General features: G+C 37.5%; 1 protein-coding gene and 1 pseudogene across 3 annotated transcripts in view; both read left to right on the top strand.

Moving 5' to 3' along the window:
- The window catches only part of Ly49s5 (Ly49 stimulatory receptor 5), a 22,398-nt gene extending 567 nt beyond the window's left edge, over positions 1–21,831 (top strand). Inside the window, 6 exon segments of one of the 3 annotated variants that reach the window (NM_001012749.1) lie at positions 1,347–1,513; positions 2,771–2,851; positions 3,717–3,935; positions 4,904–5,046; positions 11,491–11,594; positions 21,235–21,831. In NM_001012749.1, the coding sequence (NP_001012767.1) occupies positions 1,402–1,513; positions 2,771–2,851; positions 3,717–3,935; positions 4,904–5,046; positions 11,491–11,594; positions 21,235–21,409 (834 nt within the window). In that variant the 5' untranslated portion in view covers positions 1,347–1,401 and the 3' untranslated portion in view covers positions 21,410–21,831. 3 annotated transcript variants of the gene reach the window in all.
- Positions 21,832–53,409: 31,578 nt separating this feature from the next.
- Ly49s5l1 (Ly49 stimulatory receptor 5 like 1) lies at positions 53,410–65,159 on the top strand (annotated as a pseudogene).
- The last annotated feature ends 6,930 nt before the right edge of the window (positions 65,160–72,089 follow it).

The raw sequence follows: 72,089 nt of genomic DNA, 5'->3' as shown, positions 1-72,089 counted from the left end.
CAGATGAGTCTTGGCTCAGCCAGCTCCACCCTAGGGGGAATAATAAAAAAAAATACAACTTGGAAAGGGAATTGCTTAATGGAAGAGTTCTTTTTGTAAAAAAAAATAATAATAAGGGAATAGGTAAATCACCTCAGAAAACTTCATTAATTAAAAACAAGTTAAGGATGTTTTAATATATGCAGTTTGTTATCTTTACTATCTGCTGGATCACATCTCAGTTATAAAAGTAAGTGTAAGGTCAGCTACCAATACTTATTATTTACTAATACATTGATAGGTATTATGAGATTGTATTTTTCATGGACATTAGCTCATATATGCTGCATAGTGATGAAATTTATTTTCATACATGCTCTTCTTGCCACATCATGTACGAGTTTATTATATGTGAAATGGTTGTATAAATGGGATGCTTTGAGATTAAAACTTCATATTGTATCCTCTATGCTTCTCTTTGTTGCACTCACATCCATCCAGCTATGTCCCCTTTTTACTTTTCTTGTTGCTGCAGTTACTAGGGGCAACATAGGATTTCTGAAGACTTTGAGCCAGGAGCCTCAGATGAGAGAGAATATTTTTTTTCCGGAGCTGAGAATCAAACCCAGGGCCTTGCAGTTGCTAGGCAAGCGCTCTGCCACTGAGCTAAATCCCCAACCCCGAGAGAGAATACTTAGTTAAGACATTCTGGGCCTGGATTATTCCCCTCAGTATAATCTTTTCTGGTTGCATCTAATCACCAGGTTCAAGCATAGAGAAGAATATGTACATTATGGCTAGATGAAGAAGTTGTACATCTCAGCTGATTGTGGCTTCCATGAAGAGATATTTATATGTTTTAGATCACCTGAAATATTATCTTTCATATATTCTTTTGAAGGTAGTGTCTGGGAAACTCTGAGAGTCATGTATAAATAAAAAGACTGAAAGAATATTTAATATTTATGTGTTTGTAACAATGTGGTTATTCCTAATGCTTTGATTCATTTTTATATGGATAGTTTGTTTAAAATTTTGTTTTGTTTTAATGATTTCAGTAGTACTGATTGTACCTAAATTTTTATGTGCTGAATATTTAGAACAAAGGTTCTTCATCAATATTATCATGACTTAGTAAATTTTTAATTCGGTACATATTTCTTAACAAAAGTTGTTGTGAACATTAGAAATATAAATAAATTTAACAGAAATCTGCAAAGGATTCTCACCAGTAATGGAAATTGGGGTCATTCCATGTCAGGGTGTTTGGATCATTAAGTAAATTTGTCAGATCCTACCCTTTCTCAACCCTATTTATCATCAACTCCAGGTACCATACCAAAAATGGTCATTTCAACTTTTTACAGAAAACACTCAATGCCGGATTTTAACTGAAAACAGACTTCATACATCATACCCAAAATGAGTGAGCAGGAGGTTCCTTGCTCAACTGTGAGATTTAAAAAGTCTTCAGGGTTGAGGTACCAAGTGAGGCCTAAGGAGACTCAAAGACCCAGGGAAGCTGGCTGCAGAGGTAAGTGTTTTAAGTGTCTAACATCACTTGCTTTTTATGCATTTTAAACTTTCAACAACTCAAAATACCTTACTGGCTTCTATCAAAAACTATCATGTTCCATTTCATCTGGGCTTGGTTATGCACAAGTGTAGGAGTGAACTTTGAATATTAGTTGGAGTGTAATCAAATAAAAAAGTACTTAAAACTAAATTAAAAAAATAAAGCAATCAAGTTTTAAAAATCAAAAAAGAAAGAATTATAAAGTATTGCTATTCTTTGGTTTTTTAGTCACTTACAAAATAAAACTTATGAGGAAAGTAGAACAATGGGACACGGTAAGACAATATTTTTGTTCTCAAGGAAAGTGTTTTAATTGTCATTAATATCCCCAACATTTAATATAACAGGCACCAACAGTTGTCATCGGAAGATGAATTCTCCAAATGGCAATATTGTTGCAGATGAAGGAAGAGGGATTGAGAGGATTAGTGGTTGTGGGAATGACTAAACCCTATTGTGAGTTCCTGAAATGTCAAAGAATAATTTTAATTTATTAATGAAAATGCAGAAGTATCACTTTATTTTCTTCACTATTTTTCAGTTCTATATGCACTGTCATGACTCTGTTCCATGCTGAGATACTTTTCTTCTTTGATGTTGTGGTAATCAGAAGCATGAGTTTCAGATTCTAAATATCATAGATATAAAAATATTTAGTATTATATAAAGCAAAATCAAATTTACATGACAAAGCAATAGTTAAACTGTAGGACCTTTCAAAGATGGGGATTTATACAGATCAGGTCCAGACCAGCTGTGATTCCCTACCAGTTCTCAAGAACATCCATCCTTCTTTCATTACTCTGTATCCTCAATTTTCTTTCCTGGTGGACTCTATACTCCAGTTGGTATTCTTGGATTGCATTGCAACTATTCTTCAAATGCCTTCTCTAGAATGCATTTTTGTTCCTATAGAACTGGGTGAAGACACAGGTCTGTTACCCAACTACTTCTAGTCTTATTCCAGAGGATTCACAAATCAACCAGAAATAAATTCAGGATTTTGTGAAACTTCACACATGTAGGATTTCTTCAGTGGGTGTATTTTAGGGAGAAATCTACAATTCTGAGAGCACATTTTCATTCAGTTTTTGTCATCAACTTGTGCATAATTACCCTTTTTTCTCTGCTAGAAGAATTTTAATTAGTATTGAGACGTGTGCTTTTAATGGTGTTGATTTTCTTGCTATGTTTTGTTGACTTAAGTGTCTTCAGTCCCCTGGCAGCTCACTGTGATTGCTATTGGAATCCTTCTTTCCCTTCGGCTGGTTGCTGTTGCAATGTTGGTGACAAACAGTAAGTAACTGAGATACATCTTAATTGAACTTCTGCCTAAATATAGCTTTGGGCAGGGATGATGAAGGTATACACTCTGTTGTCCTGCCTATAATCAGAGATGAGTGAGAATCAATGGACTTTAATAACTTTTCCTGACACTCTGCAGTGCTCTGTTCTCTTTCATAACTAATCTGTTAGCTCTGGGGCGGTTTGCAGCTGCCCTGCTCTTTCTTACTCTTGGACATGCTCCCTCTGAGGACTTGGTGCTAGTCTACATTTCTGAGCTAAAATGATTGTTAATTTTATGCAAACATTTTGTGAGTTAAAGCTGTGCAAATAATTGATGACCTTCTTTTCCTTTTTCTTTGATGTATTGAGGTCATGGTTAAGTAAGAAGACTTCATCTGTACTGAGTCATTAAAAGTTAAATTTATTGTATACCTTCACATTTACAGAGTATCACTTCTAGGCTATGCTAAAACAAAGCTATGGAGGCGGATAGTTTACACACTTTATGTTTCAATAATCATCATCTTCTTTCTTAACATTTTTAGTTCAATTTCCATGACATGTTAAGTATTCACGGAATATTTTATTTAGTTTGTTATTTTTCTAATCATGTTGTAAATTATTAAGTAATTGGAACTTACCTCCACAATAATTTCCTTCAGCTGTGTTATTTAATATACAGTCAGCTTAACTATAGAGAAAAATTTATGTATCTGTTTCGATAGTGAGTTAATAGAAGTGTTAATTAGTAAATGTTAAGTACCAAAGAAAATAATGATGTGTTGTCTGTCAATATGAAGGTTTTTGTCAAATCGTAAATTTTAATATATATTCTTTACCAACATTTTTGCTGTTATACCTGTGACTACATTAGTTTTTCAGTATAGTCATGAAAAACATGAACTTCAGAAAACTCGAAACTGTCACCATAACTGCAGCACCATGGAAAATGACATCAAATTAAAGGAAGAAACGTTGAGAAATATGTCTGTAGAGTGTACTCCCAGCAATACTCTTCTGAACTTATTCAACAGAGAACAGAACAGATGGTACAAAAAAACTAAGACTGTTTTAGCTTCCCCTCAGCACACAGGTATGTATCAGGGGAGGACCATGAATACAGAATTGCATTATCATCTACTGTTTCTTTTACAGAAGCTTTAAGGGGCAAACTTCAGCTTAAGATTCTGGTGATCTCTGGGTTAATTATTTGAGGGTTCCGTATTTCATGTAAGGTCTTGGAAACCCAGAAATACCTGTCTGGGTTAGACGAATATTATAGTTTCTATGTTTGGTATACTTCTAGTTCCCTGAGGATCGAATCACAAATCACTAATCCTGATAATTTTTTTGGTCCAGGGGAAGGTCTGAGTGTACCACTTTGTTGCTGATATAACATAGTTCTTTTTTTCCCTTTTCTAGTTTCACAGGCATAAGTCCCCTGTGCCATTTCCCTCCACATCCACTCCCCCTTCCTGCACCCTGACATTCCCAGCCTTGGCAGTACCAAGGGCTTCCCTTCCCATTGGTGCTTAACAAGGCCATCCTATATTATATATGCTGCTGGAACATGGGTCAGTCCATATATAGTCTTTGGGTGCTGGTTTCCTCACTGGGCGATCTGGTTGGTGGGCATTGTTGTTCTTACGGGGTTGCGAGCCCCTTAAGCTCCTTCAGTCCTGTCTCTAACTCCTCCAGTGGAGATCCTGTTCTCAGTTCTGTGGTTTCCTGCTATCATTCACTTCTATATTTGACATGCTCACAGAAGTTTTTAATAGAGTATATTCATCAAGTATTCACTCTAAAATAGACTTAAAGATTTACATGAATGCAGTTATAAAAAAATAATTGTGTGTGTGTGTGTCTGTGTGTCTGTCTGCCTCTCTCTCTCTCTCTCTCTCTCTCTCTCTCTGTGTGTGTGTGTGTGTGTGTGTGTGTGTGTGTGTGTGTGTGTGTGTGAGTATTTGGGACATGGAGCCTTAATAAATACATTGTTCTGAAAACACAATCCAAGTAAGTAATGTTTAACTATTTTCATTCTTTTTTCATTCTTTTCTGTAGCCAGGTGTGTTGAAATGCACTGGTTCTGCCATGGTATAAAATGTTAATATTTCATCATGGACATAAGAACATGGCATGGATGTAAACAGACCTGCCAGAACTACAGCTTATCCTTTCTGAAGATAGATGATAAGGATGAACTGGTACTATAGATATTTACTTGTCCCTTATTCTCTTATATTCTATTTCTACCCTTGAATAATGAGATACTGAATCTGGGATTTTTAAAAAGTATATGGTTTTCCTGTAATTTGAACAAAACTGTGGGACTCAAGTATGTTAAGGGGAGACTTGCTACTACAAAGACACTTGTGACTTTCAATTCCCTCCTTTTCTCGGGAGTCTACAAGAGAGTGCCTAAAAAAAACATGCCTTCCCTCATGAAGTTTACCCCTTTGTATAGCACAACCTCTGGCTGAAAGTCATTTTTCTCCTTGGAGTTCCAAATAAGCCCCTGATGTCTAGTGTTTGTTCTTTGGAACCTGGAAATGCTGATGCCTGAGATAAGTGATCAGATGAAAACAGGGAAAGTAGTTGAGCTCTGGGCCTTTTTTTCAAAATGACATGCTATGAAAAAATGGGGAAATAAATGGTTGACTAGTTAGCCCCATGGTGATTTTCTCTGAAACTGTCCCTAGCTTTACTGTGCAGTATTCTTACATTTTGTAAAAATGATATCCATGTTTTCATCCCAAAACATATTTTGTCTGCAAGACATGCAGAGATTGGGGATGGAACAAAAACTTCCCAGTTGGGAACAGTCAACTGATAATTGATTCAACTTGAGACCTATCCCATGGAAAAAGCAACAACCATCTGATAGAAAACAAATTTTCCAAGATTCTGACATTCTTGTTTAAACAATTACTAATGAAATCCTTTCAATTATGAATACTATATTTTTCTAAATGATTGAAGCATCATCTTGAATCCTTTGTTATTTATAACACAGTATGATATTTATTCATGAATTTAATTCATATTTAAACAACAGCATAAAATGATTTTTAATGACAGAAAATAGTACTATTTTTCCATTTGATACAGTAATCATAACCAATTTTTAAATTATTTATTATTGTTATTATTTGTTGTTGTTGTTGAATTTACTTATCCATCTTACATCTTGTGCACTGACCCCCTCTTGCACATCAGCTCCCACAGTCCATCCTGCATTCCCATTCCCTTCTTCTCTGAGAGGGTGGTGGATCCTTAGTTATTACTCCATCCTGGCACATCAGTTTCCCTGAAGCTAGGTGCATTCTCTTCCACTCAGTCCAAATAAGGAAGCCCAGGTATATATATATATATATATATATATATATATATATATATATATATATATATATATATATGCAACTGCTTTTGAGATATCTCCCATTCCAGTTTTTTGGGACCTACATCATGACCAAAATGCTCATATGCAGGGAAATCTAGATCCAGCTCTGTGTATTCCCCTTGTCTGTTGGACACCTATGGTCCAGGTTAGTTGCTTCTGTTGGTCTATCTGTCAAGATTCTATCCCCTTTTGGGGCCTACATTCTTTCATAATATTCCTGAAACTCCATCCACTGTATGGCTCTGGGTATCTGTGTCTGTATATGTCTGTATGGGTGAAGCATCTAAACTCTTGTCTGAGCACCACTACTACAGTCAGTGATTTTGTCAGCTACTGGGTAGAAACTCTAAACTCTTGTCTGCAAGGATAATCAACTATTACTAATAGGGTTAGGGTTTGTTCCTTTTTTCCACGGGGTACGTCTCAAGTTGAACCAATTATCAGTTGACTGTTCCCAACTGGGAAGTCTTTGCTCCATCCGCAATTTCTGCATGTCTTGTAGACAAAACACATTTTGGGATGAAATTTTTGTTGGTGGGTTGGTATCCGTTTTGATTCCCCAGAGTTCCTACTTGGCCAAAGGAGGCAGCCATCTCAGGCTCCATATTACCAATACTGTGAGTCACAGGTGAGGACACCCTTATTGACTCATGTGTACCTTCCATATCCCAATTCTCCAGCATATTCTGGGAATGCCCCTACCCTTCCCATTAGTCGAACATGGCCACTAATTCTCATTGTAATCTTGCCATCCCTACTACCCATTCTGACATGGAACCCTGAATTTCCCACTCCCCTTCTTATACGTTTCCCAACCAGTTCCAATACTCCTTTTGTTTTCCATGACCATCCATTTCCCCTTCCAAGTGGGACTGAAGCATCTTTGCTTGTCCCCCTATTTCTGTCTATCCTAATAGGGCCTGTGTAGTATAGCATGGGAACTCTGTACTTTGTGGCTAATAAGTATGTAGAAGTGAATTCATACTGTGTCTGTCATTTTTGGAACTGGGTTACCTTAGTCAGGATTATATTCTAAAGCTCCATCCATTTGTCTGAAAAGGTCATGATGTCTTTGATTTTCATAAATATATTGTATTCCATTATACAGATGTACCATATTATTTATACATTCTTCAGTTGAAGGACATCTAAGCTCTCACCACTTTCTGGTTCTTATAAATAAGTTCCTATGATAATAGTTGAGCAAGGGTTTTTTTGGGATGGTGCAGCATATTTTGGATATATGCCCAGGAGTGGTATAGCTGGTTCTTAGGATAGAACGATTGCCAGTTTTCTGAGAAAACATTAAATTGATTTTCAAAGTGGTTATAAAAATGTGCACCCCCACTAGCAATGGAGGAGTTTTCACCATGCTCCACATCTTTGCCAACATGTGCTATCACTTGAATTTTTTGATATTAGCCATTCTGCTTGGGGTAAGATGGGATCTCAGAGTTGTTTTGATTGGTGCTTCCCCAGTGGATAAGGGATTTCAACATTTATATAAGTGCTTCTTGGCTATTTGAGATTCATTTTTTTAGAATTCTCTGGTTTCATCAGACATAGAAAATACAATAGAAGAAATTAATTCATCAGTCAAATGAAATGTTAAATTTAAAAAATTCTTTACACAACCCATTCATGAAATCTGTTATTCCATGAAGAGTCCTATTCTCAGAATAATTGAAACAAAACCCAAAGTTTCCCATATCCATGTCCAGAATATTTCAGGAAAGTCAAAATATAAAATTTTTCCAACCTAAAGAAACATTCGCCTCTATAAAGAGAAGCCTATAAACATAGAAGATGCTTTTAGAACAGAAATTAGACCGAGATAGAAAAGAAAACACTCTCACAGTATATTGATCAAAACACAAATACTACATAGAAAGAAAGACTATTAAATGCTCCATGTGAAATTAGTCAGGTAACAGTGGAAGGCAGAATAATTAGAATTACCCCTGACTTCAGATATGATATGTGGAAATCTCTAAAACACCACAGATGCCAACCTAGAAAACAATACTCAGTAAAATTCTGAATCTCCATAGATGGAGAAAACAAAATATTTCAAGACAAATCCAAGAAAATACTAAAAGAAAAATTCGAATCCTAGAGGGTATCTACATTCAAAAAAACACAGGATATAATTAAACACTTACCAGCAAAATCAAGGAAAGCACATAGAATACACAAACACACAGAAACACACACACACACACACACACACACACCAAATACACACACCCACAAATAAACACACACACACACTAAGTCCATCAACAAAATTACATTTAAACCTACCCACAATTTAAAAAATAAATCAGTTCCTTAATTAAATATTATGCCATTCCAATTCACATGTAACACACCCTAAAGGATGCCAAGTATCTCTCCTTCATCAGTTCTGCCACCTCTGCTTCTGATGTATGGGAAGTTCATTTGAGTAGCATGGAGATTCATGCACATTATTTCACACAGTACTATTCATCTTTATGAAATTTATTTGAAGACAGGCTATTACTTTCCATACAAATACCTCCAATGTGTTTCTCTACTATTCAGAAATGGAATTTGAATAATGTCATAGGTCATCAGAAATCATTCAATGATCAATGGGTATTTTGGGGGGAGGGTTATAGAAGGTGATGCATCCAACTTCTAAATGGACATGAGTAAAAAAGTCACAGGTGTTATCCTATTTCAGAGTAAAAGTGAATGATTTCACTCTAAGGTTAAAAACAAGATAGACTGCTCATTCTGTTCATATATTCAGTATTGTACTAGAGAGTTTAGCTATAACAAGTAGGCAAGAAAATGAAATAAATAAGGTTATATTGAAAAATAGAAGTTAATGTATTTCTATTTCCAGTTGACATTTCTTAGATTGAAAATCGAACGGAAGCCTCATTAAATTATGAAGCTAACACATGAGTTTAGTTGAGCATTTAGAAAAGAAGATCAGTATAAAGAGCATGTTATAATATATATGGACAATCAGGCAATGAAATTAGGAAATTATTAAGAAAACAAGTCTATTTATAATATCCTCAAAAATCAGAAAAAGTCAATAAATTTAACAAAAGAATGCAAGATTTATACAAAATTGTATAAATGTAGATAATTGGAAAAAATTTCATATGCCTACATTGTAAGATTTTATATTAGTAATAGGTGATACTCACTAAATTAATACAAAGAATTAATATAATCCATAAGTATGTGTTTTGAATAAATTGACAAAAATTGAACAACTCATGTCATGTTTTAGGTGCTTGCATCTTCTGTGCTCTGTTTTTGAATGGTTAGGGGAAGGAGTGGAAGTTTCAGCATGGTAATTTTATTATACCGGCCTAGAATTAACTCACTGTATTTTCAGTCACATTCCTTTGGCTACAACACAGTCATTCAACCACATCCAGCTTCCTTCAAGGTAGAAAAAGAAAACAAGTTTGCTGAACAAGTAGAGAGTCTCTGTTCCCAATGTAACCAAGCATAAGGAGGAGAGTTGGAGACTACAAGCACAGATTAAGGGGGCATGTAATTTGTGGTCAGTCTGAGAGAGGACTTGGTTCTTTTCTTCCGTTGATAATTTTAAAGCATTACCAGATTGGATGCATTGCAAGCAGCACATTCCTACTAGTGAATGAGCTGAGTCTCCATCAGTAAATCCTGAAGGATAGAAAAAAAGATGAGGGTAAAGTATAACACATTAGCTCCTTCCTTGTATAAATGCAGCCCTCCTGCCCATTTTGATATTAAAAGGGTTTGGGACATGCATGTGGGAAATAAACTGCTATTTTTCCACAGTTCTTTTTCCTTTTGGTTACTTTTATTTAATTATTTTTTTATAGTCCATTAGTTATTATACACTCTGGGTCTTCCCTCCCACAGTTTCTCACTGCATTTCTTCTCCCTTTGTTTCAAAAAAGCATCTGCCACCCCTCTCTTGCCAGACTAGCCCTACTCCTACAGTCTCAAGTCTCTTGGTGGTTTGGTGCATCTTCTGGAACTGAGGACAGACCAGGAAGTTCTCTGATTTATATTTGTCTGGGGCCTTTTAAGAGGTCCTATATGCTGTGAGGTTGGCAGATATTTATCTAGGAGATCTAAGGGGTTCTGGTTAAGTAAGACACCTTGTCAACTATGGGGATATTCACCTCAGATTCTTCCACACATTCACTTATTCCACCACAGGGGTCCTAGACTTCAATTAAATAATTGGTGTAAGTGTCTCCCTCTGTCTCTGCCTGCTAATGGTTCAGGCCTCTTTGAGGACAGCCTTGCTAGACAACTGTCTGTATGCAAACCATAGCATCAGTAATAATGTTAGGCCTTGGAGACTTTCGAAGAGGTGGATCCAATTTTGGGCCTGTCACTGCACTGCCTTTCTCTCAGTCTCTTCTCCATTTTGTTTCTAAAGTTCATTTAGAGGGGAATAATTCTGGGTTCGAGTGTTTTACTGTGGGATGGTGACCCCATCCCTCTATTGATGTCCTCCTGTATTTCTACTGGACGTGGCTCTATGACTTCTAATTCCCCACTCTTGGGCATTTCATCTAAGGTTCATCCCTTTGAGGCCTCAGAGTCTCCAACCTCTCAGGTCTATATTACTTTCTAGAGGGCTCCCGCACCTTCCTCCCCAGAGGTTGCACACTTTCATTCATTCTGTTACCCCCATACCTGACCATATTCCTTTATCCTCTCCCCTTACCTAATCTGACTGAGGTCACTTCCTACTTCTGCCTGCAGAGATTACTTTCCTAATTCTCCCAAGTGGAATTGAACCAGCCTCACTTTTAGGGCCCCTCTTTTTGTACACCTCCTTGAGGTCTGTGGATTTTATCATGTATTCTGTACTTTTTGTTATCAAATATGCACTTATTATTGAATACATGCTATGTGATTTTTGTTTTTCACTGGGCCATAGGCAGGAAGACAGTGAGTTCAAGCACAGGCTTGTATTCATAGTGAGACTTGGTCTACAAATCACAGTCACAAATCATGTCATGAACCCAGTATCACAGAACAACTGAAGTTTCTATTTTGAATAGCAAATTGAACTAACATAGTTTTGATATGAATGCACTACTACTAGGAAGTCAGTTTAGAAAATGAACATGGTGGGACTAAGCACTGGGAAGACAGGACAGCAGAGGATGAGAAAGAAATCCTGGGAAATTTAACTTGCACTTCTCTCATCAAACAGACAGAAATTTCATCATGAGGTGTGTTGTGTCCTTTACAGAAGTTCCTACAGGACCACGTTATTCGAGACAGTTACTGGGTTGGATTGTCATATAATAATATAAAAAAGGAATGGTCATGGAGTGACAGCAGTCCATTGAATTGGTGAGTTTCTGAACCCTTCAGACTCTAACAGTGGTATAGGAATTGGGAGATTGTTTATAAACGCTTTTCTCTCATTTCCCTTGACTTTTCTCATTTTCTATGGAGCTCATGGGGAAAGGCAAGTTGCATAAGGGAGTGTATGAGTCAGTGTTTGACAGGTAAGTTTTCTGTTCAAGGTACTGACCAATGATGCTTAATATATCTCAGGATTGTGTCTTCTAAGATGCACAAGGCAATAGCAAGTCAGTAACTTGAGATGCTATGAAGTGACTGAATGATCATGAGAGATACACTGAATGTGAGTCTCTCACATATTTCTTGACATTTTCACTGTTGTTTGCTTATATAATTTTTGGTTCCTTATAAATATAAGAACATGTTCATATATGCTTACATATGGATGCCTACCTCCCATTTGAAGGTCTTGTTTCACATTTTTAAAGTATAATCTGGTAGAAAACAGTTTACTGCTTAATTTATTAATATTATATATTTTTCTTGAGTATTTTACATACTACACACAATATATCAATATATCAACCTCTATTCAAACTAAAAACACTAACTTGTGTCTGACTATCCCATGCATTCATTATTAACTGTACATAGGTGCATGATTGTGACTCAGCTACTAAAAGTAAGAAAGTCATCAGGGCTACAAGCTTAATAAATAATTGAATCTCCTTTTCTGAAACTGTAAACTAAGAATAATAATTCAATAAGAAGAAATAATCTTTGCAGAAATTTTATTTTGTCCAGTAGGCAGCATTTCAGAGAGCTTTTTTCCTTCTCTGGTTCTTACTTTCTTTCTATGTCTCCTTCCCTGCTATTCCCTGATTCTTGGTGGTGGTGTGGAGGGGAAGAAGTTGATGTAGATGTCTCTTTAATTGATGATCACTTAAGAACTTCTTCCAAGAACTTTGACCAATTCTGCCTCTCTGTATGCATTATGGCCCAGACAGTCAGGTAAATCAATGAGAATTGAAAACTCAGCAATGAACACACATATATGGTCACTTGATCCTTAACAAGCGAGTTAAAACCATCCAGCATTTGCATCAAATGGTTCTGGTTCAATGGGAGGTGAGCATATAGAAGAATGCAAAGCAATTCTTTCTTACCTCCTTGTACCGAGCTCAAGTAGAAATCGAATGAGGACTTCCATATAAGCCAGACCCAGTAAAACATAGAGAAAAGTAAGTGGAAAGGAGATTCAAACACATGGGCACAGTGGAAATTTTCCTTAACAGAACACAAATTTCTCTCAAAGATCAACAGTCAACAAATAGGACTTCATAAAACTACGAAGGTTCTCTAAGGCAATGGACATCACCAATAGGACAAAACAGCAACCAACAGATTGGGAAAAATCTTTACCAGTTCTTCAGTTGATACAAGCTAATATACAATATATACAAAGAACTCAAGAACGTAGACATCAGAGAATGTGAAGCACCAAAAATATTCAACATCCTTAATCATCAGGAAAATACAAATCAAAACATCCTTGGGATTCCACTTACACCACTCAGAAAGACTAAGATCAAGGACTCGGGTTACAGCATTTGATGGTGAAGATGTGGAGAAAGAGGAACACACCTCCATTGTATTAGGCATTGCAAGCTAGTACAATCACATGGAGATTAGTTTGTTGGTTCCTCAGAAAATTGGACATAGAAATGAGGACACAGCCTATATAAATCGCATATATATACCCAAAAGATTCTCCAACATATACCTATGACACATGCTGCACTATGTTCATAGGAACCTTATTTAAATAGACAGAAGCTGGGAAGAACCTGGATGACTCATAAAAGAGAAATTGACACAAAAATGAAGTGTATCTACACAATGCAGTACTAATTAACTTTTAAAAACAATGACTTCTTGAAATTGTTCTGACAATGGATGAAATTTGAAAATATCATCCTGAGTAAGATAACCCTGTCACAGAAGAACAAATGGTATTGTAGGCATTCACTGATATATTAAATATTAGCATAAAAGCTCAGAATGCCCAAGATACATAAACACAGACCATATGAAGCTCAAGAAGTAGGTAGAGCAAAATGTAGTTTCTTCAGTCCTATTTAGAGAGGAGGAAATACTCTTAGAAAGTAGAGGGTAGGAGGGCTTGGGAGGAAAGGTGGAAGGGGAGGGGGAAATGGGGACTGGACCAGGTATGGCACGCAACAGGGTCAGGAATTTAAACAGCAGTTTACAGTAGTGGGGGATGGGACACTGGGGGTAGCCACCAGCAAGCCCTAGATGTCAGAAAACAAGAAGAAACCTAACTGGGATGAACTTAGCTGAAAAGCCTCCAAAATGGGAGGGAGAACCTGTAGAGACCATATCATACCAAGATGTTAGGCAAGGCCCAAAGTATGATGACACCTACTCATCTTCAAAATTTTCAACCCAGAATGACTCCTGTCAAAAGGAAATACAGGGACAAAATGTGGAGCAGAAACTGAAGGACAGGCCATCCGGATGCTGATCAACCTGGGGATCCATCCCACATACAGACTTCCAGCCAGAAACTCATATTATAGAATCAAAGAAATGCTTGCAGATAGGAGCCTATATGAATGTGTCCTGAGAGGCTCTGCCAGAACCCTTCCGTTTAGATGAGGATGCTTGAAGCGAACCATCTTATTGTGTATAGGGATCCCACTGGAGAAGTTATATAAAGGACTGAAGGAGACAAAGGCTATTGCAATTCCAGAGGAAGAACAAGAATATCAAACAACCAGAACCCCCAAGCTCCCAAGGTCTAAAACACAAACCAATGAGTATACATGGAGGGACCCATGGTTCCAACAGAATATGTAGCAAAGTATGGCATTGCCTGTATCAATGGGAAGAGAGGGCCTTGGTCCTGTGAATATTAGATTTCCCAATATAGGGGATTCCCTGGATGGTGAGGTGGAGGAGGGGTGTATGGGATAGGGGATTTCTGAGGTGAAAACAGAAAATGGGACAACATTTGAAATGTGACTACATAAAATATCCGATAAAAAAATAAGGTTATCATGGAGGTTGAGAGCAGCACAGGCCTAGGCTAAAACTATAAATATTTGTACTTAAGATTGAAACTTCTTTCTTTAATATATGTGTAAAGTATACAAATACACATGTATACTTACATTATATATTTATCTGTATATCATAATATTAAGTATATTTTCTTAAATTTTTAAAATTATTTTATATATTTTCATTACAGTCATTGTCTCCCTCAGTACTCCCTCCCATAGTTCTCTATCCCTTCCTTCCTATTGCCTATGAGAGGGTGCTCCCCCCTCACCAGGTCTCCTCCTTCACTGGGGCCTCAAGGTTTTAAAGTATTAAGTGAACCTTTTCTGCTGAGCTCAGACAAGGCACACTTATGCTAAATAGGTGCCAGGAACTCAGAGCAGCCTGTGCATGCTCCTCTTTGGTGGGTCAGTCTCTGGAAGCTCCCTAGAGTATGAGTTAGTTGAGATTGCTGGTCTTCTCATGTGATCCTTCTCCCTTTCAGTTTCTTCAATCCTTTCCCTATTACAAATACAGGGGTTCCTAACTTCAGTCCAATGTTTGGGAATTACTATCTGCTTATTTCTCAGTCACCTGCTGGTCGTTATTCTCAGAGGACAGAAAAGCCTGACTCCTGTCTGTAACCACATCATAGCATACTAGAGTCAAACCTTTCTTTCGCCCCATGGGATGATCTAATGTTGGCCTGATCATTCTACTACCTTTCCTTCAGTACTGTCTCCATTTTTGTCTTAAATTTCTTTTAGACAGGAACAATTCTGGGTTATGAATGGTGTCTTTGTATCATCACTCTTGTCCCTGTACTTGAGGCCCTGTTGATCGACTGGAGATACACTCTTCAATTCTCTTTCCCAAATGTTGGACATTTTGGATAAGGAAACCTCCAATGAGTCATGAGAGTATCCCACCTCCCAGGTCTCTGTACTTTCCAGAGGGTCCCTCCTCCTCGCACTATTTGAGACTGCCCATTTCTTTTCATTCCTTTGGCCCTCTGAATATCTCTCCTATCCCTTCCCACCATAACTGATCCTGTTCATATTTTCCCTCACTGTCCCCTCTCCTATCCACGTTTCTCCCTCTATCTACCTCCTTTGATTATTTCCTTTCCCCTTCTAGGTGGGATTCAAGCATCCTCATTTGAGTCTTCTGGCTTGTTAAACTGCTTAAGATCTGTGGGTTGTATCATAGACTTTCTGTACTTTTTGGCTAATTCCTACTTATCAATGAGAATATACCATGCATGCCATTTTAGGTTGGAGTTACCTCACATAGAATGATAATTTCTACTTCCATTTGCTTGCAAAATTCATGATGTTCTCATTTTTAATTGCTGAATAGCATTCCATTTTTGTAAAAATGCACCACATTTTCTGTATCCATTCCTTGGCTGAGGGACATCTGGGTTGTTTCCAGCTTCTGGATAGAACAAATTAGGCTTCTATGAACAAGTGGAACACATGTCCTTGTGGTATAGTCGGGCATCATTTGTTTATATGCCCAAGAGTGGTATAACTGATATAGATGTGTCTTCAGGTAGAATACTTTCCAATTTTCTGAGGAACTGCTAAATTGATTTCCAGAGTGGTTTTAGCAATTTGCAATCCCACCGCCAATGGAGGAGTGTTCCTCTTTCTACACACTTCCCAAGCATATGTTGTCACATGACTTTTGATCTTGGACATTCTGATTGTTGTGACATAAATTGTCAGTGCCTTTTTGAACTGCATTTCTCTGATGACTTTGAGTATTTCTTTCTTTTTTATTGGATATTTTATTTATATTTCAAATGTTATCCAATTTCCCAGAATTCTCTCCAGAAACCCTTTATTCTATCATCCCTCCCCTTGCTTCAATGAGGGTGCTCCCTCACCCACCCACCCACTCCCTTCTATCTCCATGCCCTGGCATTGCCCTTTACTGTGACATTGAGCCTTCACAAGAACAATGGCTTCTCCTCTCACTGATTCCCGAAGATGCCATCCTCTGCTACATATGCAGCTGGAGCCATGTGTGGCTCCATTTATAAACTTTGGTTAGTGGTTTAGTCCCTGGGAGTTCTGGGAGGGTCTATCTGATTGGCAACTGACCATTTGTCAGAACAGTTGTAGGAAGCTCGAATATAGAATCTGTGACTTCACCAAATTTGGACTCTTGATTTACATTACAACACCAAACATTATTTCCTCATATAGTAAAAGTCTTAGTTCTAATAAGAAAGGGTCCATTTATGCTAAAACATATATTGCCTAACAGATTAGTATTGTAGCATGCAGGTTCAAATGCAAGATAGGACAATTCATATCTTTTCTCCCATGCAAACTGCAAGACTGTTATTAAACTTTTGAAAGTCAGCCCAGGGGAAGATCTTTCCATATTGATTTGACATTGACTTCTCTAAGTGTTGATATCTTTTTATTATTTCTTGCCTTCTATTCCTATTGGTTGTGTTTGCTTCTTTTTTCCCCAAACTTTCCAGGTGTATTTATAAATTGATGGTATGCAAAATTTAGCTTCTTTATGGAAGGACTTAGTGCTATGAGAAGCTGTGGAAAGCTTAGTCTCAGACACAGTGGTACAAGTCTTTAATCCCAGGAGATAAAGGCAAGCAGAACTTGGAGTTCAAGGCCAGCCTGGGACAGAGGAATTTATAGGTCGAGAAAAGCTTAATTCTAGGCATGGTTATATACATCTTTAATCCCAGCATTCAGGAGGAAAGGTAATGCAGATCTCTGAATTCTTGTCAATCTACAGAACAAGTTTCAGGAGAGCCAATATTAGGCAGTGAGGGAGTTAGGAAACAGAAAGCTGATAAGTAAAGTGGTGGGACATCCTCCAGACTTAACAAGTAGTAGAACTTGGCAGCTTCCGCCATAGGAATCTTGCTCTATAGTAAAAAAATAAAAGGAACATTGCGTCAATTAATGCTTTTTAGCTCAACCTCAGAAATTAGGGATGGTTAAGAAAAGATCAGCATTATTTTGGTGAAAAGTTCTGAGTTGTGTTTTCTGAGAGCACAAAGAGATAAGAAGGGATAAGGCTGTACTTCCTGCTTCCAATAGCCTTGATAAAGTTTAAGAATCACAAAAGTCACAGTGGTTTTGAAGATATGAAGGGGTCAAGGCAAACAAAAGAGGCTCAGCCCTGTGAGAGGCAAGGGAAGATCATTGATTAAGGGGCAGCTCAGTTGAAGTTGATGTCTGAGTACAAAGGGGGTCATACAAATAAATTGAGGATTGGCACCATAAAGAGTGCCTATGAGAGGCTATCGGTGTGGCCTACTTGAAGCAGAAGACCCCAGAATATTGGATATTTCAGTATCATAGGATGACCACTAAAAACAGAGGGAGCAGTGGAATGGAGTCAATCACATTCTAGAATGCTACATAGGGCAGAGCTGGAGAAGTAATCCAAGCCCATTGGTGGAACTCAGAAGATCACGAGTGCATAGCAGATATTGGAACAAGGAGCTGTGAGCTGAAGAAAGGTATTAACAGGGAGAAAGGAGTTTGCTGTTGAGGTCCAAATTGAATCTTTTCCAAGACCTCTTGAATGAGACACATGGAGACAGTGATTGTTTCAATAGCAAGTGGAGTTTAATTTTGGCCTTTCCTGGTCCTTGCTTTTAAAGGGAGATGACCCAGAGCAGACTGTCAGAGAGCTATATATCTTGAAATCAATAATGGCAGAAATCAAACAATTGGTAATGAGACTGGGTATTAATGATAGGGCAAAGTAACCTCCAAGCTGACTTGTGATCAGTGGACCATTCTGGAATTTCCAAGCGTGACAGTTGGGAGTCTGGGGGTCTGTTGGGAGTCACAGGTAGCCTTGTTGGACAGTTTGGTTTGCAGTTGCTCTGGGAACTAACTACTCCCTGGAAGGGAAAGGTCTTTTTGCTTGGAGGTTTGTGGTGGACCTTTCCCACTCAGGCTCTTTCATTCGCAGTCAACAAAGATGGAAAAAGAGTCAGAGATCTGCAGAGTTCTTTGATATCAGACATCTAGTTGTAGAGTTTTGAGTTGCCTAGCTGATTTCCTGTCTTGGTTTAGTCTACTATTTCCTCCATAAGGAATTTTGAAATGTTGTTATATATCCTGGGATGTTGGAGCTATTTCTTCAGCCATTTGTTTTTGATTTTATAGGAGAATACAGTTAAATAATTGATTCTCAGGAAAAGACTTTAAACTTTGGACATTTAACATTGTTGAGATTGCTATATACAGTAGGGACTATTGACGTTTTAATAATGCATTTTGCATTATGTTTAGGTTTGTCATAGTTTTGTATAATCCTAATGAAGTTGTGGAATGAAATATGGTGGTTTGACTATGCTTGTCCCAGTTAGTGGTAATGTAAGAAATTATGGCTGTGTTGATGTGTTAGTGCCTGTGCTGGAGAAAGCATGTCCCTTTTGGCAGATGTTGAGACCCTTCTAGTCATGTGGAAGCCAATCTTCTCCTGTCTATCTAGGGATATAGATGTAAAATCTCATCTCCTTCTCTAATCCTCCATCTGTGTGGATGCTGCTATGCTCCTGCCTTAGTAATTGACTGAACCCCTGAAACTTAAACAAGTTCCAATTAAGTGTCCCTTAAAAGAGGTTCATTGTTCATGGTGTGTCTACACACCAATGAAACCCCAAGTATGACACCCAGCTCAAGGCAAAAATTCATAACATAAGTTTGCCACATGACTATGTTTCTGAAGTATTATAAAAGATGCTGGCATAGGTCCCATGATCACTGCAATCATGGGTTTTTTATTTGATTAGAATTTAAAACATGACATTCCTCAAGTAAATGTTTTAAATCTAGTACAAAAGCAGTTAGTTGTCCAATAACAATGATATCACTGTGCATATCTTGCTTAGCATGTATGTAGCTTGTTGTGGTAGGACTAAAGCCATTGATATCTTTTCTCCTCCAATCAGACTGCAATGCACATTTGACCCTTTGATATGTAGTCAAAGGAAAATGTTTCCTGATTGATTTGACATTAAATCTTTATGTCTTTGTGTCACAGTGTGTTGTAGCTTCAGCAATAAGGTGTTACCACATATTTGTGGTAAAAAAGCAAGAGTAGAGGCAATAGCTGCTGTGTTGGCGACCTCTTTCTCTTCATAACCAATATTTTCCTGGATGTATCCCCTGATGTGCACTTCAATATTCATTTAGTATTTTATAATTCTGTTGTTCAATTCTTCATGTATATTAGAGTTTTGAATGCAGACTTTTTCTTTATAGTTCAGACTCTGCTGGACCTTCCTCAGTATACAAGGCTAACCTCACATTCAGAGTTTTACCATACTTTGCCAACAAATGCTGGGATAAAATATGTCTATCACCACCACACAGCTCTACATTGATCATTAAATAACATTTTTTCATAGAATATATTTTGTTCAGGGTTTCCAACCCCACTATTCTGAGATCTTCCCTAACTTTTTTATTAGATATTTTATTTATTTACCTTTGAAATGTTATCCCCTTTACTGGTTTCTCCTCTTGAAACCCCTTAATCCATTGTCCTTTCCCTGCTTCGATTGGCAGTCACACTCAGTAATGCTTTGGAAATCTCACCTCTACTGAATCCTAGTCTATGTAGAAATCTGCATCATTCTTTTTCACAAATATATTCATTAAAATTTAAATTATTGGTTAACATTTGATGAGGTTCTTGTTCCAAAGTTAGTTTCGGCCTGCCTGGTTTGTAATCCTAGTCATTCTGAATTCCAAAATCTTATCACCTCGTAATTTACTCCCAAATGATGAGTTTGTAGGTATGTATCACCTCTTCTTTGTTCTATTTTCTATTCAACTTTTAAAATTATTTTTCACAGTAAAATAGCTGTGGTACCAAATGTAGCAATCAGCAGACATTGCAGTTGAGTTGAATGCAGGGAAGTCACTCAATCACCATGTTGCAAAGAAGATCTGTTAGTTCTGAGTTGGGGAAGTCAAAAGAAAAACAACAAAATTGTATTCAAAAAACATTGTTTGTAATTGAATTAAACACCTCATTTTTCTCTTTAAAAACAAGGCAAATAAGAATTGTACTAGATGCCACATACACATATTTCTTCATTTCAATCTCTCATCACAGTACATAATATCATATAAAACTAACCTCAGTATTAAATTATCCCTTATTATTTCTCCAGTGCTGAAAAATAATCTTCCTCATTGTACAAAATTAGTGGTATGGAAAGGATAATTCGTTGAGTCATAGTCAGACTGTTTCTATGTTAATTTTTACTGTTTATCTTTTTGTGTGGATTTATGTGCATGTGCATGTAGAGATCACAACACCTGAGCAATTCATTGAGAAATGAAAGGACTTAGGTCTCTTCTTTATTGTGCATTATGTGAGGGCTAAAAATGGATGGACAAGTTTGCTGCCAATAGTCCTAAACCATTCAAGTCATTGTCCAAAGACCCTATTTTAGGAATTTAGGGAAAATAAAAATATTCTAGTCATACACATGTAATTCATTCCATATATGCTACATTGTTGTCAATAAAATTTGTTTCAAAAATCATGGCCTTCAATAATATAAATTTCAAATTTTAATAACTGACAACCATTTTTTTTTATTTTATAGTGATTTGTTGGCATGTAAACCACTACAAAAAACAGGACACTGTATATATTTCAGTATGACAGGTCTACATTATGATGACTGTGGTAAAAGACATCTCTGTATCTGTGAAAATGGAATGGACAAAATCCCTGCTCCATTGTGCAGTGTGAAGGAAAGGTCACAGTCTGCTGTGTGAAGAGAGAGATGAGGTACACAGGGAAGAAATCTGCTGAAAATTGGCTCAACAGCAGACACAGTAATCCCTTCTGGCACATGAGGAGCTTGCATGTGGAGAGTGGACATCCTTTGCTCCAAGACCCAAATGATTCCCTCACATTGTCTCCTGAATGACACAGAGGACCACATGGAGAACTCGATAAATAATGAATGTATCAAATTGTCATTAGGATATTTCCATAGCCCATGGCTTGATAGCACAATTAATAATTAATCTGCAGTTGTGTGTTTTCATGTGTTGGTTAGTTACTCTTTGTTATTTTTTTGGTGTAGAAAAAGTTAGCATTTTTAATAACCTTTTGAGATGAAGAACTGTGGAAATGAGGTCTGATGGGAGTGGTGTCTGGACTGTTAATAAATAAAATAATTTTGAAAACCTTATGTTTGCTATAAAATATAATTTCAGATTTCATGAATAGTTGCTATGACTAGTTCAAGACACTCAGAGGATCTTCTGCAGTCCACATGTGTTATTAATTTCTCTTTTTCTCCTTCAGGTTCATTTGTTGGTCAGTTGGAAAGACATAGAAACAATAAAATTAAGTGAAGCCATTAGGTATGGAAGCTGACTTATTAACATACTATATACATGAATGTGAGGACAGCCTAGGCTACATGTAAATTTGAACATCATTTGTTCAAGAATGAGACTTTGTTTCATGAAGCCTAATGATGACAGTAATAATATTATACATTGTTTATGGTCAGTTTTTCTAGGGATAAGCATTTTTCCATAGTATAGTACTATCATGATAATAACATGTCTATTATTGATCTGCTTGTATGTTCTAATCCATTATTTACATTCATATCATTCTGATTTCTGGATAATGTTAGTATGTTCTAAGGACCAGTGTCCTTCTGTACATTTACTTGTAATGTCCTCAGAACTTTCAGTTTCAAAATGGTTACTGATTTGCAATTTCTTTATGGTTTTTATCGTGACTCTTAAAAATATCAGGTCTTGAAGTCAGAGTATCTACAGTAATTCATTAGAAATAGTAGTTGTGTCAAATAAGCACATCTTTTCAACCACAGTTGTCCTAAATAGTATTTTGTCCATTTGAATTATATCACAGGAGAGAACCTCAATTCTGAAGTGCCTTAATGAAATCTGTCTTTAGGTAAGCCTGTAGATATTTTCTTAACTAGATATTTGTATGTTAGTCCAGTCAGACTGTGGGTGCCACCTATTTGTTTTGGTCTAGTAGATTCTAATAAACAAGACTGAGCAATGGGGAGTCAATGATCAGCATCTTTCTTGACCCCCACATCAACTTCTGCCTAATGTGTCCTGTCAGGTTTGAGTTTCTGTCCAGATTTCATTCAGCAACAAACTATAATGTCGAAATGTAAACAAAATAATCCCTCTCCTCTCCAAATTACATTCACTATGGAGCTACTTCAAAAGAGAAATCCAGACTAAGAGAGCCATCATTTCCTACAACAGAAACTTATTTCCTAAAGTTCGTTTTGATCCAATGACCTCCCTGCCAGTCCCCAGGAGGTAGACATATGCTGTTCTCTAATATAAATTAGTATGTCCTTGTTTAGAGTGTAATATGCTATGCACAGATTTGTATTTGACATTACTTTCTCTGTATATTTTTATTATTAATAATTTTCAGTTAACATATTTTTTCAAAAGTCAGTGGTTCAATCTTTTTATTAAACAGCACGTTACTGTTACGCAAAGAACCATTATATTCCTCCATTCATATGTGTACATATCATTTGTTTCTAAGTTTAACAAATTTGAATAAGTTGTCATGTCAATTTCACTGCGTGAAATACATTTTATACTTTTATTTTTATTTATCTGTCAATCATCTATCCATCTATATCTATTTTCTTAAACATTCAGAGTTATTATATTTGTTTTCTAGTGTTAAGCGAATATTTGTTCCACAAGCAACTTATATCACATTACTGCTCATTTCACCAATATTTGATGACATCAATGCTTTGAATTTATACGATCTGGATAAATTAACAAGTTATTATTTCTCTGAGATCTAGTGATACTACCCATTTTTTCTTGTACTTATAGGTCACTCAGGTGGTTTCCTTTCTCAAATATCTGTTCATATAAGCTCATTTCTTATTAGATTTTTCCATATTCAAAGTGTAAGAAAATATATACATAAATGTACATACTTACCTAATTTATACATACATACATACATACATACATACATACATACATACATACATACGTACACACAGAGAGAGAGACACACACTCAAATAATTTGTATTCAAAAACTATTGATAATATGCCAGAACAAGTTCCTGATTTCTCATTCAGCATTTTCTGGAATACATCACTTAATAACAGATAATTTAACATTCCATTGAACACTGACTTAGCGGGATTTGTGCTTTCAACATGTCTTTGAATATATTCAACTACAGAGGTTTTACCTGTTAATTTTTCCAGAAATTATATAGTTTTAACATACCCATTTACATCAGAAAATATTTTATTCTAATTTTTTATTTATAAATTTGTAGATGTTTGTCTGATCAAAGCATTGTGTGTATGAGTACCAGCAGAGGCCAGAATAAGTCACTGGATCAAGGGAAATTGTAATTTTATGAGGTTATGAACAAACTGAATGCTGGGAAAAAAACTCATTTCCTCTGTAAGAGCAGCACGAACTTCTTCCCTTTTAAATATTATAGAAGAAATTTATGCAACAGGTTCTGTGTGTTGATCAATGTGCAGGGCACTTAAACTGACTTTAGTTTTCAAAGAAGTATTATTTTAAATATATTTGTATTGAAATCAAATTTGTAATAGTATACATTCATGTTATCTTTTTCCATCCACACTTCTCAGTTTCTTCCTACGTTTTTCACGCTCAAAGTAATATCTTTCTTCTCTCTGTTTTGCATACAAATTTGTATACCCAAGTAAAACAATAAAATAAAATTACTTAAAGTAAAAAAATTCGAAGTTGGTCAAAACAAAGAAGCAGGAAAAAAAACATAGAAAAAGTTCAAGAAAAACAAATAGGGGTTTGGGGATTTAGCTCAGCGGTAGAGCACTTGCCTAGAAAGCACAAGGTCCTGGGTTCGGTCCCCAGTTCCGAGAAAAAGAAAAAGAAAAACAAAGTAAAACAAATAGACACAGAGATATACACATTTGTAAACACAGAAACATCGTAGCCACAAACCTAGAAACTGTAACACATAGCCAATGGGCCTATAAGGAAGAAAGTGAAAAGATTAATGCTGCACATTGGAGATATTGTAAGACAAAGATCTTTCAAAAGTGCACTTGAATTCATTTTGTGTTGGCATTCTACTGTAGGGCATGGGATCTGGCTTTAAATGTGGCTTGTATACCGAGTGAGACTCTATAGGAAAACACTATTTTTCCTTTACATATGGATTTTGGTGAACTTGTGTAAGGTGACATGTATGGATCAATTTTCATTTTCCTATATAACAGCTGCCAGTTACACCAGCAGAATTTATTGAAGATGCTTTCTTTTTTCCAGCCTTTATTTTTGGATTCCTGGTCAAAGATGAAGTGTCTCTTTTTTGTGGTTTTATTTCTGGGGCTTCAATTGCATTCTACTGAAAAACTTCTTTGTCTCTATACCATTACCATGCAGTTTTAATCGCTATTGCACTGTAGTATAATTTGGGCCAGGGATGATGATTCCCCTAAAACTTCTTTTATTGTTAATAATATTTGATCTTTGTAAGAAGTGCATTGTATGAAGTATACCAGGTTAACTCTCAATAAGATTTAATGACTAGACAGCTTCTGTGAAGTAAAAGATTGTACTGAAAAATTCAGAATTTAGATTCTTTTTATTTACCTGTAAGATAAAGGTGTATGTGGTGGACTCAAACAGATAATGTGATCAGAGCAATTAAAAGTGCTATACAGAGAAGAAGTGCATCATCAAAATTAATTCATTTTATTAACATTGTATATTTTCTAAATTTGTTTCACACACATAATGGCTCACAGAATAACTATATGAAATTAAATTGGCAGAATTTACTCTGAGGAGCTCATGAATTAAAATCAGAATGTTTCCACTGTTAGAAATATCTGTAAAATAATACTTCCAAAAATAAACATCATGTGCAACACAGTTTTTTTAAGACTATATTAAGAATAATTAGAATGAAGCCAACATATACAACAAAAGGGTTAAATATTTTAAAAAAAAACTTGTTATTTGGGCAACTTGCCTTTGGGTAGCTACTTCAGAACACCCGGAACCACTTCTCCATGAGTTGTGGAAAATGCACAGCTCTGAGGAAGTGGACAGAGTCAAACGAATGCTGCCAGTTAACCTTTGCTTATTTAATCTTTCATTCAAGATGCTCCTAAGAGAAATGACACAAAAATCTGTTTGTGGCAGCAATTGTGGGATGCAGCAAGTGTCTATGGAAATAGAGCATGAAGGAATCTCACAAGCTCTATTTGTCTCTTTAGCACTAATAGCCCAGATTTGGCTCTCAGATGTCCATGAGGGAGATGATACTAAATTTGACTGGAGCCAGGCAAACAGTCCTGAAGTGAAAGGAGCCCACTGCTTCATGTCTAGAAAGTTGGAAACACAATTTCTACACAAAAATTCATAAAAAAATGTGGATAAAATAGAGGAATTGTTCTCTTACATCCTCACTCAGAACAAAGAGACATTTCATAATTTTGGGCTTTGTTTTCTTTTTCCTAAAAATAACAACAACAGGGGTTGGGGATTAGCTCGGTGGTAGAGTGCTTGCCTAGTAAGCTCAAGGCCCTGGGTTCGGTCCCCAGCTCCGGAAAAAAAATAACAACAACAGTGACAACAAACCTAATGATCAGATTTATTTTAAAAATTCTATGAATCCAGAAAAGTCTGATCTTGTGAAATAATACACATTTCATTTCAGTCACTTAAAATATGTGAGCAGGCGTGATCTATCAAAGTCAGTGAAAGACTTGAAACTTGGAAGAACATTCAGAGCTTCAGCGTTAATAAAGTAAAGCCAGTGCATTTGTCGGAATATGCAATGATGCAATCACTAAAATAAATTTTCTTGCTGCACTCAATGAAAAAAAATGATTTCCTATTCTGCATTTTTTTGACTTTCAATATGAATTTGAGAATTGCTCTTTCCATGTCTTTAAAGAATTGTGTTTTAATTTACGTGGGATTGAGTTGAATATGAAGATTGCTATTTATGGGATGGTTATTTTATTATATTAATTATACCAATCCATGAGCATGGGAGATCTTTCCATTTCCTGAGGTCTTTGTCAGTTTCTTTGTTGAGAAGCATGGCATACTTGTCATATAGACCTTTCACTCATTTGGTTAGAGTCACCACAAGAAATTGTATATTATTTGAGAGTATTGTGAAGGATATTGTTACTCTAGTTTCCTTATCAGCCCATTTATCATTTTTACAAATGAAGGCTACTGATTCATTTGAGTTAATTTTATATCCAGCCACTTTGCTGCAGTTATCAATCTTAGAGGTTCTCTGGTAGAATTTTTGTATTTGTTTATGTATACTATCATATCATCTGCAAATAGTGATACCTTGACTTCTTCTTTGACAATTTGTATTCCCTTGATCGCTTTTGTTGACTTATTCCTCTAGCTTGAACCAGTACTGAAGTACTATATTGAATATATATGGAGAGAATGGGCATCCTTGTATGTTCTCTGATTTTAGTGGGATTGCTTCAAGTTTTTCTCCATTTAATTTGAAATCGGCTGTTGGTTTGTGGTATATTGCTTTTATTAGGTTATGGTATATTTCTTGAATTTCTGGTCTCTCCAATACTGTTTTTTTTTTTTTTTGAGCTGAGGACTGAATCCAGGGCCTTGCGCTTGCTAGGAAAGCGCTATACCTCTGAGCTAAATCCCCAACCCCTCTCCAATACGTTAAACCAGAAAGAGTGTTATTTTTTGTCAAAGAATTTTTGAGGATTTATTGAAATGATCATGTAATTTTTTCTTTGAGTTTGCTTATAGAGTGAATAACATTAATGGATTTTCATATATTGTAGTAACCTTGCATTCTTGGGATTAAACCTTTTTGATCTTGCTGAATAATGGTTTTGATGTGTTCTTGATTTTCTTTTGAGAATTTTATTTAGTATTTTTGCAGATATTTATATATGAAATTGGTGTGCAGTTCTGTTTCTTTGTTGGGTCTTTGTGTGGTTTAGGTACCAGAGTAATTGTGGCTTCATAGAATGAATTAAATACTTTTGCTTTTATTTTTTATGCAATAGTTTTAGGAGTATTATTTTCATTAGTTCTCCTTGGAAGGTCACTTAGAATTCTGCATTAAAACCTTCTGACCCTGGGCTTTTTTTGTGGGGGGGGAAGGGGTGTTTGGGAGTGTTTTAATGATATCTTTTATTTACTAAGGGGACATTGATGTGTTTAGATATATTACCTGCATTTATTTTAACTTTGGTATGTGGTAACTGTCTAAAAATTCATTCATTTCTTCTAGATTTTCCAGTTTTGTTAATTATAGGCTTTTGTAGTAGGATCTGATGATGTTTATTGAATACCTTCCATTACTGCTATGTCTCCCTTTACATTATGATTTTTTGGTCTATTTTCTGCTTATTTTCCATGTAAAACATCCTGAACATTAGTATTTTAACGATATTATACTTGAATGGAAACTGACATTTTTTATATAATAAAAAATGTAAACCACCTTTGTAACAAGTTTCTTGCAGTAATTCCTAAATAGATCAATATTTTTCTCCATGTTCATGTGTTCGTTTTTCTTTTTTGTTAATCATTCTATTTGTTTAATTCTCAAATGAAATCCCACTTCCAAGTTATCCTCCCACAACCCCTCCCCTTTCCATATGCACCCTCCCCTTGCTCCCCTTTGCCTCAATGAGGGTACTTTCCAGCCCACCCAACGTCTTCTGCCCCACTGCTCCAGCATTCCTCTACACTGGCGTATCAAAACTCCACAGACTAAGGACCTCCCCTTCCATTGTTGTCAGGCAAGATCATCCTCTGCTACATATGTACCCCGAATCCTGGATCTCTCCCTCACTTCATGGTTGGTGATCTAGTCTCTGGGAGCACTGAGTGGTGCTGCCAACTGATGTTGTTGATGATTTCCCTATGGGATTGCAATGTCCCGCTCTTCCTACAGTCTTTCTATTAGCTCTATCACCAGGGTCCCTGAGGTCAGTCTGATGGTTAGCTCCACACATCCACATCTTCCTTGGTCAGTTGCTGGCCACACCTCCCAAGAAGCAGCCACAACAGGTTCCTGTCAGTAAGTGCCTCTTGACCATACCAAGAGTGTAAGGGTTGGTGTCTGCAGACAGGATGGATCCCCAGATGGGGCAGTCCCTGGATGGCCCTTCCATCAAGCTCTGCTCCATTTTTTTGTCCCTATTCTTCTTTGGACATGTACATTCCAGAGTTAAAAATATTGAGAGGGGTGTGTTGTCCATCCCTCAACAGGGGACTGTGCTTATCTTTTGGTGGAGGTCTCTCCAGGTTCTAACTTCAGTGCCTTTGAGCATTTTGGCTATAGTCATTTCAGTTTGGTCCTGGGAGCCTGTTGTTTGCTGTTGTCTGGGAATCGTATTATGGCTCTCCCCAGTTCCTCCTCTCCCCCCACTCCCTAGCAGCATATTTTTATTTGATTTCCTGACGATCTGTACCTCTATTCCACCCCCTCCTGTACCTACTACAGCACCCTTATTTTCTCCATCTCCTGTCTCCCTCTCAATTCCCCCCTCCCTCCACCTCCCTCAATTATGCTGTTTCCCCTCAACCAAGATGGAAGCATCTACACATTGTTTTTCCTTCCTCCTAAGTTCCATATTGCCTGTGAGTTAAAAATTGGCATTATTTGAGCTAATTCCCACGCAGCATTGAGTACATACCTTTTATGTTCTTTTCTCTGTGTTATCTCATTGAGAATTACATTTTCAAGTTCCATCTATTTGCCTGGGAAATTCATGAAATCATTATTTCTAAGCTCTAAGTAGTATTCCATTGTATAAATGTACCATATTTTCTGTATCAATTCTCCTGTTGATGGACTTTTGGGTTTCCAGCTTCAGGCGATTATAAATAGGGCTTCTATGAACATAAGGGAGCATGTGTCCTTGTTATATGTTGGGGCATATTTTGGGTTTATGTATTCAGTATTAGTATTGTTGGGTGTTCAGGTAAAGCTATTGCCAATTTTCCAAAGAAACTAGAGATTGATTTCAAAAATTGTTTTATAAGCTTGCAAATCCCACCAGCAATGGAGAAGTATTCCCCTTTCTCCACATTCTTGCCAACATCTGATGTCACCTACATTTTTGATCTTATCCATTATGATTTGTGTTGGGTGGAATCTCAGGACCAGTTTGGTTTCCATTTCTCTGATGAGTAAAGTTGTTGAACATTTCTTTAAGTGCTTCTCAGCCATTTGAGATTCCTCAGTTTAGAGATCTGTTTAGCTCTTTACTTCAATTTTTAATAGGGTTATTTTGTTTTTTGGTGTCTTAATGTCTGCAGTTCTTTGTATATTTTGGATGTTATATAGCCCTATATTGGATATAGGGTTGGTAAAGATATTTTTCGAATCTGCAGGTTTCTATTTTGTCCTATTGATAATGTTTTCTACCTTAAAAAAATCTTTTCAGTATTATCAGGTCCAATTTGTCAATTGTTGATCTTAAAGCATAAGCAATTGGAACACTGTTCATGAAGTTTTTTCCCTGTCTTCAAGTATTCAGTTCACTTCATCACTTTCTCTTCTATTAGATTCACCATATTTGGTTTTATATGGTGGTCCTTGACCAACTTGGACTTGAGCTTTTTACAAGGAGATAAGAATCGATCTATTTAAATTCATCTACATGCAGATTGCCAGTTGAACCAGCACCATTTGTTGAAAATGCTGTCTTTTTCCCCACTTGATGATTTGAACTTCTTTATCAAAGGTCAAGTGACCATGGGGTTGTGGGTTAATTTCTGGGTCTTCAATTCTATTCCACTGATCTATGTTCCTATTTTTGTAACAAAACCACGTGGTTTATATCACTATTGCCCTATGATATAACTAGAGGTCAGTGATGGTCATTCCCCCAGAAGTGCTTTTATTGTTAAGAATTGTTTTCCTATCCTGGGTTTTTCATTATTCCAAATGAGTTAGAGAATTACTCTTTCTAACTCTATAAAAAACCATTGAACCTGTACATTGCTATTGGTAAGATGGCCATTTTTACTATATCAACCCGGCCAATCCATGAGTGTGGGAGATCTTTCGAATTTCTGACATCTTCCTCAGATACTTTCTTCAGTGATTTGAGGTTCTCTTCATATATATCATTCACTTTCTTGGTTAGAGTAACACCAAGATATGTTATTTTTCACTATTGTGAAGGTTGTTGTTTCCCTAAATTTTTACTCAGCCAATTTATACTTAGGATAGATCAAGGCTACTGATTTTGTGGAGTTAATTTAAATCCAGCCATGTTTCTGAAGTTGTTTATGAAGTATAGGAGCTCTCTGGTAGAATTTTGGAGGTTGGTTATGTATCCTGTCATATCATCAGCAAATAGTAATACCTTGACTTTTTTCTTCGCAATATACTTCCCTTTGATCTCCTTTTGTTTTCTAATTGTCCTGGCCAACACTTTTGGTACTTTATTGAATAGGCAGGGAGTGAGTAGGCAGCCTTATCTTCTAACTGACTTTAATGGATTTGCTTAATTTGCATACTATTTCTGTGCCGTTTATTTAGTTTGTCTAGGGGCTTATCAATTTTGTTGATTTTCTTGAAGAACCAGTTTTAGATTTTGTACAATCTTTTATACTTTACTTTCTTTCTCTTTGTTTAATTTCAGTCATGAGGTTTACTATTTCCTGCAGTCTACTCTAGTGGATCAAGGTACTCAACATAAACCCATATACACTGAATATAAACTGAGAGAAAGTGGGAAAAAGACTCGGACTCATAGCATGTGTGTGTGTGTGTGTGTGTGTGTGTGTGTGTGTGTGTGTGTGTGTGTCTTCCTAAACAAATCTTCAGTGGCTAAGGTTCTAAGATCAAGAATTATTAATAAATGGAACCTCATGAAACTAGAAAGATACTTTAAAGCAAAGGGCATAGTCAATAGGTCAAATCAACAACCTATAGATTCGTAAAAATTTTCACTAGCACCATATCAGATAGAGGCCTAATATTCAAATTATATTAAGAACTTAAGAAGATAACCACAAAAAAAAGAAGAAGCAATCCAATCAAGATTGGATAAAGACCTAAAGAGAGAATTCACAACAGAGATACTTCGAATGGCCGAGAAGCACTTAGAGAAATGTTCATAGTTCTTAGGGATCAACGAAATGCAAATCAAATAAACCCCGATACTCTACCTTACACCAATCAGAATGGCTAAGATCAAAAACTGAAGTGATAAAACACATCAATATGAGGATGTGGAGAAAGAGGAACACTTCTACATAGCTGGTGGGATTGCGAACTGGTACAATCACTCTGGAAATCAATCTGGAGGTTCCTCAGAAGACTGTAAATAGATATACCTGAAGAACCAGCTATACCACTCTTGGGCATATACCCAAAAGATGTCCCACCACACCACAAGGGCATGTGATTTACTTTGTTCATAGAAGTTTATTTGTGATATCCGTAAGCTGGAAACAACCCAGATATTCCACAACATAGGAAAAATTGCAAAAAAATGTGGTTCATTAATTCAATGGAATACTACTCAACTATTAAGGAATTTTGCAATCACATAGTTAGATCTAAAAAATATCATCCTGAATAAGGTAACTGAGACTCAAAGGACATGCGTGGCTTGTAGTTACTAAAAATAAATATTCTGCACAAATAAAAGTACAGAATACCCAGGATACAATCCATAGAACTCAAGAACCTTAAGACCCTGAAGGGCTCAAGTGAAGATGAATCAAACAAACTTGGGATTGTGAAAAAAGAAATCACAAGGATGGTGGGACCTGCATGGAAGAGAAGAAAGGGGGGGGAATGGGAATATGGTCAGGGAATTGGGAGAATAGGACTGAAGCCCCAAGGGCCAACAGGAAGAATAGAAATGGGCAATCTTGAGATGTAGGAATCGAGAGGTGGGGCTGTAGAATGTATCAGAGAGCTAGGAGGTGAGAGACTTTCAGGAATCAAAGGGAGGGACATTAGATAAACTATCCTACAGTGGGTATAGGGAATTTGTAGGGTCCACAGGCAGTAGAAAGACAGGTAATCAAGTGGAGGGGTGAAGTTTCCATCCCACAGTTAATAACACTGACCCAGAATTTTTGTTCTCTTAAATAACTGCAGGAAGAAAAAGGGAAAAGGGAAAGCCTATCCAGTGACAGGTCCAAATTGAGATCAATCTCAAGTGGAACATCCAAGGTCTGAAACTATTATTGATCCTATGGTATGCTTACATATAGGAGCCCAGGCATGGCTGCCCTCTGAGAGGTTTAACAAGGAGCTGAAAGAGTCAGATGCAGATACCAATGGAAAGCAGTCAGGGACCACAGTGGCTGAATTAGGGAAACCATGGAAGAAGCTGAGATGTAGGGCTACCCTAGAGGAAGTCCCACCAGTCTGAATTATTTGACTCCCAAGAACTCTCAATAAGCCCACATCCAGGGGGTATAAAAGAGGTGATATGAGGTCCCTTACACAGATACAACCTGGATTATCTCAGTGAGAGAAGATATACCTAATGTTCAAGAGAATTGAAGCCTGATGGAGTGGGGAGGTCTAGTGGTATAGAAGATGATGCATTGGGACATCTGCTTAGAGACCAAGGGTACAGGAGGTATGGGATAAGGAACATCTAGAGGGTCAGAAGGGGGATAAAAACTAAACAAAAAAAAAAGATTAAACAGCAAGAAAAACAATAATAATAATGATAATGATAATAATAATAATAATAATAATAATAATCCCAAATGGTTCCTGCTTCAGAGATGCCAGATAATCGGATTGTAGTAGACTTTATGTATACAACCATGTATCTGTCTTCATTTGCTCACTGCCCCAGTGAGGTAAACCCTGCATCCATGCAGAGCATAGGTATAGAATTATAATCAATTGTGTGTGCTCTGGTTACTGGTAGGAACACAAATGAAAACAATAATCTGTTGCATTTATCAATTCCAGTAGTTTCCAAACAAGAGCTAATGTTCCATGAAACTTTTCCCTATAGAGAACTAAGTGTTGACAGAATGATTTTGTTCAGTCTAAGCACTAATAGTTACAGGTGAATAGTGGTACCTTTTGATGCTTGATAATGACTGTTCACGAAGCCACAAGCCATCAATAAAAAGTACCACAGCAAGATATTGGTCAGAAATGTCACAGAGATCTGCAAAGCAACATGGGATATTGTTTTTCGTTTGGTTTTTCACCAGATAAATGTTATAAGGGCCTATTGCGAACAACTTGTTTACTGAATATAGAGAATATCAATTTGGTCTATTTGGATCACAGCTAGAAGCATTCTTGCTGCTGGCTTGTGTACAGAGAGAATGAAAGTGACATATAGGAAAAGGAGAAAAAAATCTATCAACATTCTTATGCAACTATGAGCTGTGAGGGCTAGCATACAAGTCTCCCAGTCAAATTGACTTTTGGGAAAGGTGTAAATATTTCTATCTTTTAATTTGGCTAAATTTGTCCTTTAATACTTTTGTGTGTTTTCTTAAATTGTTAGATTTCTTTTATTTTTAAAATATGTATTAGTTTCTTATAGTTATTCAAGTGAAAAGCATTCACCTTGTGCATGAAGAAAAACAGTGCTTATTTGCTTACTGTATGGGGCTTACATTTGGTTTGTTTATTTGTTTAGTTGTTTTTGCTTTTGTGAGATCAGGATTCCATAGGGAAACATAGTTTAAAACTCACTCTACAGAAAAGGATAGATTCAACTTGCTGATACCACTTCAATGAATTTCTGAGTACTGAGATTGCAAATGTGCATCTATGCTCCACCTGGAAATCAGATGTGTAGTTATTAGTTCTGATTTGGACTTGACCACTGCCATTACTTGAACTAGAGAACCTGTGCTAACCCACAGAAGACTCTGATGATATCTTTCACACTTAATTTACTTGAGGAGAGTGAGTAAGAATGCTCAAGAACAGTCATAGGAATGGTGGGCCTTGAAGAAATCTTTTGTAGACTACAATCCAATAATAAGTAATATCAGGGTTTAAATAAAAAATTTTGAGAAATACTTATCTAAATTTTGTTCAGTGGTGCAGTATTTTCTGGATTGCACTGGACATAATTTTTCATGGTCATTCATTTTCCTTCATCAATTAAGAAAGTATGTAACATACATTTAATGAAATAGGAGCCACAAAAAAGAACTTTGAATTTCTAAAGTCTAAAGAATAATTCTTAATTTCTTATGGACAAACAAACATCCATAAAGTACATGATAGTTAAAATTATCTTGTACTATAAAAGAATATCTGAAGGTATCACCTAGCAGAATTCAAGCTTCAATATAGAGGAATAGAAGTAAAAACTGCATAGTATTAGTATAGAAACACATAGACTGATCAGGGGAATCGAATCAAAGACACAGAAGTAAATCCATAAACCTATAGACCCTTGATATTTTGACAAAGAGGGCTAAATAATGAAATTAAAATGTTAGAGCATCTTCAACAAATTGTGCTGGGTTAATTGGTTGTCTCCATGTAGAAGAAAGCAAATAGATCCATGTTTATCACTCTGCACAAAACTCAAGCCTAAGTGGATTATCATAAAACCAGAGGCACAAATTTTAAAGGAAGAGAAATTTGGCAATAGCCTTAAATTAAATAGTACAATAGACAACATGCCGAAAAGAACAACCATTACTCAGGCACTAAGATCAACAAGGGCACATTTTGAAACTTGGTAAGGGAATTTTTTTGTCAATAGAACAAAACATACATTACCACCTTGACAGCGCACCTAAAAGCTATTGAACAAAAAGAAGCAAATGCACACAAGAGGAATAGACTTCAGGAATTAATGAGACTCATACATGAAATCAAGCAAGTAGAAACAAAAAGAACTATACAAAGAATCAACAAATGAAGGAGCTGATTCTTTGAGAAAATTAACAAGACAGATAAACTTTAGCTAGACTAACTAGAGGACACAGAGAGTGTACTCAAATGAAGAAAATCAGAAATAAAAAGGGAGACACAGAATAGAATATGAGGAAATTCATAAAATCGTCAGATCCCAACCCAAAAGTCTATATTCAACAAAACAAGAAAATCTGGAGGAAGTGGACAAATTTCTAGACAGGTACCAGGTACTAAAGTTAAAAAGGGATCAGATGGTGGGAGAGAGACCTCACCGCCTGGTCAGGTGGGCACTCCTGAGGCTGCAGAGTGGAGGAGACCACCAACACTGCCCACCCCTGCCCACATCCCTGGCCCAAGAGGAAACTGTATAAGGCTTCTGGGTTACCGTGGGGAGGGCCCAGGAGCCGCAGGACCCCTGCACCTGAGACACCTCCGGAACCTGAATGAAACAGACCGGACAAACAGTTCTCTGCACCCAAATCCCATGGGAGGGAGAGCTAAACCTTCAGAGAGGCAGACACGCCTGGGAAACCAGAAGAGACTGCACTCTGCACACACATCTCGGATGCCAGAGGAAAACACCAAACGCCATCTGGAACCCTGGTGCACTGAAGCTCCCAGAAAGGGCGGCGCAGATCTTCCTGGTTGCTTCTGCCTCAGAGAGCTTGTGGGCAGCACCCCACGAGCAACTTGAGCTTCGGGACCAAAGGTAAGATCAACTTATCTGCTGCAAGTGACCTGCCTGGTGAACTCAAGGAACAGGCCCACAGGAACAGCTGAAGACCTGTAGAGAGGAAAAACTACACACCCGAAAGCAGAACACTCTGTTCCCATAACTGACTGAAAGAAAAGAGGAAAACAGGTCTACAGCACTCCTGACACACAGGCTTATAGGACAGTCTAGCCACTGTCAGAAATAGCAGAACAAAGTAACACTAGAGATAATCTGATGGCGAGAGGCAAGTGCAGGAACCCAAGCAACAGAAACCAAGACTACATGGCACCATCGGAGCCCAATTCTCCCATCAAAACAAACAAGGAATATCCAAACACACCAGAAAAGCAAGATCTAGTTTCAAAATCATATTTGATCATGATGCTGGAGGACTTCAAGAAAGACGTGAAGAACTCCCTTAGAGAAACACAGGAAAACATTAATAAACAAGTAGAAGCCTACAGAGAGGAATCACAAAAGGGCCTGAAAGAATTCCAGGAAAACATAAATAAACAAGTAGAAGCCCATAGAGAGGAGAAACAAAAATCCCTGAAAGAATTCCAGGAAAACACAATCAAACAGATGAAGGAATTAAAAATGGAAATAGAAGCAATCAAGAAAGAACACATGGAAACAACCCTGGATATAGAAAACCAAAAGAAGAGACAAGGAGCTGTAGATACAAGCTTCACCAACAGAATAAAAGAGATGGAAGAGAGAATCTCAGGAGCATAAGATTCCATAGAAATCATTGACTTAACTGTCAAAGATAATGTAAAGCAGAAAAAGCTACTGGTCCAAAACATACAGGAATTCCAGGACTCAATGAGAAGATCAAACGTAAGGATAATAGGTATAGAGAGTGAAGACTCCCAGCTCAAAGGACCAGTAAATATCTTCAACAAAATCATAGAAGAAAACTTCCCTAACCTAAAAAAAAGAGATACCCATAGGCATACAAGAAGCCTACAGAACTCCAAATAGATTGGACCAGAAAAGAAACACCTCCCGTCACATAATAGTCAAAACACCAGACGCACAAAATAAAGAAAGAATATTAAAAGCAGTAAGGGAAAAAGGTCAAGTAACATATAAAGGCAGACCTATCAGAATCACACCAGACTTTTCGCCAGAAACTATGAAGGCCAGAAGATCCTGGACTGATGTCATACAGACACTAAGAGAACACAAATGCAAGCCCAGGTTACTGTATCCTGCAAAACTCTCAATTAACATAGATGGAGAAACCAAGATATTCCATGACAAAACCAAATTACACAATATCTTTCTACAAATCCAGCGCTACAAAGGATAATAAATGGTAAAGCCCAACATAAGGAGGCAAGCTATACCCTAGAAGAAGCAAGAAACTAATCGTCTTGGCAACAAAACAAAGAGAAGAAAAGCACACAAACATAACCTCACATCCAAATATGAATATAACAGGAAGCAATAATCACTATTCCTTAATATCTCTCAACATCAATGGTCTCAACTCCCCAATAAAAAGACATAGATTAACAAACTGGATACGCAACGAGGACCCTGCATTGTGCTGCCTACAGGAAACACACCTCAGAGACAAAGACAGACACTACCTCAGTGTGAAAGGCTGGAAAACAACTTTCCAAGCAAATGGTCGGAAAAAGCAAGCTGGAGTAGCCATTCTAATATCAAATAAAATCAATTTTCAACTAAAAGTCATCAAAAAAGGTAAGGAAGGACACTTTATATCCATCAAAGGAAAAATCCACCAAGATGAACTCTCAATCCTAAATAACTGCCCTAAATACAAGGGCACCTACATACGTAAAAAAACCATAGCGCTGAGTGTCTGCAGAAAGAAACAGGAAAGAGCATATGTCAGCAGCTTGACAGCACACCTAAAAGCTCTAGAACAAAAAGAAGCAAATACACCCAGGAGGAGTAGAAGGCAGGAAATAATCAAACTCAGAGCTGAAATCAACCAAGTAGAAACAAAAAGGACCATAGAAAGAATCAACAGAACCAAAAGTTGGTTCTTTGAGAAAATCAACAAGATAGATAAACCCTTAGCCAGACTAATGAGAGGACACAGAGAGTGTGTCCAAATTAACAAAATCAGAAATGAAAAGGGAGACATAACTACAGACTCAGAGGAAATTCAAAAAATCATCAGATCTTACTATAAAAGCCTATATTCAACAAAACTTGAAAATCTACAGGAAATGGACAATTTCCTATACAGACACCAGGTACCTAAGTTAAATCAGGAACAGATAAACCAGTTAAACAACCCCATAACTCCTAAGGAAATAGAAGCAGTCATTAAAGGTCTCCCAACCAAAAAGAGCCCAGGTCCAGACGGGTTTAGTGCAGAATTCTATCAGATCTTCATAGAAGACCTCATACCAATATTATCCAAACTATTCCACAAAATTGAAACAGATGGAGCACTACCGAATTCCTTCTATGAAGCCATAATTACTCTTATACCTAAACCACACAAAGACCCAACAAAGAAAGAGAACTTCAGTCCAATTTCCCTTATGAATATCGACGCAAAAATATTCAATAAAACTCTGGCAAACCGAATCCAAGAGAACATCAAAACAATCATCCACCATGATCAAGTAGGCTTCATCCCAGGCATGCAGGGATGGTTTAATATAAGGAAAACCATCAACGTGATCCATTATATAAACAAACTGAAAGAACAAACCCACATGATCATTTCATTAGATGCTGAGAAAGCATTTGACAAAATTCAACACCCCTTCATGATAAAAGTCCTGGAAAGAATAGGAATTCAAGGCCCATACCTAAACATAGTAAAAGCCATATAAGCAAACCAGTTGCTAACATTAAACTAAATGGAGAGAAACTTGAAGCAATCCCACTAAAATCATGGACTAGACAAGGCTGCCCACTCTCTCCCTACTTATTCAATATAGTTCTTGAAGTTCTAGCCAGACCAATCAGACAACAAAAGAGGTCAAAGGGATACAGATCAGAAAAGAAGTCAAAATATCACTATTTGCAGATGATATGATAGTATATTTAAGTGATCCCAAAAGTTCCACCAGAGAACTACTAAAGCTGATAAACAACTTCAGCAAAGTGGCTGGGTATAAAATTAACTCAAATAAATCAGTAGCCTTCCTCTACACAAAAGAGAAACAAGCCGAGAAAGAAATTAGGGAAATGACACCATTCATAATAGACCCAAATAATATAAAATACCAAGGTGTGACTCTAACCAAGCAATTAAAAGATCTGTACAATACGAACTACAAGACACTGAAGAAAGAAATTGAAGAAGACCTCAGAAGATGGAAAGATCTCCCATGCTCATGGATTGGCAAGATTAATATAGTAAAAATGGCCATTTTACCAAAAGCGATCTACAGATTTAATGCAATCTCCATCAAAATACCAATACAGTTCTTCAAAGAGTTAGACAGAACAATTTGCAAATTCATCTGGAATAACAAAAACCCAGGATAGCTAAAACTATCCTCAACAATAAAAGGACTTCAGGGGGAATCACTATCCCTGAACTCAAGCAGTATTACAGAGCAATAGTGATAAAAACTGCATGGTATTGGTACAGAGACAGATAGGCAGACAAATGGAATAGAATTGAAGACCCAGAAAGGAACTCACACACCTATGGTCACTTGATTTTTGACAAAGGAGCCAAAACCATCCAATGGAAAAAAGATAGCATTTTCAGCAAATGGTGCTGGTTCAACTGGAGGTCAACATGTAGAAGAATGCAGATCGAACCATGCTTATCATCCTGTACAAAGCTTAAGTCCAAGTGGATCAAGGACCTCCACATCAAACCAGACACACTCAAACTAATAGAAGAAAAACTAGGGAAGCATCTGGAATACATGGGCACTGGAAAAAATTACCTGAACAAAACACCAATGGCTTATGCTCTAAGATCAAGAATCGACAAATGCGATCTCATAAAACTACAAAGCTTCTGTAAGTCAAAGGACACTGTGGTTAGGACAAAACGGCAACCAACAGATTGGGAAAAGATCTTTACCAATCCTACAACAGATAGAGGCCTTATATCCAAAATATACAAAGAACTCAAAAAGTCAGACCGCAGGGAGACAAATAACCCTATTAAAAAATGGGGTTCAGAGCTAAACAAAGAATTCACAGCTGAGGAATGCTGAATGGCTGAGAAACACCTAAAGAAATGTTCAACATCTTTAGTCATAAGGGAAATGCAAATCAAAACAACCCTGAGATTTCACCTCACACCAGTGAGAATGGCCAAGATCAAAAACTCAGGTGACAGCAAATGCTGGCGAGGATGCAGAGAAAGAGGAACACTCCTCCATTGTTGGTGGGGTTGCAGACTGGTACAACCATTCTGGAAATCAGTGTGGAAGTTCCTCAGAAAATTGGACATTGAACTGCCTCAGGATGCAGCTATACCTCTCTTGGGCATATACCCAAAAGATGCCTCAACATAAAAAAGAGACACGTGCTCCACTATGTTCATCACAGCCTTATTTATAATAGCCAGAAGCTGGAAAGAACCCAGATGCCCTTCAACAGAGGAATGGATACAGAAAATGTGGTACATCTACACAATGGAATATTACTCAGCTATCAAAAACAACGACTTTATGAAATTCATAGGCAAATAGTTGGAACTGGAAAATATCATCCTGAATGAGCTAACCCAATCACAGAAAGACATACATGGTATGCACTCATTGATAAGTGGCTATTAGCCCAAATGCTTGAATTACCCTAGATGCCTAGAACAAATGAAACTCAAGACGGATGATCAAAATGTGAATGCTTCACTCCTTCTTTAAAAGGGGAACAAGAATACCCTTGGCAGGGAAGAGAGAGGCAAAGATTAAAACAGAGACTTAAGGAACACCCATTCAGAGCCTGCCCCACATGTGGCCCATATATATATACAGCCACCCAATTAGACAAGATGGATGAAGCAAAGCAGACCGACAGGAGCCGGATGTAGATCGCTCCTGAGAGACACAGCCATAATACAGCAAATACAGTGGCGAATGCCACCAGCAAACCACTGAACTGAGAATAGGACCCCCGTTGAAGGAATCAGAGAAAGAACTGGAAGAGCTTGAAGGGGCTCAAGACCCCATATGTACAACAATGCCAAGCAACCAGAGCTTCCAGGGACTAAGCCACTACCTAAAGACTATACATGGACTGACCCTGGACTCTGACCTCATAGGTAGCAGTGAATATCCTAGTAAGAGAACCAGTGGAAGGGGAAGCCCTGGGTCCAGCTAAGACTGAACCCCCAGTGAACTAGACTGTTGGGGGGAGGGCGGCAATGGGGGCAGGGTGGGGAGGGGAACACCCATAAGGAAGGGGAGGGGGGAGGGGGATGTTTGCCCGGAAACAGGGAAAGGGAATAACACTTGAAATGTATATAAGAAATATTCAAGTTAATAAAAAAAAAAGGATCAGATAAACCATCTAATGTGTCCCATATGCTGTAAAGAAATAGGAGCAGTTATTAAGAGTTTCCCAACCTAACAAATCCCAGGACAAGATGAGATTAGTGAAGAATTCTACCTGACCTTCATAGTAGACCTCACAATAACACTCTCCAAACTACTCCACAAAATAGAAACAGAAGGATCACTACCCAATTCCTTCTATGAATCCAAAATTATGCTCATACCTAAACAACACAAAGACCTCACAAAAAAGAAAACGTCTGACCAATTTTCCTTATGAATATCGATACAAAAATACTCAATAAAATTCTTGCAAACAGAAGCCAGGATCTCTGCAAAAGAATCATACACATAATCAAGGATGCTTCCTTCCAGGGATGCAGGGATAGTTTAATCTATGGAAATCCATCAAAATAATCCACTATGTAAACAAACTAAAAGGAAAAAAAGCAGTCGATCATCTCTTTAGATGCTGAGAAATCATTTGACAAAATTCAACACCCCTTCATGTTCAAAGTCTTTGAAACATCGGGGATTCAAGGCCCATACCTTAACATAGTAAAGGCAATATGCAGCAAAACAATGGCCAACATTCAACGAAATGAAGAAAAACTTGAAGGAAACCCATTAAATTCAGGGACTAGACAAGCCTGCCCACTATCTCCCACTACTTATTCAATATAGTACTTGAAGTCCTAGCCAGAGCAATCAGACAACAAAAAGAGGTCAATGTGATATAAATTGGACAAGAAGAAGTCACAATATCACTATTTGCAGATGATATGATATTATACTTATGTGACCCCTAAAGACCCACCAGAGAATTACTATGCTTGATAAACAACTTCAGCAAAGTGACTGTTTATAAACTTAACTCAAACAAATCCGTAGCCTCCCTCTACTTAAGGAAAACAAGCTGAAAAAATATTAAAGGAAATGACACCCTCTACAGTAGTCACAAATATCATGATATACCTCAGTTTGACTCTAACCAAGCAAGTGAATGATCTTTATGACAAGAACTTCAAGTCTCTGAAGATAGAAAATAAAGTAAATCTCAGAAGTTGGAATGAAATCCAATATCCATTGATTGGTAGGATTAATATAAGAAAAATGTCCATTTTACCTAACGTAATCATCAGATTGAATGCAATCCCCATCAATTTTCCAATGCAATTTTTCATATAGTTAGAAGCAGCGATTTGCAAATTCCTTTGGAATAACAAAAAACCCAGGATTGCAAAAATTATATTCAACAATAAATGAACATCTGGGGAAGTCACCATCCCTGATGTCAAGCTCTATTACAGAGTAATAGTGATAAAACATCTGAATGATATTTGTACAGAGACAGGAAAGTACATAAGTGAAATAGAATCAAAGACACAGGAATGAACCAACACATTCCTGGTCACTTAATCTTTGACAGAGGAGCTAAAACCATCCAGAGCTAAGAAGATACCATTTTCAACAAATGATGCTGTTTCAACTGGAGGTCAGCATGTAGAATAATGCAAATGGAACTATTTTCATTCCCCATACTAAGCTTAATTCCTAGTGGATCAAGGACTACCACATAAAACTAGATACACTCAAAGTAATAGGAGAAAAAGCAGGAAAGAGCCTTGAACACATGGGCATTGAAATTTCCAGAACAAAACATCAATGTCTTATGCTCTAAGATTAAGATTCAACAAATGGGACCTCAGTAAACTGCAGAGCTTCTGTAAGGCCAAAGAAAGTGTCATCAAGACAAAATGGCAACCAACAGATTAGGAAAAGATTGTGATCAATCCTACTTCTGATAGAGGGCTACTATCCAAAATATACAAAGAACTCAAGAAGTTACACGTCAGAAAGCCACATAACCCAATTAAAAATTGGGGTACAGAACTAAACAAAGAATGCTCAGCTGAGGGATATCAATGGCCAAGAAATACCTAAAGAAATATTCAACATCCTCAGTCATCATGGAAATACAAATCAAAACCACCTTGAGATTCTACCTCACAGCAATCAGAATGGCTAAGAACAAAAGCTAGGTGATAGCAGATACTTGCGAGGCTGGGGGGAAAAAGGAACACTCCTCTATTTTTGGTGAGATTGCAAGATGTTACACTCACACTGGAAATTAGTCTGAAGGTTCCTCAGAAAATTTGTCATTGTATGATCTGAGGACCCAGCTACACCATTCCTGAACGTATACCCAAATGATTCTCCAACATAAAACAAAGACATATGCTCCACTATGTTCATTGCAGCCATATTTATAATAGCAAGAAGCTGGACAGAACCTAGTTGTCCTTCAACATTGGAATATTTCTCAACTTACAAAAACAATGACTTCATGAAATTCATAGGCAAAAGAATGGAGTTAGAAAATATCAAGCTGAGTTTGGTAACCAAATCACAAAAAGAAAATTACACATGGTATGCACTCACTGATAAGTGGCTATTAGCCTCAAAGCTTGAATTACCCAAGATTCAATTCACAGACAACATGAAACTCAAGAAGATGGACGACCAAAGCAAAGATGTTTCAGGCCTTCTTAAAAAGGGGAAGAAAAATTTTCATAGGAGGGGATTTGGAGACAAAGTTTGGAATAGAAACTTAAGGAATGGTCATTCAGTGCCTGCTCCATATGGGCTTCAGTCGAGAGAGAGAGAGAGAGAGAGAGAGAGAGAGAGAGAGAGAGAGAGAGAGAGAGAGAGAGAGAATCACTGAAACTAGACAATATTTATTAAGCCAAGAAGTACATGCTGACAGGAGCCTGATATAGTTGTCATCTGAGAGATTCAGCCAGAGCATGACAAATACAGAGGCAAATGCTAGCTGTAAACCATTGAATTGAGAACCCACTGGAAGTATTAGAGAAAGTATTGAAGGAGCTGAAAGAGCTTGTAACCCTAGAAGAGCAACAGTACCCATCAACTAGAGCTCCCTGGGATTAGACAACTACCCAAAGACTAAACATGAACAGACCCATGGCTCCATCTGCATATGTAGAAGAGGATGGCCTTGTTTGGCTCCAATGAGAGACTTATCCCTTGGTCCTGCCATACTTGGACCTCCTAGTATAGTGGAATATCAGGGTGATGAGGTGGGGAGGGGGGCTCTTTATGGAGGATGAACACCCTTAAAGAAGAAGAGGAAGGAGATGGGAGAGGGTACTTATATCATGAAACCTGGAAAAAATAACATTTGAAATGTAAATAAAAATACTCAATAAAAATGTAACTCTTTAATATTTAGATTAAAACAGTAATAACATGAAGAAAAACACAATAGCAGCAAAAAACAATCATGAAGAAAAACACAACAGCGAAATATCATGAAATTTGCAGTAAATTAATGGAACTAGAAATTATAGTCCCAAGTGAGGTCACTCAGATCTAGAAAGACACATATGTTTTGTACTCAGTTGTAAGTGGACATTATCCATAAAGTGCAGGAGATACATGCTACCATCCACAGATTTAAAGGATCTAAGTCACAAGGAGGACTCAAGTGAAGATGCTTGTATTTCACTCTGAAGGGGAAATAAAATATATATCAGAGGTGAATGAATGGACGAGAGTGGGTGATGAGGGTAATGGGGATGGGATTTAGTGTGGTGAGGGAAAGTAGAAAAGGATTGTGAGAGAAAAGGGAACTCAGTTAGGAGGCATATATGGAATCCTTTGAGACAAGGGTTGGGGGAAGCATCTGAATATTTATGGGGAAGACCCCAATTGAGATGTGTACTAGCTGGGGATATGGAGACTGAAGTGGCAACATCTAGCACACAGAAGGGACTTCCACAGAAAGGAAAGGACACCAAACTACACCCAACATTTTGACTGAACATTTGTCCAGCCTATGAAAACACTTCAATAAAGAAGGAGAAGAGATGGTGGGAATGACCAACGAATGATGGCACCAACTTGATGTCCACTCCTTGGGAAAGAGCCAAACCCTATCATGATTAATGATATTTTCTAATGCTTTCAGATTGGGGCTTAGCATAACTGTCTCCTGAGAGTCTTCATACATCAGTTGATGGAAACAAGTGTAGTGTCTACATAGTTAAATATTAGGCAAGGCTCAGGAACAATTGTGAAAGATTGATGGCTAGGATACAGAGAGTGTGAGGGTCAATGATACCACAAGAAGACCTGCATAGTCAAATAACCTGAACCCATGTGGTCTCACAGAGACTGAACAACCAACCAAAAACCATGCTTCAGTGGGACCTAGGACACCTATATATTTTTATCCTATGTATGACTTAGATTTCCTAGGGGTCCCCTAAGCATTGGAGTGGTGTCTTCTGCTGTCCTGCTGTTTAACTTGGAATCCCATTACCCGATAGGGACTGTCTTTCCTAGCCTTAGAGACAGGGGATATACCTGTTGTAATTGGAGGGCCAAGGGCAGGTTCTTGGCCATGGAGTGTATCATTTCCTTTGAGGAAAAGGGGAAATGATAATGGGGGTAGGGGCATGTGAGTGGGGTATTTGAGTAATAGAGAGAGTGGTGAATTAATAAACCGTTGACTAAAAGAAAGCAGACACAAGCAGGAAAGGATGGGTCTGGGATTAAATAAAAGGGAATTGGGGGAAGAGGAGGAGAGGGGACCATAATATGGTATTTAGTGGGGGAAAGAAGTGAAGCGCGGAGGGCCAGCAGAAATAAATGGAAACAGGCACCCTCAGAAGTTAGGAGCGACCTGGGAAGCAAGACAGTCTTAAGGTTCAAAGGAAGAGACTTTAGATAAAATGCCCTACAATTGGGAGAGGGAACTTTGAGAGCTAACTTCCAGCAGAAAGACAGGGCATCAAGTAAGAGATGGGGATGCCATCCAACAGTCTAAACTCTGACCCATGAATGTTCATGTCTGAAAGATATGTTGGGATGGAAATGGAGAGGAGACTGAGGCAAAGGTTGTCCAGTGACAGGACCAAAGAAGGATGCAGCTCAAGGGTAGATACCAAGGACTGATAGTATTACTGAAGCTGTGGAGCACTAACGAAATTGACCTATCATGACTGCCCTCTGAAAGACCCATCAAGGAGCTGAAAAATCAGATGCTGATATTTACACCCACCAATTGACAGAAGCTGCTAACGCCTGTAGTTGAATTAGGTGAAAGCTAGGAGAAGATGTGGAGGAGGGTAAACCTGTAGGAGGACCAGTAGTCTCAATTACTCTGGACCGTGAAGATGTCTCAGACACTGGAACACCAGCAAGGCAGCATACACCAGGTGATATGAGACCCTGCCCCCAACACATATGCAGCATAGAACTGCTGGGTCCAGGTTCATTCACTGAAGATGCATCTCAACTTCAAGAGACTGGAAGCCCCAGGGAGTTTCAAGTTGTGCTGGGGTAGGGGTTGGGGAGTAGGATAATCATCTTGGAGACAGGAGGGTGAGGAGGAGATATGGGATGGGCATATTCAGAGGGTGGACTGGGGGAAGAATAAGATCCAGGATGGAAAAAAAAACAACAAAATAAAAATGTAACATTCAAAAAACCAAAAAAGAAGTAGTGAATATAAAGGAAAGAAAGAAAAAGAGCTAAACTTCAGCCATGGAGCAAGCCTGAATGAATGTAATTTCTGCTTTGAGCCTTCAAGTATATGCTTGTACCTTTTAATATCTATTAGTAACACGTGCAATGAATTAAACCATCCCCTTCAATGTTTGTTTGGTTCAGTGTCCAGGATGAGACAGAGACTGGGGTAAGAGAGAGGAACCCAAGAATCAATGGATTTGACTTTAGGGATACCTAAATAAGTCTAGGAGTGCCATTTTTATTCAAAATAATGTACTGACTGGTTTTGCATGTCAACTTGACACAAGCTGGAGTTATCACAGAGAAGTAGCCTCAGTTGAGGAAATGCCTCTGTGAGATCCAAATGTAAGGCATTGTCTCAAGTAGTGAACGAGGCGGGAGGACCCAGCCCATTGTGGGTGGTACCATCCCCAAGCAGGTGGTCTTGGGTACTATTTGAAAGCAAGCCTAGCAAGCCAGGGGAAGCAACCCAGTAAGTAACACCCCTCTATGGCCTCTTCATCAGCTCCTCCTTCCTGACCTTTTCAACTTCTAGCCCTGAATTCCTTTAGTGATGAACAGCAATGTGGAATAAACCAAAGAAGTCAAATAAATTCTTATCTCCCCAACTTGCATTTTGTTCATAATGTTTGTGCAGGAATAAAAAGCATGAGTAAGTCACATAGTAATCCTAAGCTAACATGTGTAATGAATTATTAGTTCTGCACTTGCTATACAATTAACAACAGCAGAATCACAATGCAGAGTGGTAAATGCACTTAACTGCTTAGTCCTCCTAGCTGTTGTCTTGACACTTGGAGTAGTTGCATAATACTTGCCTCTGAGTTGGGGAGGTGACAACCCCGTGATTGTTTAGTACACAAAGCTGGGTCCCTTAGTCCCACTGTGGCAGGGAAAACATTTAGGATTCTGGAGAGCTGCTGTTTCTTAGTTCAAGATGGAAGCTTGGAAATGCTGGCTCTAACACTCGCTGATTCTATTGTGTGGTGAGTTGAAACAGACCGTAAAAAAAGTCCTTAATCCAAAAAATTCTCTGAGATGGTTAACGTGGATTCTGGGAATAAATACTGTTTTTTTTAGAAGGCTAACCATTATAAATATGGCTACTCCACATTGTTATCAGGACTATGAATGATAGCTGAGGTTATTTGGAATTTCCCAATTGCACTCCTATATATTTCCTTATATTGAGAGAGAGAGCTGTTTCTTAAAAAGGCCTAAGCTATAAGTTGAATTACAGATAGCTTTGTCTGTTTTAAAAATGGGATCCTTAGGCTTATTCAATAATACTTCATGTCAAAAAAAGAGAAAAATTACACAATAAAAAGTAAATGAATGATACAAATGCTGGATATGATAGATCACCTTGTAAAACCAGATCGTACAAGTTAGAAGGAGTTTCAGAGCTGTGTCACATACATAGTAATTTTGGGCCATCCTGAATTTTATGAGACCACGCACCATAAAAAAAAGAAATAAATTTAAAAGAATGAGTGTTTTAAGGAGGGTGAGCTGAGCCTGCAGACTCCACAGATTATGCAGCAGAACTAGATTAGAGTGTCTGCTGTGAAGTATGACACAATGAGAAAACAGGGACTGAAGAAGCAAAGGTCTTATGGACCATTGCTTAATTTCTTCTCCAAGAGTGACTTGTATCCCTGGGTATTGAAGAAGCCAGTTATCTGCAATAAACCCTATATGGGTCCGTTTTATCAGTCTTAGTACATTCCTGAATCATAGTTCTCATTCCCTCTCATTGCTTCAGCCCATCTATGAGTGTATGCAGGGAAGGCAGAGTTTTAAAATAACTGTCATAAATGCACAGGGTAGACACAACCACAGGAAATCTCAAAATAGAGCTGTTTGTGGTTTCCTTAAGACCTATGCTGTATACCATATTTCATGGTAGTAATGATTCCAGCTTAAAATACAGCACTATGTGGTGAGACACTGACCAGGATAAGCCAGTTCTCCCAGTGAAGCAAGTGATCAGACCATCATTACCTGTGGACTGATGGCTACTTCAGATGTCCATCACCATATCCAGTGACAGGAAAAACAGCTCATAGCTGTACAAAGATGGCACTGTGGTCTGAGGGTCTGACTGGAAGGTTTGAATGTAGGATTCTGATTGTGTCTGTCTCAACATAAAGGAGTTGGCTGTTGTGGTTTAACAAATAAAGGTTTCTGAAGGAAAAAAGCCTTCAATATTTGTGTGTTGTGTGGTGTGTGTGTGTGTGTGTGTGTGTGTGTGTGTGTGTGTGTGTGTATTTTTCTGTGTGTGTCTGCATGTGTGTGCATATGTGTGTATTGGGTATGTACGTATATTGCTTTTTTCACAAAAATATTTACAAAACAAATCTAAAGGAAACAATAATTTCTTTATGTTTTTCACTTCTCTGTTTTATTACTTGGTCATGTGAAGTTCAGGACTTCTTGTTTTATGATGATCCTTGGTCAAAGAACCAAAATGGGAGTATCAGCCATTTCCATTCCTTCTGCAGTCTCTCTAAATTCAATGCTAATTGTGCCCCTTTAACAGTTTACAGTCTTCTGTAAATTCAGAGCTTAGCTCTAGAGAGCTTAGAGGAAGCTGCTGCTCTTTGGCTTTACAGTTATGGGCATCCTCCTGTCTCTGACATACAAACAAACAAAGAAAAACCAAAATCGACCCAGTCTCTGTCCAGTTTCTGTTAACTACCATTTTCCTTCATCAAGTACACTTGTAGGTACCCTATGTCCTGTCCATACTGTGGTGACAGGAATGAACAAACAGCTCGTGTGTTCTTTCTCACCGTTGTTGCATGATGTTAGAGGAGCCTCCGTGGTAAGGATAACAACCTCTCAGCAGAGAAAATAATGCAGTATGGTCTCAACACAATTACTATTTCTGTGGACAGTGTGATATTAAACTCCCAGATTTGAGAAAGTGAGGTGGGTTTTCTATAGCAGCAATGGCTCAGTGCTGTAGGTTTGAAACCCTCTCACTTTTGCTCATATACACTCCTTTTCTTGACCTTCTAAACACCTATACTCTTACAAATGATCAGGTAGAGTATTCAGGACTTTTTGTGTCATATTAGACACAAACCACTTCACAGTTCCCTCTTCCCTGTAGTTTAAATCAGTCTATAGTGAAGGAGTTTCTTCCAAGTATTTCTCATCACAAACCCACGAGAAAAATCTCATAGAATAAAAATTCACCTTATCTTTAAAATATCTATTGTTAATTTGTTAATGGCAGTTGATAAAATATAAATGAACTAGAACTCAGGTGATGATCAATATTAGAGTTTCTCATATGTGAATCTGCTATAATTCCATGGCTTCACGCATAAAATGACTTTTTTCAGTATGTTCTAAAATATACTCTATGTAGTTCTTCAATAAACAATAAGAAAATTCTATAAAATATATATGATACTCAGCATTAGAAGATTACCTATTTAATTTATACAACATATAATTGATTATATTATATACAGCTTTAAAATTCTTGAGATCAATATTTATAAAATGCAGAACTTCTTTCTATTTATGAGAAAATATCTATCACAAACATGGTATAAATCAGTGTAGTGGTATACAGCTATAATTCTAAGAGAAAAAATAGCACAGAAGTCTGCAAATGTGGAGTCAGCCGGTGCTACATAGTAGATACAACAGTTACATTAAAACAATATCAACAAACAAACCAAAACCAAAACACCAGAACACAATATAACTCAGGGAATGAATATTTACTGAACATGGTTATTGTCTTAGATTTGATTTCCCAGCACCATGAACAAATCAGTATTTTAGTCACTTCACTTGAAAGGACAATGTTCACATTAAATACCTAGGTTTAAAAAGTGAGAAGAGTGTAAAAAATGTCATTATGAGTGGAAACATGAGAGCTTTAATGGCACTCCTAATGCATACTTTAAGTTGCTATTAGCATAAATCAAAATCAAGACATAATCTTAAAAGTAGACATAATCTTAAACATAAGACAAAATTCTGACAGCCCATTTGAAATCTAGGCACAAAACAGATCCAGTCCCTCGTATTCATATTGTATTTCTAAGAACACTGGTTTTTCTCTCTCTGCAGTTTACATCTTATCAGTTTTCAAATCTTAAATGTTGTCATGTATTTTGCAGCATGTAGCACAGTATGTTGCTTCTTTGATTTGTCCTCAGAGTCAGCTTTCATTAAACAATTTCCTCTTTTCACTTTGGTCAAGAGGAGTGGCAGAATGTTATGAGGTAGAGTATCACTCAGAGGAAAGTTAGTTTTGTCTTTCATCTGGGAACCTCTTTGTGGATAGAGACCTGGAAAGGTCAACTCTTTCCAATTGGGAGACCAGTACCTTCCAACAGAATCACTTTCGGATAGCGACACAGGTAGCAATACCTGATATTATTGTTATCCTATCAATGATCAAATATTTTCTAGAGAATTTCATATGGCTTGATATGAAAATAGCATTGATGAAGAAACCCTGCTGGTTGTGTTAGATCAGGTTAACTCTGGCAGCATGTGAAAACTGTTATTCTGCACTGATTATTTTCTTTCACAGTATGCTGTGACTTTTTTGTGTGTGCTAAGATGTTAAGATAGAGGGATCTATGGAGTTCTTTACTCTTTAACTGTGTCAAATGTTCATATATCATCCAACCGACAAAGATCACAGTAGGACACCGATAACATGGATCAGTTTGTAAAGGTACTTGATAAATATCCTTGATCTAATACCCGAATTTGATTACTGGAACTAACATGACTGTGGAGTGAGAGAATGCACTTTGAATAGTTGTCTTCTGGACAGATGGACCTTGGCTAGCCAGCACTACCCTAGGGGCAATAATAAAAAAAATTGGAAAGAGAATTGTTTAATGGAAGGGTTCTTTTGTGTCAAAAAAAAATAAGGGAACAGGTCAATCACCCCAGAAACCTTTATAAATTAAAAACAAGGGAAGAATGTTTTAATATATGCAGTTTGTTATCTTTATTATCTGCTGGTTCACATCTCAATTATTAATGTAATACTTATACCATAATATTAAATACCAATGCTTACCATTTAATAATACATTGATATGTATTATCAGATTGTATTATTCATGGGCATTAGCTCATATTGCTGCATAGTGATGAAAATTATTTTCGTATGCTCTTTGTGCCACATCAAGTATGAGTGTATTATATGCAAAATGGTTGTGTAAATGGAATGCTTTGAGATTAAAACTTCATATTGTATCTTTTATGTTTCTCTCTGTTGCTCTGACACCCACCTATCTATGTCCCCCTTTTTACTTTTCTTGTTGCTGCGGTTACTAGAGGCAACATAGGATTTCTGAAGACTTTGAGCCAGGAGCCTCAGATGAGAGACAATATTTATTTTTGTCTTTCTGGGTCTGGATTACCCAATCAGTAGGATCTTTTCTGGTTGCATCCGTTCACAAGGTTCAAGCATAGAGAAGAAAATGTAGATTGTGGCTAGAGGGAGAAGTTGTACATCTCAGCTGATTCTGGCTTCCAGGAAGAGATAGTTACATGTCTTAGGTCTCCTGAAATATTAACTTTCAAATGTTCTTTTGAACTTAGTGTCTGGGAAATTTTGAGAGCCATGTATAAATTAAAAGACTGAAAGAACTTTTAATATTCATGTGTTTGTAACAATGTGTAAATAATTTTAAAGCAACATTTTTATTTCTTCCTAATGCTTTGACTCATTTTTATTTGTATAGTTTGTTTAAAAGTTTTGTTTTATTTTAATGATTTTCAGTAGTACCAATTTCACCTAAAATTGTATGTGCTGAATATTTAGAAAAAAGGGTCTACGTCAATATTGTCAAGACTTAATAAATTTTTAATTCTGTACATATTTCTTAAGAAAAATTGCTGTGAACATTAGAAATATAAACAATTTAAGAGAAATCTGGAAAGGATTCTCACCTGTAATGGAAATTGGAGTCATTCCATGTCAGGGTGTTTGGATCACTAAGTAAATTAGTCAGATCCTACCCTTTCCCAACCCTATTTATCATCAAATCCAGGTACCATACCAAAAATGGTCATTTCAACTATTTTTAGAAAACACTCAAGACTGGATTTTAACTGAAAACAGACTTCATACATCACTCCCAAAATGAGTGAGCAGGAGGTTCCTTGCTCAACTGTGAGAATTAAAAAGTCTTCAGGGTTGAGGTACCAACTGAGACCTAAGGAGACTCAAAGGCCCAGGGAAGCCGGCTGCAGAGGTAAGTGCTTTAAGTGTCTAAAATCTCTTGCTTTTTATGCATTTTAAACTTTCAACAATTGAAAATACCTTACTGGCTTCTATCAAAAGCTATCACGTTCCATTCCATCTGGGCTTGGTTATGCACAAGTGTAGAAGTGACCTTTGAATGTTAGTTGGAGGGTAATCAAGTAAAATATACTTAAAATTAAATGTCAAAAATAGGGCAATCAAGTTTTAAAAATCAAAAAAATAAAGAATTATAAACTTTTGCTATTCTTTCGTTTTTTGTCAGTTACAAAATAAAACATATGAGGAAAGTAGAACAATGGGAATAAGCAAGAAAAAACCTTTAGAATCAAGAAGAGAGATAAAAGTAGAAAAAATGTGAATGTTTCATTCCTTCTTAGAAGGGGGAACAAAATACTCACAGTAGGAGTACAGTGATAAAAAGTGGAGCAGAGGGCTGGGGATTTAGCTCAGTGGTAGAGCGCTTGCCTAGGAAGCGCAAGGCCCTGGGTTCGGTCCCCAGCTCCGAAAAAAAAGAACCAAAAAAAAAAAAAAAAAGTGGAGCAGAGAATGAAGGAAACATCATCCAGAGCTTGCCCCACCAGGAAAACCATCCCATATGCATACACCAAACCCTGTCATTATTGCTGATGCAAAGAATTGCTTCCTGACAGGAGCCTAACATGGATATCTCTTGAGAGGGTTTGCCAGAGCCTTCCTGATACAGATGAGAATGCTTGTACATAACCATAAAACTGGGCATGGAGACACCAATGTAGGAGCTAGAGAAAGGACTGAAGGAACTGAAGGTGTTTGCAACCCCAAAGGAAAAACAACAATATCAACCAACCAGACTATTCCAGAGCTCCCAGAGACTAAACCACCAACCAAAGAATACATATAGAGGGACACATGGCTTCAGCAGCATATGTAGCAGAGAATGGCATTTTCTGGCCTCGATAGGAGGAGAAGCCCTTGGTACTGTGAAGGCACATTTCCCCAGAGTAGTTGAATGCTAGGGTGTAGAGCTAGGTGTAGGTGACTGAGAGGGAGAGCATCCTCATAGAATGGGGAGGGATAATGGGAGAGGGGGAACCTGTGAATAAGATAACATTTGAAATTAAAATACATAAAATAGCCAATAAAAATAAGAATAGGAAAAGTGAGAAACCGTAAGGAGATTTTTGTTTTTGTTTATGTTTTTGTTTTTGTTTTTGTTTTGTTTCTTTAATTCAGTCTAGCCAAGAAAAATTCTGAAAACTTTGAATCTAACAGACAAAATAGATTCTGAAAAAGAGCAAGTTTTCTAGAGAAAGAAAATCCTAGAGAAATGAGGCCTATGAATTAGAAACAATACTTTTGTTCTCAAGGAATGTGTTTTCATTGTCATGAATATCCCCAACATGTAATATAACAGGCACCAACAGTTGTCCATTGGAAGATGAATTCTCCAAATGTTAATAATGTTGCAGATGAAGAAAGAGGGAATGAGAGGATTAGCACATTGGGAATGACTAAACCATATTGTGAGTTCCTGAAATGTCAAAGGGTAATTTAATTTATTAATGAAAAAGCAGGAGTATCACTCTATTGTCTTCACTATTTTTTAGTTGTTCTATATGCATTGTCATGGCTCTGTTTCATGCTGAGATAATTTTCTTCTTTGATGTTGTGGTAATCAGAAGCATGAGTTTCAGATTCTAAATACCTTAGATACAACGAAATATTTCGTATTATATAGAGCAAAATCAAATTTACAGGAAAAAGGAATAATTGAACTATAGGCCCTTTCAAAGATGGGGATTTATACAGATCAGGCCCAGACCACTGTGGTTCCCTACCAATTCGCAAGAACATCCATCCTTCTTTCATTACTCTGTATCCTCAATTTTCTTTCTTGGTGTACTCTATGCTCCAGTTTGTATTCTTGGATTGCATTGCAACTATTCCTCAAATGCCTTCTCTAGAATGCATTTTATTTCTTATAGAACTGGGCAAGGACACATGACTGCCACCCAACTACTTCTAGTCTGAGTCCAGAGGATTCACAATACAAAACTAAAGCAGACATAAGTTCAGGATTTTGTGAAACATCACACATGTTGGATTTCTTCAGTGGGTGTATTTTAAGGAGATATCTACAATTCTGAGAGCACATTTTCATTCAGTTTGTATCATCAACTTGTGCATAATTTCCCCCTTTTTTCTCTGCTAAAAAGAATTTTAATTAGTTTTGAGATGTGAGCTTTTAATGGTGTTGATTTTCTTGCTTTGTTTTGTTGACTTAAGTGTGTTCAGTCCCCTGGCAGCTCACTGTGATTGCTACTGGAATCCTCCTTTCCCTTCGGCTGTTTGCTGTTGCAATGTTGGTGACAAACAGTAAGTAACTGAGATACATCTTATTTGAACTTCTGCCAAAAAAATAGCTTTGGACAGGGATGATGCAGTTATACACTCTGGCTGTTGTCCAACCTATAATCAGAGATGAGACAGAATCAATGGACTTTAATAACTTTTCCTGACACTCTGCAGGTTCTGTTCTCTTTCATAACTAATCTGTGAGCTCTGGGGCTGTTAGGATCTGCCCTGCTCTTTCTCATACTTGGACATGCTCCTTCTGAGGACTTGTTGGTAGTCTACATTTCTGAGCTAAGATGATTGCTAAATTTATGCAAACATTTTTTGAATTATAGCTGCGCAAATAATTGATGACCTTCTTTCCTTTTTCTTCAATGTTTTGAGGTCATGGTTAAGTAAAAAGACTTCATCTGTACTGATACATTAAAAGTTAAACTTCATTAGATTCCTTAATATTTACAGAGTATCACTTCTAGGCTATGCTAAAACAAAGCTATGGAGGAGGATAGTTTACACATTTTATGTTCCAATAATAATCATCCCCTTTCTTAACTTTTTTTAGTTCAAATTCCCATGACGTATTCACTGAATATTTTACTTAGGTTTATATTTTTCTAATCATGCTGTAAGTATTAAGTAACTGGAACTTACCTGCACCATAATTTTCTTCAGCTGAATTATTTATTTTACAGTCAACTTAACTTTAGAGAAATATTTATGTATCTGTTTTAATAGTGAGTTAATAGAAGTGTTAATGAATAAATATTAAGTACCAATGAAATAATGATGTGATGGCTGTCCACATGAAATTTTTTCTTGAAACTTAAATTTTAATATATATTCTTTATGAACATTTTTGCTGTTATACCTGTGACTACTTTAGTTTTTCAGTATAGTCATGAAAAATATGACCTGCAGAAAACTCAAAACTATCACCAAAACTGCAGCACCATGGAAAATGACATCAACTTAAAGGAAGAAATGGAGAGAAATATGCATATAGAGTATACTTCCGGCAATTCTCTTCTGGACTTACTCAACAGAGAACAGAACAGATGGTACAAAAAAACTAAGACTCTTTTATCTTCCCCTCAGCACACAGGTATGTAGAAGGGGAGGACCATGAATACAGAATTGCATTATCATCTATTGTTGATTTTGTGGAAACTTTAAGGTTCAAACTTCAGCTTAAGATTCTGGAGATCTCTGGGTTAATCATTGGAGGGTTTCTTATTTCATGTAAGGTCTTGGAAACCCAGAAATCCCTGTCTAGGTTTGGAGAATATTATAGTTTCTATGTTTGGTACACTTCTAGCTCCCTGAGAATGGAATCACAAATCAGTAATCCTGATACTTTTTTTTTTTTTTGGTTCAGGGGAAAGTCAGAGTGTCCCAATTTGTTCCTCACATAACACAGAAGTTGTTTTTTGCATTTCCCAGGTTCACAGACTGTCTCATTCCCCTCACCATCCACTCCCCTTTCCAGCACCTTGACATTCCCCTACACTGGGGATCCAGTCTTGGCAGGACCAAGTTCTTTCTCCTCCCATTGGTACTTAACAAGGCCATCCTATGTTACATATGCAGCTGGAGCTATGGGTCAGTCGATACATAGTCTTTTGGTGGTGGATTAGTCCCTGGGAGCTCTGATTGGTTGGCACTGTTGTTCTTAGGGGGTTGTTAAGTCCCTTAAGCTCCTTCAATCCTTTCTCTAATTCCTCCAATGGAGAGCCTGTTCTCAGGTCAATGGTTTGCTGCCATCATTTGCCTCTGTATTTGACACACTCACAGAAGTTTTCAATAGAGTACATTCATCAAGTATTCATTATAAAATAAGTATATCTAAAACTGCTGTATTATAAAAATTGTGGGAGAAAAAGAGGTCTAGATTATCACTGAAGTATTTCACACCCATGAAAAATACTTTGTGTCATTAGTTTAAAATAACTTCATTATCTCTAAAGGGTAGCATAATGATGTAATCCCTAAGATTAGGATATTGAAGAAAGAGCACAGTAATTTTCAGGACAGTGTGGAAAGTCCAACAGATTCCAGACAAGCCTGTGCTACATGACGAAACCTCATCTCAGAAAAATTGATATTGGAAATAAAGTTTGTTACCAAACATGACATTCCCAACACCTCACAAAACAAAATACTCATATTGAGGTGATCTTGCTACACAAACTGTATACATTTTAATGTATTTAACTTGAAACATTTGGGCATATGAGGATACCATTTAAGGGGTCAACATAATCAGGATTACAGAGTGTGAACATAAAAACCTCCTTTATATCTTTCTCTTTTCTCTTAAAGTAGAGAATTTAACACACACCATGGCACAGTGTTAAGTACCCAGTGCTGTATGCACCAATGTGGCAATGCATTAATACAGATATAGAATTCTGTTATCAATTTAATTGCCTCTGAGTAGCAAGTGCTCATTTCATTCCCTCCAGCCACTGGTATCTCAGAAGCCTCTGTTTCCTACAACTGGATGTTTTAGGTAACTAATTTGCAAGGAATCATAACGTGTGATTCTAGGCCTGGTATGTTCCACTTTGCTCACCATCCTCAAGTTCATCCATGCTTGTCACATAGGTCATCATATCTTTTTAAGGTTTGGTGTGAGAAATGATATCATTCTGTAGCCAATGGTGAGTTGGATATCACAGTGTAGAAAATGTTAGCATGAAAGTCATCACTTAGCCTAGGATAGCCTAAAATTGCTAGTGTTCTTCCTGTCGCTGTCTTTGGATTGTTCGCGTTATAGGCATAAGTCATCATGTCCAGCTGTTTCATTTTTCTTTAAAGGAAAAGGGGGATACTTTTGTATATACAGGCTACATTTTCTCTACTCATTCATCCATGATTGACACATAAAATGTTTCTTTATCTCTAGTGTTATTTACAATGTTATATAGATCATGAGCATGTAGGGCTCTCTGGGCATCAAAAATCCCTATTTCTGAGAACTGTGAGATTTTCCTTTTTTTTTACACATGCTTAATAAATACATTTTTCTGATAACACAATCCAAATGAATAATGTTTAACTATTTAAATTCTTTTATGTAGGAGTCTACAAGAAAGTGCCTCAAAAAGCATGCCTTCCCCTCATGAAGTTTAACCCTTTGTATAGCACTGAAAGTCACTTTTCTCCTTGGAGTTCCAAATAAGCATCTGATGTCTAGTGTTTGCTCTTTGGAACCTGGAAATGCAGATGCCTGATATGAGTAATCAGATGACAACAGGGAAAGAAGTTGAGCTCTGGGCCTTTTTTTCAAAAGGAGATGCTATGAAATATGGGGAATAAATGGTTGAATAGTTAGCCCCATGGTGATTTTCTCTGAAACTGTCCCTAGGTTTACTGTGTAGTATTCTTACATTTTGTAAAAAAGATATCCATGTTTGACAATCATTATTTGAAAGAAAACAAATTGTCCAAGATTCTGATATTCTTGTCTAAATAATTACTAATGAAATCCTTTCAAATATGAAGACTCTATTTTCTAGAGAAATGATTGAAGCATCATCTTGAATCCTTTGTTATTTATAACAAAATATGATATTTATACATGAATTTAATACACGTTTAAACAACAGCATAAAAGAATTTTAATGACAAAATATAGTGCAATTTTCCACTTGATAAAATAATCATAACCAATTTTAAATTATTATTATTATTATTATTATTATTTGTTGTTGTTGTTGTATTTTACTTATCCATATTACATCTTGAGGACTGACCCCCTCCTGGGCATCACCTCCCACAGTCAGTCCTGCATCCCCATCCCCTTCTCCCCTGAGAGGTGGTGGATCCCTACTTATTACTCCAACGTGTAACATCAGGTCTCCCTGAAGCTAGGTGCATCCTCTTCCACACAGTCTGGTTAAGGAAGCCCAGGTAGAAGAACATTGCATATATATGTGTAACTCCTTTTGGGATATCTCCCATTCCAGTTTTTTGGGACCTACATCATGACCAAAATGTTCATATGCAGGGAAATCTAGATCCAGCTCTGTGTATGCTCTTTGTTTGTTGGACTCCTAGGGTCCAGGTTATTTGCTTCTGTTGGTCTAACTGTCAAGGTTCTATCCCCTTTTGGAGCCTACATTCTTCCATAATATTCCTGAAACTCCATCCACTGTATGGCTCTGGTTGTCTGTGTCTGTATGTGTCTGTATGGGTGAAGCCTCTAAACTCTTGTCTGAGCACCACTAGTAGGGTCAGTGATTGTGCCAGCTACTAGGTAGAAACTCTAAACTCGTGTATGCATGGATAATCAACTATTACTATTAGGGTTAGGGGTTGTTGCTTTTTTCATGGGCTAGGTCTCAAGTTGAACCAATTATCAGTTGACTGTTCCCAACTGGGAAGTCTTTGCTCCATCCCCAATTTCTGCATGTGTTGTAGACAAAATATATTTTAGAATGAAAATTTTGTGGGTGGGTTGGTGTCCGTTTTGATTCCCCAGAGTTCCTACTTGGCCAAAGGAGGCAGCCATCTCAGGCTCCATATCACCAATACTGTGAGTCACAGGTGAGGACACCCTTATTGACTCATGTGCACCTTCCATATCCCAATTCTACAGCATATTCTGGAATGCCTCTACCCTTCCCATCAGTCGAAGATGACCACTAATTCTCATTGTAATCACACCACCCCTACTACCCATTCCCACACCGAACCCTTAATCCCCCCCTTCTTATACCCTTTCCCAACCAGTTCCAATTCTCCATTTGTTTTCCATGACCATCTATTTCCACTTCCACTGAAGCATCCTTTATTGTTCCCCTCTTTTTCTCCATCCTACTAGGGCCTGTGTGGTATATCATGGGCTCCCTGTATTTTATGGCTAAGAACTACGTAGAAGTTAATTCATACCATGCCAGTCCTTTTTGGAATTGGGTTACCTTAGTCAAGATTATATTCTAAAGCTCCACACATTTGCCTAAAAAAGTCATGTTGTCTTTGATTTTCATAGCTATATTGTATTCCATTATACAGATATACCATATTATTTATACATTCTTCAGTTGAAGGACATCTAAGGTCTCACCACTTTCTGGCTCTTATAAATAAGTTTCTATGAACATAGTTGAGCAAGAGGTTTTTTTTTGGGGGGGGGGATGGTGCAGCATATTTTGGGTATATGTCCAAGAGTGGTATAGCTGGGTCTTCATATAGAACTATTACCAGTTTTCTGAGAAACCATTAATTTGATTTCCAAAGTGGTTGTATAAATGTGCACCCGCACCAGCAATTGAGGAGTTTTCACCATGCTCCACATCTTTGACAACATGTGCTAGCACTTGAATTTTTTGATATTAGCCATTCTGCTTGGGGTAAGATGGGATCTCAGAGTCATTTTGATTTGTGCTTCCCCAATGAATAAGGGGTTTCAACATTCATATAAGTGCTTCTTGTCTATTTGAGATTCATTTTTTGAGAATTCTCTGTTTTCATCAGACATAGAAAATACAATAGAAGAAATTAGTGCATCAGTCAAATAAAATGGTAAATCTAAAAAATTCCTTACACAACACATCCGTGAAATCTGTGATACCATGAAGAGTCCTAAGCTCAGAATAGTAGACACAAAAGGCAAAGAGTCCACCTCGAAATCCAGAATATTTCAGGAAAGTCAAAAAATAAAACTTTTGCAACCTAAAGAAACAGTCCCCTATATAAAGAGAAGTCTATAGCATAGAAGATGCTTTTAGAACAGAAATTAGACTGAAATAGAAAAGAAAACACTCTCACAGCATATGGATCAAAACACAAATAGTACAGAGAAAGAAAGACTATTAAATGCTCCAAGCGAAATTAGTCAGGTAACAGTTAAAGGCAGAATAATTAGATTTACACATGACTTCAGATATGATATGTGGAAATCTCTAAAACACCACAGATGCCAACATAGAAAACAATACCCAGTAAAATTCTGAATCATCATAGATGGAGAAAACAAGATATTTCAAGACAAATCCAAGAAAATACTAAAAGAAAAATTCTAATCCTAGAGGGTATCTATATTCAAGAAAACACAGGAAATAATTAAACCCTCACCAGCAAAATCAAGGAAATCAGATAGAATACACACACACACACACACACACACACACACACACACACACACACACACAAACACACACTAACTCCATCAACATAATTACATTTAAACCTACCCACAATTTAAAAATAAAATCAGTTCCTTAATTAAATATTATGCCACGTCAACGTCACATGTAAGACACCCTAAATGATGCCAAGTATCTCTCCTTCATCAGTTCTGTCACTTCTGCATCGGAAGTATGGGAACTTAATTTGTGTAGCATGGAGAGTCATGCACATTGTTTCACACAATACTTTTTATCTTTATGAAATTTCTTTGAAGATAAGCTATTACTTTCCATAAGAACACTTCCAATATGCTTCTCTACTAATCAGGAATGGAATTTGAATAATGTCATAGGTCATCAGAAGTCATTCAATGATCAATGGGTTTTTTTGGGGGGAGTGTTATAGAAGGTGATGCATCCAACTTCTAAATGGACATGAGTAAAAAACTCAGTGGTGTTATCCTATTTCAGAGTAAAAGTAAATGGTTTCCCTCTAAGGTGAAAAACAAGAGAAACTGCTCATTCTCTTCATTTATATTCAGTGTTGTACTAGAGAGTTTAGCTATAACAAGTAGGCAAGAAAAAAAAATAATTAAGACTATATTGGAAAATAGAAGTTAATGTACTTCTATTTAGAGTTGACATTTCTTAGATTGAAAATCCAACGGAAGCCTCATTAAATTATTAAGCTAAAACATGAGTTTACTTGAGCATTTAGAAAAGAAGATCTGTATAAAGAGCATGTTATAATATATATGGACAATCAGTCAATGAAATTAGGAAATTATTAAGAAAAATATATTTATAATATCCTCAAAAATCAGAAAAACACTAAATTTAACAAAGGAATGCAAGATTTATACAAAATTGTATAATGTAGATAATTGGAAGAAAATTCATATGCCTACATTGTTAGTTTTTATATTAGTAATAGGTAATACTCACTGAATTAATACAGAGAATTACTATAAACCATAAGTATATGTCTTGCATAAATTGACAAAAATTTAACAACTGATGTCATGTGTTAGGTCCTTGCATCTTCTGTGTTCTGTTTTTGAATGGTTAGGGGAAGGAGTGGAAGTTTGAGCATGACAATTTTATTATACTGGCCTAGACCTAACTCACTGTGTTTTCAGTCACATTCCTTTGGCCAGAATACAGTCATTCAGCCACTTCCAGCTAGCTTCAAGGTAGAAAAAGAAAACAAGTTTGCTGAACAACTAGCCAGTCTCTGTTACCCAAGGTCACCAAGCATAAGGAGGAGAATTGGAGACTACAAGCACAGATATAGGGATCATGTAATTTGTGGTCAGTCTGAGAGAGGACTTGGTTCTTTTCTTCCATTGTTAATTGTCAAGCATTACCATATTGTATGCACTGCAAGCAGCACATTCCTGCTGTTGAATGAGTCGAGTCTCCAACAGTAACTACTGTGGGATAGAAATAAAAATGAGGGTAAAGTGTAACACATTAGCTTCTTCCTTGTAGAAATGCAGCCCTCCTGCCCGTACTGACACTCAAAGGGTTTGGGGCATGCATGTGGGAAATAAACTGCTATTTTTCCACTGTTCTTTTTCCTTTTGCTTACCTGTATTTATTTTTTTTTACAGTCCATTAGTCATTATACACTCTGGGTCCTCTCTTCAACAGTTTCTCATCTCATTCCTCCTCCCTCTGTCTCCAAAAAGAGTCTGCCACCTCTCTCTTGCCAGGCCAGCCCTACTCCTCGGGTCTCAAGTCTCTTGGTGGTTAGGTGCATCTTCCTGAACTGAGGCCAGACCGGGCAGTCCTCTGATGTAGATCTGTCTGGGGCCTTTTACAAAGTCCTGTTTGCTGTGAGGTTGGTAGATATGTATCTGGGAGATCTAAGGGGTTCTGGTTAAGTGAGGCACCTGGTCAGCTATGGTTCCTCTCTCCTCCTCAGCTTCTTCCACATATTCCCTAATTCAACCACAGGGATCCTAGACTTCAATTAAATGGTTGTTGTAAATGACTCCATCTGTCTGTGCCTGCTGATGGTTCAGGTCTCTTTGAGGACAGCCATGCTTGACAATTGTCTGTATACACACTATAGCCTCAATAACAATGTTAAGTCTTGGAGCCTCTCCAAGAGTTGGATCCAAATTTGGGCCTGTCACTGCACTGCCTTTCTCTCAGTCTTTTCTCAATTTTTGTTTCTAAAGTTCATTTAGAGAGGAATAATTCTGGGTCAGAGTGTTTTACTGTGGGATGGCAACCCTATCCCTCTATTGATGTCCTCCTGTATTTCTACTGGGTGTGGACTCTATGAGTTCCCTTTCCCTACTATTGGTCATTTCATTTAAGGTCCATCCCTTTGAGGCCTCAGAGTCTCCAAACTCTCAGGTCGATAGTACTTTCTAGAGGACTCCCCCACCTTCCACCCCAGAGCTTGTAGACTTTCATTCATTCTGCTACCCCTGAGGGTTTCTCACCCATTCGCCCATAACTGACCATATTCCTGTATCCTCTCCCCTTACCTAGTCTGACTGAGGTCACTTTCTACTTCTGCCTACAGAGATTACTTTCTTAACCCTCCCAAGTAGAATTGAACCAGCCTCACTTGGGCCCCTCTTTTTGTCCACCTTCTTGAAAACTGTGGATTGTATCTTGTGTATTCTGTACTTTTTTAAATCAAATATGCATTTAATATTGAATATATACCATGTGACTTTTTAATATCTTGTGTATTCTGTACTTTTTTTATCAAATATGCACTTATTATTGAGTACATACCATGTGACTTTTGTTTTTTAATGTGCCTTAGGCAGGAATATTGTGAGTTCAAGCGCAGGCTTCTATTCATACTGAGACTTGGTCTACAAATCACAGTCACAAATCATGTCATGAACCCAGTATCACAGAACAACTGAAGTTTCTATTTTGAATAGCAAATTGAACTGACATAGTTTTGATATGAATGGACTACTAGTAGGTAGTAGGTTTAGAAAATGAACATGGTGGGCCTAAGCAGTGGGAGGACAGGACAGCAGAGGATGACAAAGGAATGCTGGGAAATTTTGCTTGCTCTTCTCTCATCAGACAGACAGAAATTTCATCATGAGGTGTGTTGTTTCCTTTACAGAAGTTCTTTCACCACCAGGTTATTCCAGAGAGTTACTGGATTGAATCATCATATAATAATAAAAAAGGGAATGGTCATGGATTGACAACAGCCCATTTAATTTGTGAGTTCTGAACCCTTCAGATTCTAACAGTGGTCTGGGAATTGGGAGATTGTTTGTAAACGCTGTTCTCTCATTTCACATGACTTTACTCATTTTCTATGGAGCTCATGGGGAAAGGCAAGTTGCATAAGGAAGTGCGTGAGTCAGTGTTTGACAGGTAAGATTTGTTTTCAAGGTACAGACCAAAAGATGGTTAATACATCTCAGGATTGTGTCTTCTAAGATGCCCAAGGCAATAGCAAGTCAATAACTTGAGATGCTGTGAAGTGACTGAATGATCATGAGAGATACATTGAATGTGAGTCTCTCACACATTTATTTGACATTTTTGCTATTGTTTGCTTATATAATTTTGGTTACTTATAAATATAAGAATGTGTTCATATATGCTTACATATGGATGTCTACCTCCCATTGAAAGGTGTTGTGTTGTATAAATTATACATTTTTCATGTATAATCTTGTAGAAAAGAGTTCACTGCTTATGTTTATTAATATTATATATTGTTCTTGAATATTTTATATACAACAAATAATATGTCAACATATCAACCTCTATTCAAACTTAAAACCCTAACATGTGTCTCATTATCTCATGTCTTCATTATTAACTGTCCATAGGTGCATGATTGTAACTCAACTACTAAAACCAAGAAAGCCATCAGGGCTACATGCTCAATAAAGAATCTCCTTCTCCAGAAACTGTCAACTAAGAATAGTGATTTAATAAGAAGAAATAATCTTTGCAGAAAATTTATCTTGTCCAAAAGTCTGAATATCAGAGAACTCTTTCCCTTCTCTAATTCTTACTTTCTTTCTATGAACCTTTCCATGCTATTAGCTGATTCTTTGTTGTGGTATGGGGGTGAAGAAGTTGATGTAGATGTGTTTTAAGGGATGAGCACATAAGAAATTCTAAGAACCTTGACCAATTCTGCCTCTCTGCATGAATTATGGCCCAGACAGTCAGGTAATAGAATTGAAAGTCCATCAATGAACACACATATAGGATCACTTGATCTTTAACAAAGGAGTTAAAACCATCCAGCATTTGTATCAAATGGTGCTGGTTCAATGGGAAATCAGCATGTAGAAGAATGCAAATAAATCCATTCTCATCTACTTGTACAAAGCTCAAGTAGAAGTGGATCAAGGACTTCTACATAAAACCAGACACAGTAAAACTAAAAGAAGAGTAAGTGGAGAAAAGCTTCAAAGACATGGGCACAGGGGAAATTTTTCTTAACAGAACACAAATGTCTCTCAAAGATCAACAATCAACAAATAGGACCTCATAAAACTGTGAAGCTACTGTAAAGCAAAGGACACCGCCAACAGAAAAAAAACAGCAACCAACAGATTGGGAAAAACCTTGACCAATCTTACAGCTGATACAGGCTAATATACAATATATACAAAGAACTCAGGAAGATAGACATCACAGAATGGAAAGCACCAAAAAATGTTCAACATCCTTAGTCATCAGGAAAATACAAATCAAAACAACCCTGGGATTCCACCTACACCAGTGAGAATGACTAAGATCAAGAACTCAAGTTACAGCATTTGCTCCATTGTTTTTGGGATTGTAAGCTGGTACAATCACTATGGAAATCATTCTGTGGTTCCTCAGAAAATTGGACATAGAACTGAGGACCCAGCCAATACAAATCTTGTACATATACCCAAAAGATTCTCAAACATATAACAAGGAAACATGCTCTACTATGTTCATAGTAGCCTTATTTATAACAGTCAGAAGCTGGGAAAGACCCAGATGACTCTTAACAGAGAAATAGACACAAAAATGTGGTATATCTACACAAGGGAATACTAATCAGCTATTAAAAATAATGACTTCATGAAATTGTTCTGCAAATGGATGAAATTTGAAAATATCATCCTGAGTAAGATAACCCTGTCACAGAAGAACAAATGGTATTGTAGGCAATCACTGATATGTTGGATATTAGCATAAAAGCTCAGAATGCCCATGATACATATTCACAGACCATACGAAGCTCAAGATGTAGGAAGACCAAAATGTGTAGATTCTTCAGTCCTTTTCAGAAAGGAGGAAATACTCATGGAAAATAGAGGGTGGGAGGGCTTGGGAGAAAGAGTGGAAGGAGAGGGTGAAATGGGGGCTGGACCAAGTATGGGAAGAGACAGGGCCGGGAATTTGAACAGAGGTTTATTGCAATGGGGGATGGGAAACTAGGGGTAGCCATCAGAAAGTCCTAGATGTCAAGAAAGCAGGAAGCTCCCAGGACCTAAGTGGGATGATCTTAGCTGAAAAGCCTCCAAAATAGGATGGAGAAACTGTAGAGACCATATCAAGACATTAGGCAAGGCCCCACGTTAAAGAATAATGCCACCTACTCATCTCCAAAATTTTCAACCCAGAATGACTCCTGTCTCAAGGAAATACAGGGACAAAATGTGGAGCAGAAAAAGATGGAAAGGCAATATGGAAAGGCTCAACCTGGGGATCCATCCCATACACAGACATCAAATACTGAAACTATTATTGTGGAAGCAAAAAACTGCTTGCTGATAAGAGCCTAATATGGATGTCTCCTGAGAGGCTCTGCCAGAGCCCTAGTGATCAGATGAGGATGTTTGCACCTTGCCATCTTACTGTGTATGGGGATACTCTGGAGAAGTTAGAGAAAGGACTGAAGGAGCCAAAGGGTTTTGCAACTCCATAGGAAGAACAAGAATATCAACCAACCAGAACCCCCAGAGTTTCCAGGATCTAAACCACCAACCAATGAGTATACATGGAGGGACCCATGGTTCTAGCTGTGTATGTAGCAGAGGATGGCATTGTCCTGTATCAATCGGAAGAGAGGCCCTTGGTCCTGTGAATGTTAGTTTCCCCAGTGAGGGGAACCGCAGGATGGTGAGGTGGAGGAGGGGCATATGGAAAAGGGGATTTCTAAGGTGAAACCAGAAAAGGAGACAACATTTGCAATGTAGATAAATAAAATACCCCCCCAAAAAAAATAATGTCATCATGGAGGTTGAGAGCTGCACAGGCCTAGGCTATAACTATAAATATTTTTATTTAAGATTGAAATTTATTTCTTTAATATATATGTAAAATATATAAATATACATGTATACACACATTTTCTATTTATCTATATATCACAATCCTAAGTATTTTTCCTTAAATTTTTAAATTATTTTATTTAGTTTCATTACAATCGTTGTCTCCCTCAGTACCCCTCTCATAGTTCTCCATTCCTTCCTCTCTATTGTCTAGGAGAGGGTGCTCCTCCATCACCAGATCTCCCCGTTCACTGGAACCTCAAGAATTAACTGCATCCCACTGAAGTCAGACCAGGCATACTTCTGCTAAATATGTGTCAGTGCCTCAGTTCAGCCTGTATATGCTCCTCTTTGGTGGCACCATATTCGGAAGCTCCCTGGAGTGTGAACTAGTTGAAATTGCTGGTCTTCTCATGGGGTCCGTCTCCCTTTCAGCTTCTTCAATCCTTCCCTATTACAACTACAGGGGTTCCTGACTTCAGTACAATGATTGGGAATTAGTATCTGCTTCTGTCCCAGTCAGCTGCTGGTCAGTATTCTCAGCGGACAGATATGCCTGGCTCCTGTCTGTAAGCACATCATAGCGTAGTAGATTCAAATCTTGCTATCATCTCATGAAATGGATCCCAAGTTGGCTAGGTCATTCTATTACGTTTTCTTCAGTATTGTCTCCATTTTTGTCTTGAATTCTTTTAGACAGGAACAATTCTGTGTCAAGAATTTTGTCTCTGGGTTAGTAGTCTTGTCCCTATACTTGAGGCCCTGTTGATCTACTAGAGATAGACTCTTCAAATTCTCTTTCCCAAATGTTGGGCATTTTGGATAAGGAAACCCCCAATGAGTCATGACAGTATCTCACCTCCCAGGTCTCTGTACTTTCTAGAGGGTCCCTCCACCTCCCACTATTTGAGACTGCTCATTTCCATTCATTCATTTTTACCTCTGAGCTTCTCTCCTGTCCCTTCCCACCATAATTGGTCTTATTCCCATTTTTCCCTCACTGTTCCCTCTCCCATCCAGGTTTCTCCCTCCATCTACCTCCTGTGATTATTTCCTTTCTTCTTCTAAGTGGCATCCAAGCATCCACACTAGAGGTTTACTGCTTGTTAAACTTATTAAGGTCTTTGGGTTGTATTGTAGATATTCTGTACTTTTTGGCTAATTCCTACTTATCAGTGAGGATATACCATGTATGTCCTTTTAGGTTGGGGTAACCTTACATAGAAAGATATTTTCTACTTCCACTTGCTTGCAGAATTCATGATGTTCTCACTCTTATTTGCTGAATAGCATTCCATTTTGTAAAAATACACCATATTTTCTGTATCCATTCCTTGACTGAGGGACACATGCCTTGTTTCCAGCTTAAGGATATAACAAATAAGGCTTCTATGAACTAGTGGAACACATGCCCTTTGGGTATGGCCTGGCATCATTTGTTTCCATGCCCAAGAGTGGTATAACTTGTATAGCTGGGTCTTCAGGTAGAATTCTTTCTAATTTTCTGAGGAATTGCCAAGTTGCTTTCCATAGTGGTTTTAGCAATTTGCAATCCCATGAGCAATGGAGGAGTGTTCCCCTTTCTACACACCCTCTCGAGCATGTGTTCTCACATGACATTTGATCTTAGGTATTCTGATTGTTGTGAGGTAGAATGTCAGTGTCTTTTTGAACTGCATTTCTCTGATGACTTTGAACATTTCTTTCTGTTTTTATTGGATATTTTATTTACATTTCAAATTTTATCCAATTTCCAAATTTTCCCTCCAGAAAGCCTTTATCACATCCTCCCACCCCGCTTTTATGAGGGTGCTCCTTCACCCACTTCTTTCTACCCTCCTGCCCTGGAATTGCCATTTACTGCAGCATTGAACCTTCACAGGACCAATGGCTTTTCCCCTCACTGATTGCTGTAGCATCCTCTGCTACATATGCAGCTGGAGCCAGGTGTGGCTCCATGTGTAAACTTTGGTTGGTGGTTTAGTCCCTGGGAGCTCTGGGGGGTCTGTCTGATTGGCCACTGACCATTTGTCAGAACAATCGTAGCAAGCTCCAATATAGAACCTGTGACTTCACCAACCTTGGACTTTTGATTTACATTACAACACCAAACATTTTTTCCTCATATAGTAAAGGCCTTAGTTCCAAAAAGACAGCATCTATTTATCCTAAAACATATATTGCCTAACACATTAGTATTGTAGCATGCAGGTTCAAATGCAGGATAGGACTATTCATATATTTTTCCCATGCAAACTTCAAAATACCTGTTCAGTTTTTGAAAGCCAGACCAGGGGAAGATATTTCCATATTGAATTGACATTGACCTCTCTATATGGTTTTTGTTTTTTGTTTTTGTTTTTTTTTTACTATTTCTTGCCTTCTATTCCTCTTTTTTGTGCTTGTTTCTTTTTATCCCAAAAATTTCAGGTGTACTTATGAATTGATGGTAAGCAAAATTTAATTTCTTTATGGAGGGACTTAGTGCTATGAACTTACATAAGCACTTATAATCCAGATTTTGAATAACTGTGAAAAGCTTAGACCCAAACATGGTAAAACATGTCTTTAATCCCAGGAGATAAAGGCAAGCAGATCTTGGAGTTCAAGGCCAACCTGGGACAGAGGAAATTCTAGGTATAGAAAAGCTTAAATCCAGGCATGGGGATACATATCTTTAATCCCCGCATTTAGGAGGAAGAGTCATGCAGATCTCAGAATTCATGTCAATCTACAACACAAGTTTCAGGGGAGCCAATATTAGAAACTGGGGGAGTTAGGAAACAGAAAGGTGATAAGTAAAAGGATAGGACATCCTTCAGCCTAGTTCTGGAGGAACTCAGAAGATCATGAGTGGATTCCAGATATTGGAACAAGAAGCTGTGAGCTGAGGAAAGCTGTTAACATGGAGAAAGGAGTTTGTTTTGTGAGGTCCAAATTGAATCTTTTCCAGGACATCTTAAGTGAGACACATGGAGACAGTGATTGATACAATAGCAAGAGGAGTTTAATTACAGCACTTCCTGGTTCTTCCTTTTAAGGGGAGATGACCCTGAGCAGATTGTGACAGGGAGGTATATACCTGACAAACAATTGTGGCAGAATTCAAACAATTACTAATGAGGCATGGTAGTAATTATGATGCAAAATAACCTCAAAGCTGACTTATGATAGGTGAACCATTCTGGAATTTCCAAGGGGAACAGGTGGTAGTAACGGGGAGGTTGCTTGAGAGTCACAGGTAACCTTGTTTGACAATTTGGTATGTATCTTCTCTGGGAACTAACTACTCCCTAGAAGGGAAAGGTCTTTGTGCTTGGAGATTTGTGGTGGAACTTTCCCACTGGCCTTAGATTTACCCCCAACTATGGCTCTTTCATTTGCAGCCACCAAAGATGAAAAAACAATCAGAGATCTGAAGAGTCCTTTGATATCGGACATGTAGTTGTAAAGTTTCAAGTTGCCTAGCTGATTTACCGTCTTAATTTAGTCTATTATTTCCTCCATATGGAATTTTGAAATGGAATTATATATCCTGTGATGTTGGAGCTATTTGTTCAGCCATTTGCTTTTGATTTTATAGGAGAATACATTTAAATGATTGAATCTCAGAAAAGACTTTGAATTTTGGACTTTTAATGTTGTTGAGAGTGCTATATACAATGGGCACTTTTGATGTTTGAATAATGCATTTTGCATTATGTTTAGGTGTGTCATAGGTTTGAATAATCCTATTGAAGTTGTGGAATGAAATATGGTGGTTTGACTATGCTTGTCCCAGTTAGTGGTACTGTAAGAAAGTATGGCTGTGTTGATGTATTAGTGC

The sequence above is a fragment of the Rattus norvegicus genome, chromosome 4, assembly GCF_021556685.1.
Source record: "Rattus norvegicus strain SHRSP/BbbUtx chromosome 4, alternate assembly SHRSP_T2T, whole genome shotgun sequence".
NCBI classification, from domain to species: domain Eukaryota; kingdom Metazoa; phylum Chordata; class Mammalia; order Rodentia; family Muridae; genus Rattus; species Rattus norvegicus.
This window is presented reverse-complemented; position numbering and strand designations above follow the sequence as displayed.